We start from the raw sequence: 72,089 nt of genomic DNA on the forward strand, positions 1-72,089 counted from the left end.
TTTTATTACAGCAACAAAAAGACTTCATATCTAAATTTTTAGAATTTTCACCTGATATTCAAGTTATTATTTATCAGAAATATAGAAAGTCTAAAAGGGAGATTAAGTACTTTTCAGAGGAGATCAGCAAGTTGGTGGCAAATATGAGAAATGAGAATTTATAGCTCCTGTGCTTCTGGTCCTGCACAGCATCAGACATGCCATGCCTCTCCTGAAAAAAGGAAATTCAATTATATTACATGCCTTCATACATTAATTTGTGAGGCCTTGAAAACCTTGGTAATAAAGGGAGACATTAAGAGCTTGAAGTTCAGAGCCAGACTGCCTGGGCACAAGTCCTGGCTCTGCCACTTACTGACTGTGTGACTTAGAGGAAGTTACTTAACTCTCTGTCTTAGTTTCCTCATCTGTCAAATAGGGATAATAGCAGGACCTGTTTCACTCAGCTGTTTTAATGACTGAATGAATTAAATTGTATAAAGAAACAGAACAATACTTGCCACACAGAGTAGCCATGCAACATGCTTTAGCTACTATTATTACCTCTTTTGAAAAATCTGTTATTTTCTAATACTGAAACACTTCTTCTTAGGCTCCATTCATAGTTAACAGAGAAGAAAAAGTGACAATGATGTGACAAACTAATACTAACCTGCTAACTCTTGGTTTTTTCCTTCTTTACCTAATTTATTTTCATTTTATACACATTTTCCACCTCAATTCATCCAAATCCAGATCTATTTTTCCTAGTCGGGATTATATATTTTTTTCTTCTAATTTAATATTCTAGAAGATCTCATTTGAAATTATAAACACTAATTCTGAACTCAATCTTATAAAAATTTTGCAGTTGGCTGATCTCAGTCTTTCAAATGCATTCTTTTTCTCTTTAAAATACAACCAAGATTAGGCAGAAAGGGCCAACTTTTTGTGCTTTAGTGGGAGAAACAAAAGAGGCTTCAGGATCCTATCACAGAAGCAGTGTTGCACTGGTGCCCTCTTCCGGCCACCCATGGATAATACTTATCACTGGATACTTGATTTCCAACAAAAAGAAAACCAAGGTATTAGATTCCATTGTTTTTAGTAAAATGCTTGGCTACCAAATTAATTCCATAAGTTGAAATCATCAGGTTAGCTTATTGATCAAAGTTTCAGATTATGGAATCAGACTGGCCTAGGTTCAGAACTGGACTCTGCCACAATTTAGCAATGTGATCTTAGTTAAGTTACTTAACCTAAAAAGCTTTAATTTCCTTTTCTGAAAAATAGGGTTAATAGTATCCACCTCATGGGAGTGTTTTAATAATTAAATAGTAGTGAATGAAACGCTCAGCACAGTGACCAAAACATGATAGAAATCCAACTTATTAGTTATTATGATGATTATTATCTATGGAAATATTAACATAATTTTACAAAAGTCATGAGTCAAGAAAGACCTTAAGACTCTTGTCTATGCCTCAAATGCCCCTACTTTCAGACAACAATCATTACATTTAAAATCTAAAATAGGTGTGAGTTTTTCCTATTTGAAATGTCTTTAAGGAGAGACTTTTTTTCATCATTGAGAAGGAAGATTAATAGCTTACGTTTCTGAGTATTACTTGCATATTAAACTCTGTAGCACACAAGGAAATGAAGGTAAAGAGAAGTTAAGTAATTTGCAAAGTCTGCATTTCCAACCACCAGCCCAAAATGATGCCTCCCCAACTCAACAACTTCTTTACTTATCTACCAACTATATCTCCATGTTGTAATTTAAACCCAGAAAAGCAGGGAGCAAATCATTATTTCCACAAGCTAAACCAGTTTTTAATGCAGAAATTCAGTCACAGAGAGACATGTTTTATTTAGTCTGCATAATATGGGCTCACAAAATTTTGTTAGAATTATGTAAAGAGCAGCCATCAGCTGGAGGAAAGGACAGCTGCCCCTTTTAGAAAAAGATTCTGGAGTCTCCCCACAAACCCTAGTCCAGCGTAGCCCCCAGCCCCAGATGTTGCTTTCTAACATTGAGAATGTTGGGTTTTCTTATACTCACACAGCTTCACTCATTTGTTAATCAAATGGCCCCCAAGGGTAGTTGACAAGTAACTCCTGACAAACACTATTTAAAGTATCTTTTAAACTCAACTTCTCCATAGTGCTTATCACCATTTCCATGCATTTTACTCATTGGTGCTACTTTTCTATTTTCTTACAAATTTCTTAAGTCTAAGTTCCTCAAAAACCGTGGGATCCAGAACTAAAATCAATCTTGGGTTAACTAGAGTTAAGAATAATGGAAAGGCTGACTCATGTTACATTCTGTACTCCCAGCTTCCACATCCTGGCATTATACTTGGCGCTTGCCCCCTGGGAAGTGGAACCGGGTCAGGGATGATACTGAGGGTATAAAATGTATGTGTGTTATGTGGGCATACATTTTTTTCTCTCACATGTGCTACATACTCTTTCCATATCTTCCAAGATTAAGCTCCTTTTCTTGCTATAAAAATTTCCTTACTTTTCAGAACTTTTAGACCTTGAATTCAAATTATTTATCTACTAGTATATCACAAACCGCTTTAACACCCCATGAGACATCCCATACTCTAACCTCTGTTGTTTCTTTTCAGTAATAGAAGATTACTTGCTAAGATCAAGAAATGCTTGAGTTAGAGATAGAAAATAAAAAAGATTGAAAGCAGCTATAAGAAATATAAGAAATTAACAGGATGAATAAGAAGCCTTTATGGCCGTGGAGAGGCCTCCTTTCATTTATTAACAAATTCTAGAGCATGCTTCCATAATGCTTAGTGCTTAATCACCTCCCAAAGTCCTCCCGTATTCTAATCTCTGTTCTCTTGGCCATATCACATTATATTCAATACTAGAGGCCCAGTGCGTGAAATTCATCCCTCTCACAATCCTGGACTGCTGGGTCCTAATCACCCACCTGCCTGCCTGGTCACCCCTAACTGCCTCTGTGTGCTGGCCTGTTTGCCCCTAACTGATCCCCACTGCCGGCCAGGTCGCCCCCAACAGCCCCTTCCCTGCTAGCCTGGTCACTCATAACTGCCCCCCCCACCGGTCTGGTCACCCCTTACTGCCTCCCCACCAGCCTGGTCACCCCTAACTGCCACCACCCACCCCCGACAACCTAGTCACCCCTCACGGCCCCTCCCACTCACATGATCACCCCAATTAGCCTGATGTTCAGTTGTTTGGTCATCCCTCACTAACCCCTCTGCCAGCCTGGTCGCCCCACACATCCTGATTGTTCAGTTGTTTGGTCATTTCTCACTAATGCCCCTGCCAGCCTAGTCATAGGCAGCCATCTTGTGAAGGTAGATGGTCAATTTGCATATTACCTCCTTATTATATAGGATTTGCTATTTTAAGGTACTGTGGAAAGTCCAAAATGAAAATGATACAATTCTTGCCCTCAATAATTTATAATCTAACAGAAGAAATAGTGCCATCAGAAATGGGAGAGGGTGAGGGAAATAAAGGATCAGGAATGTTATACAAATCCAGTCATGCAATCAGGGAAGGTTTCATGGAGTCAGTAAACTCTGAACTGAGTCTTCAGGGATTGCCATAAAGTGTCCAAGAGATGACAGAAAAAGTCACAGAGATGGGAACATGCTCAGTGTATTCAAAGAGGAACCACAAGTAAAAGTAGAAAAAGGTATTTGGATCAGACTATACAGCATCCTCAACAGCAATATAAAAAGGATCTGTAATTCATTAGGGGGTTATTAAAGATTTCTAAACAGTGCTCTGACTATCGATAATTTAGGGAGATCATGCTGGCCAGTGCCAAAATGGAGAGGAAAGCTGAAGTGCTGAGACCAGTGAGCAGGTAATTCCAACTAGCCATGTAAATGGTAACAAGGGCTTTGTTAGTGACCTGGGGGGGTAGGGGAGAAGAAATGGATACGGGAAACATATCAAACCACTTGTAAATAATTAGGGGCAGAAGGCATCTAATGTAAGTGACTGAAGTTACAAAGCTTGGACGTTGAGAGAATGGTGAGGGTCTCTGTATAAGTGGGGAAGTCAGGGAGAACAAGGTGGTGTAAAAGCAACTTGTCCAAGTTGGGGCATGCTGCTTACAAAATGTATACAGGAAACGCCAGTGATGTGCAGCACGCAGTTACAGAAATTCAGGTCTATAGCCCAATGAGAGGCCAAAACAAAGGTGGAGATTTGCAAATCAGCTTTGGGTGAAAGCTGAATCCGCAGGAGTGGATGCCAGCCCCCACTCCTATGCAGAGAAACCAAGGTGAACGCTTCAGATGCCTCAGTCTCCAAAGGAAAGGGGCCTTACCCCCAATCATTGCTTCTTCTATCTCCTACCCAGCCAGCATCCCTGAGTCAGTTGTTTACCTTTGCTCTAAATTATTCTGCTCCCTTTAATGTGTCTGTTTTTCTTATCTCCAGTTCCAAATTACCCCCAAAGTCTTTCATCTTTGATGCAATGCCTGAACTTCAAAGCAGGATTAACAAGCATATGGAAGCATGCGTTAGTATTGTTAGTAAATAAAAGGAGCCCTCACCACTGCTGTAAAAGCCTCTTATTCATCTTCTGTTGATTGCTTAATATTTCTTGTAGCTGCTTTTAATCTTTTCTATTGTCTGCCTTTAACTCCAGCATTTCTCACTCTTAGCAAGTAATCTATTACTGAAAAGAAACAAGCAATTATGTAAGGTGAGCTTTCTCTCCATCTCAGAATTTATGTTCAGCCTTCTTCTCGCCCTTTGCTTATGCAGAAATAAATGCCCTGCCTCCTTACAAACACTTACCTCCCATATATGTAGTGCTGGTGATCACACTGTCTCCTTTTAAGCATCTTAAACATCTTTAAGCCGTTCTTTTGTGTGTTCCATATTAGCTCCTTACACTTGCCACACAAATAAATTCTGTGCCCTAACCCTAATAATCATCCTTCTTTTCTATAATGTAAACTCAGGGTGTTTCTGGAAAAGAATTATTTATACCCACAACCTTCTTTTTTTTTTTTTTACCATCCATAATTCCATACAACCAATCTTCCATTCAACCACTATATTAAAACTGCTTACCAAAGGCCACAAATTACCTACTAGTCATCAAATCCCTCTGCCTTTTTTCAGTCTTCACCCTCCCTCAGTATTTGTTGCCTCTCTCTTCTTCCTTTTATAAAGTTCTCCCTCAACTATTATATGGTAATCTTTTCATTTCCTTCCCCCCTTTGACTATGTATAAACTACTCCTACCACTCACACTTCCCTGAGGTTCTGTCTCACACCTCTTTTGCCTCTAAACTCTATCCTGGGACAAGTGTCCACTGGTGACTTTAGGTATCACTTTTCCGCAATCAACTTTCGCACTCTTGCCCTGATCACCAGACCCAAATTTCCAACAGCTTGCTCAATATGAACATCTAGATGGTACCCCAAACTTCATGTGTCTGAAAGCAGATGGTTTCTTTCCATCCTCCCAATCACTGGCACCTGTTTTCTTAGTTACCTGGGCTCAAAACACCAAATTACCCTGTTTTCCTTCAGCTATTTATTTTTTAAATTTTTAAACCTACAGAAAAGTTAAGAAAAAATACAATGAACAGCCACATAATTTATATATTAATATTACGTCACAGTTGCTTTATGTTTCTATATATTTTTCCTCCTCTATTTCTTCTTCTTTTTAAAAATATTAATCTTTATTGTTGCAGGTATTACAGATGTCCCCCTTTTTCCCCATTGACACCCTCATCCTCCCAACTACCATCCACTCTCCAGGTTCTCATCCCACTATTGTCTGTATCCATGGATTGTGCCTATCTATACTTATAATAGAGGAATATTCAAATTGTCTGGGACGCTGGCACAGTAACAGCAACAACTGAACAGCAGGCTGTGTGGGGTGACAAGACTGGCAGGGGAGTTAGTGAGGAATGACCAAATGACTGAACAACAGGCTGTGTGGGGTGACCAGGCCAGTGGGGAGCAGTTGGGGGCAACCAGGAAGGCAGGGGTGGCAGTTAGGGGCGACCAGGCCGGTGGGGGCGGAGGGTGCAGTAAGGGGCGACCAGGGCAGCGGGGGTAGATCAGTGGTCGGCAAACTGAGGCTCTGTTGACTAATGAGTTTGCCAACCACTGCCATAGGTAGTAAGTAATATGGGACACAAGAGGAGCAACCAACTTTGACTCTGTGGTGAGCAAACAGGATAACCTAGGTAAAGCTTTGGCTTTTCCAGCCGATGGGGTCTTGGCTCTCAGTTAACTACAAACTGTGGCGTCACACAGATAAGGTACAAAAGACTCAAAAATATAGGCCTACCTGGTATTGCCACCAAAACCAGGATCCTCTGACCAAAAGCTGGAGCACCCTCCTTATGGACATCCCTTCAAAACTCTCAGGGTAAGCCATCCCTCCCTCAGGGCAAGCCACCCCTCCATGTTCTAAGCTTCCCAGACTGAAGGTGCATGTAGCAACACTCAGGGAAAAGAGCAGGTGTGGTGTCCTGAGACTCCCCTCCAGAGGCCCCTTGAGAAGGACTTTATGACCTGCTGCAGCTCCAGTTCCTTCCTTGACATTTATTGGCTTTTTGATGAATGCTGGAGCAATTTTTCTGTCAACAACTTCTAATTACAGGTTTGGTGATGACCATTATTTTACTCAATACTATGCCCGGTCACTGTGAGAAGAGGGTACACTCAGAAACCATCTTTGCAGCAGCAAATAGCTCAGATAATCCCATTTAGATGCTCCTCCTGCACTGGCAGCCGCTCGGGCACGCACAGAGAAGTTAGACAATGGCCAGCCTTTAATGGATGGCGCATCTCTGGCCTTGAGCCTCTCCATTCCTTTAGGACACACTTCAGGCTTGATTCTCTCTGTTTCTTTTTATTTTTATTTTTTTAAATATATATTTTATTGATTTTTTGCAGAGAGGAAGGGAGAGATAGTTAGAAACATAAATGAGAGAGTCATTGATCAGCTGCCTCTTACACGCCCCCTACTGTGGATGTGCCCGCAACCAAGGAACATGCCCTTGACCGGAATTGAACCCAGGACCCTTTAGTCCACAGGCTGATGCTCTAGCCACTGAGCCAAACCTGTTTCAGCTCTGTATCTTTTTAAAATAAATTATGGAGAACTGGGTGAAATCAGCACTAGGACATTTCTTAAATATAACACATTCGCACCATGGATGACACGTGTGCCTTGGAAAGTCTGGAACTAGCAGGTGTTGGGAGAAGGCATCCATCTTTCTTAATGGACTGTTTTCTTTGCCCTTCAAATGCACTGTCCTCACACAGTCATGTGCCTGGACACATCTGGAGCCCCGTCATTCACAGCATCAATGCCGGCCTGCCTGTGCCTCCTCCTTCTTCCTGCAGCCAGGTACAGGACTCCAACTGGAAGAGAACCTTTTAAAGGGTTTTTATTGTGAACAGTTTCAAACATGGAGAATGTGTGACAAACTACCATATTCACATTACTTAGCTTTAACAATTATCAATGAATGATTTATCAGACATACTGGCCAATCTTGTGTTATCTGTCCTCCCACACCTGACTATTTTTAAGTGAATCCCAGAGTAACCTTATTAGACCTTAAACCCTTTGGTATTTTCACCCAGAAATATTACAACAGATGCTTCTTATCACTGAGGACATGACAAGGGTTTCGGGAGCCTGCGCCGGGAGCCTGGGCAGAGGCCAACACATGCACTTCCTCTTACCTCCCAGCAACGCACGTGTGTGCCTTTCCCTCCTGTTTCTTGTTCCTACTCCTGCTCCCTGCGATCACTTTCTGAAATAAACGACTTGCATGCAAGCCTGGGGCTCAGGTTCTGCTTTCTGGGGGAACGCGGGCTAAAACACCAGCTCAGGAGAGGAGCAGAGGGAGCCCCCAAAATGGCAGCAGAAGGCAGTCCCAGGGTGACAGCTGGGCAGCAGCCAGGAGAGTATCTAGCCAGACAGGAGAATGGAGGCCTCATGAGGGATGTGTCTCAGAGGTAGGTTGGAACTCAACAGACTTGCATCGGATGTGCCTGAGCTTGTGAAAAATTATCCTAAGAAGCTAAAAGAAGGGAACTGAACAGTACGTACCTATTTGGGTCGCATCAAAGGTCGTCACTGCTGACAAGAGGTGGTGGGAAAGTGCAGGGATGTGTTCTTGGGGCGAAAAGGCAGCTCTGTATGAGGCAAATGTGGTACACGAATCACCGTCCTCAAAAAATGGCCAGGCCCCATACCCTCAAAAAAGAACCAGAAATTGAGAACAAATGTTATAAAAACAATAAAACTGTGAACCAGAGTGTTATTTGTAATAGCATTTTTATTTTTTTTTAAATATATTTTATTGATTTTTTACAGATAGGAAGGGAGAGAAATAGAGAGCTAGAAACGTCGATGAGAGAGAAACATCGACCAGCTGCCTCTTGCACACCCCCTACCGGGGATGTGCCCGCAACCAATGTACATGCCCTTGACCAGAATCAAACCTGGGGCCTTTCAGTTCACAAACCGACGCTCTACCACTGAGCCAAACCAGTTTTGGCTGTGTTAGCATTTTTAAAAAGCAGAATTCCTTTGAGTCAAACAAACTGGTAATTCTAGAACATTTGCTGGAAGGAGAAGCATGAAGCACTAAAGTGCGTCCAACTGTCAGAAAGAGGACAGCAATGGAAAACTGGTGAAATCTGAGTTAAATTTGTAGTTTGATTCCCAGTATTCTACCACTGCTCATTTCTTAGTTGTGCTGAATGTGGTGGTGCAAGATGTTAACAAAGGAAGCTCATGGAGGAGATAAGGGGACTCAGTATTGCTTTTGCAAATCTTCTGTAAATATAAAACTATTTCAAAATAAAGATTTTAAGTACATGGATCTGTATTAGGGTTCTCCAGAAAACCAGAACCAATAGGATAGTTGGGTGGATGGGTGGGTGGGTGGATGGATGGATGGATGGATGGGTGGATGGCTGGGTGGATGGATGGATGGGTGGTTGGGTGGATGGATGGATATCTCTAAAAAAAAAAAAAAAAAAAAAAAAAAAGCTTTATTATAAGGAATTGCTCATGCAGTTTTGGAGGCTGAGTTGCTTGCGGGCTGGACATGCAGGAGAGTCCATGGTGTAGTTCCCAAGCTGAGAGCCAGAGACCCGATGGTGTTGACTCCAGTCCAGGAGTGGAGGCCTGGGAACCAGAAGCACTGAGGACAGGAAATCAATAATCTAGTTCATACAGTCAGGCAGAGAATGAGCAGACCCTCCCTGCCTCCAGCATTTTGTTCTAGCCTGGCCCTAACAGATTGGATGAGGCCTCACACATTGGAGAGGGCCACTCACTCTACCACTTCACTGATTCAATGCTAATCTCTTCTGGAAGCACACTCCTAGGAAATAATGTTTAACTAGCTATGCAGGCATCCTGTGATCCAGGCAAGTGGACACATAAAATTGAACAGCACAGCATCTATGTGTGTGTGTACAGCCCGGTCCTGTTAACATCCCCTCAGAATGGATAACAGTATTTTCCTCTGGGGAGAACAAGGGGGAAGGGGTCGGGGTTAGAGGGAGACTTACTTTTGCATTGAAAACCCTTTTGTACAGTTCAAATTTTTTAAACACATGTACATATACTATATACAAAAAATGAGAAGTCACAGGCACATAGACTGTGCTCTCTAGGAGGCAGATGGTGAGAGGGAATTTTGTGAATTTAGGGTGTATCCAGGAAACAGCCTCCAATGAATGCCATGGAAGGTAAGAGGGGAAGCAGGACTGGCCAGAGGCAGAAGGCCAGCCTCAGATGACCGGCTGTGGAGCTCCAAAAACGACAAGCCACAGAGTTCTCCCCATTGGGCGAAGTGGCTGGGCCAGCTACCTGCCCCTGCCAGGCCCCGGATGTGGGCTGAGCTGGGAAGGCCATAGGCTGGTCAAATGGCTCCCTGTCTCTGAGGCAGTCCCTGAGGGGCGGCAGCAGCTGGGGCACCAAGTCCTCCCTGGGAAAGGGGGTCTGGGTGACACACCCACATGTTCCTCACAGTAACAGAGTGTTTATAAGGAAATGGGGAAATGGTTATGTTTGGAGAGAAAAAAAATACAGGACACAAATTTCTATTTATAGCATGTAACAACTAGGCAAAACAATAAACATTAAAAAAAAAATCTTTATGTTCCTTGAAAAAGCACTGGAAGAAAACATTCCAAAATGTAAAAAGTCTTTTTTTTTTCCCACCCCCTGAAATGGGACTGCACATAATTTTTCTTTCTACTTCCATGTTTCTATATTTTTTTCCAAATTTTAATTAATCAAAATTTTCAAAAGAGCACTCTAAAATCTGCTGCTGTTGTTTCTATCATTAAGCTTTGGTACTATTATACTTCATAAATTAATTCTGTGCTTATAGAGAAGGATGGGGAGTATTCAATAATTATCAAATAATGTCTAAAATTTTAGGGTACTACATAAGAAATAAATTGGTTCTATAAATCAATATAAACGCAGCTTTTTTAGGCAATCACAAGTTCAAAGAAAAGTTTGTGGCCCAAACATCATTAAATTAAAATGACCAGGTCAATTATTTCTTGTTCTCAACACTTAAAGCAGCAGTCATAAACTTTTCCAGCAGAGGGCGACAGTAGCTTAGATAAAGATAGAAATATTGGCTGCCTAATTTGCAGCTAGGTTACTGTGACTGGAAAATCGCCTTTGCTTTTTGGTGGTGGGGGTGGGGGGAGAAAAAAAAACTTATTTAGCAGATTACATACTAAAATTAGTTCATCTTAGGCAGTGGAGAGCAAGTAGCTCATAAATATAGTTGTTTGCTTTGTGTATTTTCTCTAAATGAGAGTCCACTGACCTCATAGTGCGCTATAAAGACTGCTCCCTCATTTTTTATTCCAGCTGCCATAACAAACTGCCATGGACTGGTACTTAAACAGCTCACCCCTCTGCCTGCCTCTCCTGTCCTCTCCACTCTGGCGTCTCTTTTCCCTCTGCTCCTTTCCCTCTGCTTCCCTGCACTATTGGTCTTATAGGAGGGGAATGTGAATGAACCAGTGAAAGATGAGGCCCGAATATTCAAAAGACTAGTGAATAAATTCAGTTGTCTTCCTGAACTTTCCAAACCTCATACATTCTGGTATTAGAGGGAATGTGTAAACTTTTTATTCTTCAAATAATTTTAAATGGGCAGAGAGAACAGAAAGCTGATTAATTTAAAAAAGAACAATCCAATTGTTCAGTTATAGGTTAGAGCTAACCCTATATAATGCTACACAGCACTAACGACATTAGATACTTTTGTTTTCCTTAGAGCCTTCAACTACGCAGCCACCTAATAACACAGTGACCTCCTGGTTCACACTGAACCCCACCAGCCGGACCCAAAGCTACTTTTAATAGAGAGGAGGCACTGAGGAAATAACAAGAAATGTGTGTGAGTGTCCTTTTCCTTAGTTATTTTGGCAAGAGAGGACTTCAGTGCCTGGACTACATCTTGTCTTCACTTTGGTAGCTCAGACCCAATCATCGGTGATGTCAGAATTTCCCCCTGGGACACCCATGTTAGAAGCACCTGGAATATTTCATACAGGAACTGCTGAAGCAGAATCTCTAGGTTTGAAGGAATGGAGGAATTTGCAATTTTAATAAGTTCCTCCATTAATTCTTATGCATTATATCAGTGACCAAGTGGAAAAATTTCCTGCACAGCACAGATAAGTTCACATTTAATAACCCTCCTCCAATTTTGTGTTTGTATTGTATAGTCCCAAAGTTGCTTTAAAATGTGTGTGTGCGTGTGTGTGTGTGTGTGTGTTTATATTAACTTCAGAGAGGAAGGGAGAAGATGAGAGAGATAGAAACATCAATAATGAGAGAGAATCATGGATTTGCTGCCTCCTGCATGCTCCTTACTGGGGATGGAGCCCACAACCTGGACATGTGCCCTGCCAGTGAATTGAACAGTGACCTCCTGGTTCACACTAAACCACACCAGCAGGGCCCAAAGCTGCTTTTAATAAGGGAGTAATAATCCCAGTCAATTGAGCTTATTTATTTTTTAAATGAAGCTTTGATTTCAGTCAGGCTGTGTTTATATTTCCCTTGGTGCCCTTCCAGAGAGTTTTTTAAATTTACTGGCGTGACATTGTTTTGCCTAACCATACACATTTCAAGCATACAACTCAATAAGACATCATCTGAACACTGCATCGTGTGTCCTCCCAGAGAATGCCAACAAGAAAATGCGTCTGCTTATCCCTTCCATTTTTGAGCACAATGTCCTAGGATGTCCCCGACTTTAGAATCTGAGACTTAGAGTTGCACAAAACCTTGGCTAGCCTTCATGAGCAACAGAGGAAAATAAAAATTAAACCTCCGGGGGAAGAGGACCTTCCCCAAGGACACTTGGAGGAAATGGGAAGCTAAAGAAGTCTATTTCAGGAACAATGAGAAACCAGTTGTAGATTCTAGATGTGTGTATTAATTCATATGAGAGGGATGGCTGCTCATATGAGAGGGATGGCCACTACCTCCCTGCTTAAGCTCCTGGAGGGCCTTCGAAGACATGGACATGCCTAGAAGATGAAGTCTATTCTTATGAACTGTGTAGAGCACCCAAAATAAAATCCTACATAATAAAAGCCTAGTATGCTAAGTGTCCAGTCATCCATCAGCATCCAACCAATCAAAGTGTAATATGCTAATGATATGCTAAGGCTTCTCAACTGCTGGCTATGGCTGCACTGACCACCAGGGGGCAGACATTCTGACTGGTAGGTTAGTTTGCTGCTGGGATATAGCAGATTGGGACTGAACAAGCTGGGCTGATTTTTCTCCAGCTGGCCAACCTCCCTCATCCCTCTCTGGCTCTCATAGTGCACCAGTGGGGTCCCTTGGCCTGGCCTGCACCTTCTTACAATCCGGGACCCCTTGGTGGATGTCAGAGAGCCAGTTTCAGCCCAATCCCTCAGGCCAGGCCAAGGGGCCCCTCTGGTGCACAAATTCGTGCATGGGGCCTCTAGAGCATATATAAAGCCTCATTTCTAACCCAGTCATTTAAATTCTATTCAATTCCAATGACTATTTTGGTGTGTCAGAGGTTCTCAACCAATCAAGTACACAGAGTGGCTGTCTTCTCCCCAAAGGGAAATGAACAGCCTTAGTCAGCCTAGGGACCCAACTCCAGCTCAGCCAGTGCCATTCTGCTGTCCACCAGGCCCCCCAGCCCCATGAGTTGGCGCGCTCTGGAGAGAACCCGCACTCCCACTGCACGCTTTGCGCTCCCTGGTCGCCCCATCAACCTAGTCTTGGCACGGGCACCTGTGCCCCCAGCCTGTCAATGGGACCCCACCCATTCAGAGCCCTCCTCCCCACTGTTGGCACCTGCACCTCCACTGGAGCTTGTCCACGTCCCCACTGCAGGAGAGTGCTCCCGCCCGCTGTGCGCTCCCCGGCCCTCCGCCCTTAGCCTTTGATGCAAACACTTAAGCCCCCAGCGCGTCCACGCTCCACCCGCCTGTCCCGCGCCCCCCCCCTCCCCCCCCCCCGCAGACGGCGCAGGCACCTCGGCCAGAGCTTGTCCGCGCGCGCCCCGCACCCCGCCTGCGCCGCTGTGGGCTCCGGCCCAGACGCTCGGCACCCCTCCCTTCCCCGCTTCACCCCGCCGCCCCACGGGGAGCCCTGGGCAGGCGCAGACACAAGCGCGCGAAGCGGTGCGGGGCAAGGCGGCACTCAGCTTCGGGACCCCTGGCCTGAGCCTGGTGGAGAGGACCAAGATGGGTACACGCAGCTGCACCGGGAGCGGGCGGCCAAGGCCAGCTCCAGACACGACTCCACTCGGCTTCCCGACAGCGAGAACCCGGTGGGGGGCTTCGCAGCGGCCGGGCTCGGGGCAGCAGCGGGCGGGTGGGCGGCACCAGTGCACCCGCCCCCGTGCCGCCCGCGCGGGCCCTGGGTGGCTTCGCCGGCGAAGTGCCGGGGTCACATCCACCTGCAGGAGCCGCACCTGATGCGCCTGAGAGCGGCGGGCACGCCCCCCACCAGCTGCTAACAGGGGTGCAGCGCCGCTCCTGGCGGCCCAGGGCGGGCCAAGAGCAGAGGCCGCGGGGAGGGCACCCTCCAGGCCCGGACGCCCTGCCCCGCAGAATGGGGCCCTCCACGGTGCAGCTCCTGCCGCGGGTGGGCGCGTTGGCGCGTCCGGGCGCCCGGGCAGGTGAGGTTCTCCCCGGACTGGCTATTCTTGGGGGCGCGGGGCCCCGCCCCCGTGACGTCAATCCAGAGACTGACAGTTGAAGCCGGACCGCTGTTCGGGTCGGTTGCTCCGGAGACCCGGGTACACAGAGAGGACTGGCCTCCGTCCGCTCCTGGGACTCGAAGGCCCGGGACACACGAGCCAGGTGGCCCCCAGCTTGGCCAGCGGAGAGCCGCAGGCACCATGAGCCAGAGGCAGGTGCTGCAAGGTAGGAGCTGGGGCGGCTGCCCCACAGCACTGGACGGGAGCCAGGGGGTGACTGAGCAGCTCCCTCCACCGTGTCTCTCTCCGCAGTGTTCGAGCAGTACCAGAAAGCCCGCACCCAGTTCGTGCAGATGGTGGCAGAGCTGGCGACCAGACCCCAAAACATCGAGACCCTGCAGAACGCGGGTGAGCCCTCCCCTGCACCCGCGTCGCCCGCACCCCTGGGGCTGTCGTCACCTGGTGCCCTGCGCCTGCAGCCATTGGTCTGCCCGGTCCTCAGCCCTGCCTCGCCCATCACAGCACCCCAGGCCAGTCACTGCCTGTCACTGGGCTCTCCTGCAGAGTTCCCACTCCCACCTCTCCTGACCCCTGCCTCCCATCCCATCCCATCCCTATCCCCTGTGGCTGAGTTTGGGGAGAAGGAGTGGGGCTGGAGGAATGCCTCCAGTTCACTGCGAAGGTGGTAGAAGCATTCAATCTCTTTAGCGGGCCTTTGGGGGTGAGGCTGAGCGGGTGAAGCTCACAGTCGGGTGTGAGAGGGGCCCTATTTCCATCTTTACTGCAACCAGGCAAGTGTCAGGTGGAAAGTCAAAGCCAAACCAGCTACCTGCCTGAAGTCATTCTATGTGAACGGGAATCTGCCCTAATCAGGCCCGGTTACTGTGCGGTGCCCCTGCCCGTCACCCTGCCTTGATCACCTTAACTTCCCACCAAGGAACTCCAGAGCCGCTGTTATTTTTCATTTTGCATTAGTGAAAGAGCTTGATACGCTTGAGTCTTTTCCAGGAGATTCAAAGTCGGTAAAGATCTAGTTTTGAGAAACCCTCATAATATTTCTCATTTCACCCCTCAGCCCAACTCATGCAGATTATTTGCTTCTTATCTAGTAACAAGGAGACAATGGTGGCTCTCCTCTCCCTTCCCTTTCTTCTCTCAGTAAGCGTGATCCACCAGGATCTGCACTCAAAGTAAGAGCATCTTATCACTACTGTGTCATGAGAAACCTTCGATTTATAGGATATGATCTTTAAGACTCACTTAAATTCACATGCAATTAAAAGAAAATTAAGAACATTAAAATTAAGGGCAAGAATGTTTAGACATAAATTTACTGTGGGTTATTTTTAGGGTTACTAGATACTACAGCATTTTTATGTGTTTTGTTGTTGTTTATCAGTGGGAGGAATTTTGGTGTTTATTCCTTGTATGTTTTCACTTTGGGTCAGGACATGCATTAAGAATGGAGCAAGTGCATTTTATAACAGTTTTAAAAACTTTGTTTAGGGGTAATTGTAGATTCACATGTAGATGTAAGAAACAGTACAAGATCCTGAATACCTGGAAACTGTGGGATGATATCACAACCAGGAGGTGACATGGGTAATTCTCTGATTTAACCCGGATTCTCCCAGTCTGACTTGGACTAATGTGTTTGTGTGTGTGCTATGCAGTTTTATCCTGTAGGAGCTGGGGCGGCTGCCCATCACCATAGTCAAGATACAAACCATCACCATAGTCAAGATACAAACCTCTTTCATCACCCAAGGGTGCCTCCCTGTGTTGCCCTTTTCTAACCACACCCACATCCCTCCTGTCCCTAACCCTGGGCAACTTGCTCTAATCTCATCCACTTTTAAAATTTCACTATTTCAAAATTGATAATCTTTTGTTCTGTAGTTGTTTCCTGTGGGTTAATTTACTTTCTTCTGCATGTGTGTGTGTGCTTTTATGCATGCATGTATACTCCTCAAAGTACTCAGAACAGAACTAAACATACATACTGTTTCATATATACTGACTAAATAAAGTTTATTACAGCATAATTCATTTTAAAATGCACTTATATTTTAGAGGTTTTTTTTTTCTCTTTTAGTCCTACTCAATGCCCTTTGTTAATGGACACTTACTATTTACAAATATTTAATTTTTGGACAATATACTGCTCATCTAAAACATTTTCAAAATAGGGAAGATTATTGACATTACATTAAAAATTTGATACAGAAATATGGAAATATAGGTAATACTTAAAATACACATTATCATGGTTTAGTATAATTGTGGCAGGCTTTCTCTTCCCATAAGTGTACAATGTAGAATATCCAAACAGGCTAAATGATCAGTGAAGTAGAAGTGACTTAGAGATGACATTTAACTTTTAATTATATTTTAAATTTAGAAAGGGAGGAAGAGAGAGAAACATGGATTTGTTGTTCCACTTATTTATGGATCCATTGGTTGATTCTTGTATGTGCCCACAACCTTGCCCGTGGAAACCACAGTCTAACCAACTGAGCACCCAGCCACAGCTATTGGACATTTTAAACAGCCACCTGTTCTCACTTATGAAGGAATGGAATACGAAAGAAATACAACTGCCCTAACCGGTTTGGTTCAATGGATAGAGCGTTGGCCTGCTGTCTGAAGGGTCCCAGGTTTAATTCGGGTCAAGGGCGTGTACCTTGGTTGCGGGCACAACCCTGGTGGAGGGTGTGCAAGAGGCAGATGATTGATGTTTCTATCTCATAGATGTTTCTAACTGTCTATCTCTCTCCCTTCCTCTCTGTAAAAAATCAATAAAATATATATTTTTAAAAAGGAATATATCAATGTCTTAAAGTTATCTGCACTTTAATATCTTAATGGAACACTAAGATTTTTCTTTTCCTGAGAAATTTATTTTAACATATTTTATGTTATCTAGATTCAATGTAAACACTGCTTATTATTTTACTCTGGAGATAAGACATTTATTCACATAAAACTAGAGGACCACATAAGATGTGATGTCAAGGATGGCTGCTGTGCTTTGCATGACTTTGGGTGTATATTTATATCATGGTCAATGTGAACAGCAGCCCCTGGATTTGTGCAGTACACAGCCATACATGGTGGACTTGGGGGTTATTCAGTCTTCATTTTCATTTATTTCACTGAAAGTAAGTAGTGCAAACACCAAAGTTCTCCATGGCTTCCCATTTCACTTAGAGTAGCATCACAAGCCCAGCAGGTGTAGTTCAGTGGTTGAGCATTGACCCAGGAATCAAGAGATCACCAATTTGATTCCCAGAGAGGGCACATGCCCAGGTTTCTGGCTCAATCCCCAGTATGGGGCATGCAGGAGGCAGTCAATGTTTCTATCTTTCTATACCTCTCCCTTCCTCTCTCTCTAAAAAATCAATAAAAACATAAAAAAAAAAAGACTATCGTAACAAAATCTTAATTTGACCTAGAGCCAAACTTGAGCTGGCCCAACCAAGCTCTCCAGCTTTGTCTCTTGCCCCGTTACCCTCCCACTTGACATTTCAGGCTGGTCTGACTTTCTCATGGCTTCTTCAACAGTCTGCCACAATCCTGCATCCCTGTCCAAGCCAGAACCTGGAAGTATCACCGATTCCTCCATCTTCTTCACACTAATCAGTTTCTCTCCTAAATGCCTCCTTAGGCCATTCACTTTTCTCTTTCCCTTTTGCCATTGCTGTTCTCCAGGCTATCTGCACAACCAGTGTAGTTCCTACAACAGCTTCCTCTGTGGTCTTCCTGCCCCCAATAGTGTCTATTTTTATCCTTTCTTCCCAGTGTAATGAGAGTGATCCTTTTTCACCAAAGTACAGATTTGATCCTATCACCGCACTGACACTGGTGTTCAGATACAATTCAAAATACTTAAAATAGTTTATTGGACCCTTTAGGATTTTGGTTTCTTTTAATTAACCTTCTTTCTCCAGCCTCCTCTCTCCCCTCTTGTACTGTAGTCATACTGCATTCTCAGTTTTGTCAATATATCAAACTGTTTTTGGTTCTGAGCTTCATTTATATAGTTCCTTCTGGTTGGAATACTCTGTAATCCATTTACCTCACTAATTCTTCTTTTTTTTAACAGGCAACATGCCTCCAAAACCTTCAGATCTCAACTTAAGTGTCACTGCTCCTGGGTTGCCTTTTCTGTGTTCTTCAAAGCCTGGGCTCGATGCTCTCCCATGTTTGCAGAGCGCACTCCGCATATTTCATTGCATACATCATAATGTGTTGCATTTGTTATCTCTCAAAGCCTCTATACAAGTTCTTTGAGGTTAAAGACAATTGCGTTTTCAACACCTTGTCTATTCTGAATAGGTATTTCTTTTATTTTTAATTACAATTTACGTTCAACATTATTCTATACTAGAGGCCTGAGGCACAAAATCTGAGCAAGGGGCTCGGCTCTCCCAGCTGCAGCGGCTTGCCTTGGTCCTTGCAGCCCTAGCTTTGTCTGGAAGGTCATCCAGAAGGACACCCGGAAGGTCGTTCGGCTGTCCAGTCTAATTAGCATATTATGCTTTTATTATTATAGATTAGTTTCAGATGTACAGCATAGTGACTGGAAAATCATGCACTTTACAGATTGGTTCCCCCAATATTTCAATTACCTCCCCAGCCCTATACATAGTTATTACAATATTATTGACTGTCTTCCCTAATTTACATCTCTGTGACTATTCTCTAACTACCAATCTGTACTTCTTAATTCTTTTACCTTTCACCCATCTGCCCCAACCTCCCTTTCTTCTGTCAACTGACACTCTCTTCTCTATTTCTATTTCGTTTGTTTATTTTGCTCCTTAGATTCCATATATAAGTGAAATCATATGGTATTTATCTTTCTCTAGCTGATTTATTTCATTTAGCATAATACCTTCTAGGTCTATTCATCCTGTCACAAAAGGTAAGATGTCATTCTTTTTTATGGCTGAGAAGTATTCCATTGGGTATATGTACCACAGCTTTTTTTTTTTTTTTTAATTCTCATCCAAGGACATGCTTAGAGAAAGAGAGGGGAGGGGGGGGAAAGAGAGAGAGAGAGAGAGAGAGAGAGAGAGAGAGAGAGAGAGAGAGAGAGAGAGAAACAGTTATGTGAGAGAAATATCAATCTATTGCCTTCTGTACGTGCCCCGACCAGGGATGAAGCTCACAAGCTAGGCATGTGCCCTGACCAGAAATCAAACAGATAACGTTTCATTGTAGGGGATGATGCCCAACCAACTGAGCCACACCGCCAGGGCCCAAAATTCCACTTTTAGATATACAGGTACACTAAAAGGAATTGAAACCTGGGACTCAGATAGATACGTGTACACCAGTGCTCATACAAGCATTATTTACAATAACCTAAAAATGGAAACAACTTAAATGCCCATCAACAGAAGAGTGGACAAACAATACGTTGTATACATACAATGGAATATTATTCATCTTACAAAGGTAATGAGATTCTGATACATGCTGCAATAGATGAACCTTGAAAACATACTAAGTAGGAAATAAGCCAGGAAACAAAAGGACAAATAGTATATGATTCCATTGATATGAGGTATCTACAGTAGACAAGTTCAAAGAGACGGAAAGTAGAATAGAGGTTACCAGGGACTGCGGTATGGAGAAATGGGGAGTTGGTGTTTAATTTGAATAGCGTATCTGTTAGCAATGATGAGAAAGTGCTGGAAATGATAGTGGGTTATGATTATGCAACATAGTGCCACTGAATTGTACATCTAAAAATGGTTAAAATAATAAATTTTGTTATGTGTAACTTACCACAATAAAAATAAATAAAATTGAAACACAAAAAGATAAAAAGCAACCAGAAAACTTTACTATGATTTAAATTCCCCTGAGGTGTTTATAGACACTTGTTTTTAAATAAACAAAGGTGAGATGTTAAATATCTTTATAAACAGAAGATTGAGGTAATACATATATAAATTATATGTAATATGAGAATGAATGGGTAATTTTTTTGTATGTAATAGGCATGCAAAATCAAAGTAATTAGGTCTGTGTTGCTCTGAAGGGAATTAAAGAGCTGGGATTATTTTGAGGCTATTTTATAATCTCCACTTGATTATTAGTCCCTTGAGAGTAGGAGCTGCCTTAACTCGTGTGTAGTTCTATTCCTTGCCACTTGGTAAACCCTGACATGTGTTTTGAGTGAATGATTGTGGGCAGGGCCAGCAAGGCTGTTTCTGTTTGGGGCCTAACTGGATGGCAGTGTAAGTATTAGCAGCAATGTCCCCGGCATGGCACTAGAACAAGAAAAATAGAAAAGGAGCTCAAAGCTATAAAGCTGGAGGAGAGAGAGGGTTGTAAAGATTTTCCTATAAGTTAAATTTCAAAAATAGTTTCACACTGTTTTACCAGTTTGTATAGAGTATACTAAATTGATTTATTATAAATATTAGGTATATTACATGAATTACTTTTAATATTAGGTATTAGATAGATCATGTTGGCTCCTTCAGTGTAGACTCCCAATGAGGTCATTAGCTGCTCCCTAGGGACCTTGTATATCTGAATAGCAACTATTCAGACTGCTGTAATTGATGGACTCTAAATTTTCATGCATTCGCTCACCAAGGATCAATTACTATGAATTTCTAATGGACAGGCAGGTAAGAAAAATTTATTTTTATGTCATATTTACTTAATTTCTCCTTTTCTCTCCACCCTTCCCTCAACCTTTCTCCTCTTCCACCCCCATCCCCTACCCTCATCTCTTGGATCATTGTAGCATTTTTAGAACAAACCTGTAATTGTAACAAAGTCTCCATGCTTAATCTGTGTAAAAGATAAAATAAAAAACCAGGTCCCTGGAATCTAATGATTATAAAGCACTAAGGAAAATTTAAGGAGTATAAATTTGGGGCAGTATTTTCTCTAATAAGAATAATCTTATTCAAACAAAGACATTTATTTATTTTTATTGAATTTATTTGGGTGACATTGGTTAATAAAATTATATAGGTTTCAACTGTATAATTCTATAACTAATTATCTGTATATTGTATTTTGTGTTCACCATCCAAAGTCTAATCTCCTTCCATCACAATTTATTCCCTGTTTACCCACTTCTACCTGCCCTACCCCCCAAAATAAAGATATTTTATTTTTTTATTTTTTTAATTGAGTTTTTACAGAGAGGAAGAGAGAGGGATAGAAAGTTAGAAACATCGATGAGAGAGAATTATCGATCAGCTGCCTCTTGCACACCCCCTACTATGGATGTGCCTGCAACCAAGGTACATGCCTTTGATAGGGATTGAACCCGGGACCTTTAAGTCCACAGGCCAATGCTCTATCCACTGAGCCAAACCGGTTTCGGCAAAATAAAGATATTTTAAATGGAAGCTTTAGCTGTTACTTTTATAGGTTCAGAGATTTTAAATTTTTCAAAATCTTTATTGTGCTACTGTCTGGACTAAGGAATACAGGGAAAGTGTGATAGAGCAGAAGTTTCCATGCAGAAGCCTAATCTGGATACTGAATACAGGAATAGAAGGAAAGAGCTTGTGTGTTCTTTTATTGACATTATTTTTCCAGGGCCAAATGCTGTGGAAATACGAAGGAGAGAATATATAAAGTAGAAAGTTCCTTTGATTATATGAACAAGTGAAATACCTTTGGGAGGTAAAATATTTTACTGCTAAAATTGCTAACGGAGATTTTCCAGAATTGGAGACTTGGTAAATTAGCTAAATACTGTAACTAATAATAAACACATAATCAAATTAAGTACTATAAACCTGGAGAGATAAATTTATCAAATTCTTAACATAGAAGGTCAAAGTTCTTAAGAATTTAATTTAAACTACCTAGGTTGGATTGATTTTCTAATTATATTTCAAAAGACAATAAGTGACTTCCTTCACATAAATCTATCAAGTGAGGAAAAAAGGAAATAACAGATTCAGGAAAAAAAAAAATAACATAAACCGGAATTGTTATTCTCATTTTTTTTAAAATTGTGGTTCTTTTTAATTGTGTTCTGAGAATACTTATTCTTTATATTTTTTGCCTTATTAATGTATTTAGTGTAAAACTTTCAATATATGTTTACAAATTCAGCTTTTGTTTCGTAAGTGAAGCATATTTATTATCAACAATGTCAAGCTGTATTCAACAAAGTGGGCAAAGGACTTAAGAGACATTTCAGCAAAGGTGATGTAAACAAGCACTTGAAAAGACATCCACCCTCATTAGTGCTAGGAAAATGTAAATCAAAACCACAATGACATACCACTTCACACCTATTAGAATGCCTATTAATTTAAAACAACAGAGAAGCTGAAACCGGTTTGGCTCAGTGGATAAGCCTTGGCCTTCGGCCAGCAGACTGAAAAGTCCCGGGTTTGATTCAGGACTAGGGTATGTACTTTGGCCAAGGGCACAGCCCCAGTAGGGTATATGCAAGAGGCAGCTGATCGATGATTCTCTCTCATTGTGTTTCTAACTCTCTATCCCTCTCTCTTCATCCCTGTAAAAAAAAAAAATCAATACAGAATATATTTAAAAAACAAAACAAAACAGGAAAAATAAGTGGTGGTGAGGATGTGGATGGAGAAATCTGAACCTTTGCACTTTGCTGGTGGGATGTAAAATGGTGCAGCTTCTGTAGAAAACAGTTTAACAGCTTCTAGATGATGGTGGTGATTACACATCATTGGAAATGTACTTAGTACCACTGAATTATACACTAAAATTGGCTTAATTGGTGACTTTTATGTTTTGTTTATTTTACCACAATTAAGAACAAAATGAAGTAATAAAGCAAACTACAAAGAAGAGTTTGACAAATTGTTTTAAACCCAACTTTCTAGGAAGAACCCATGTTAACTTGGTAGTAATTCTAATACCTCATTCTGTGCTTTAAGCTTTTTGTTGTGAGGTCCTTCAGAAATTATCTCTTAAGGAAAAAGAATAGATAATAATATAAGCAACGCTTATGAGCAGAGGCATGTTGAATTGTTTCACAGGAGCTATGGCCCAGGCATGAGCAGGAGTGCTTTGTGCCTGCAAAGTTAACCAGCCTGTGCAGGTTTTAAACTCGCAATTGTGGCCTTGTAGAAGGTGGTCTAACCAAGCAACTTAGACATGAAATGATCATTAAATGAAGTGGGAGGCTATGAAAATGTATCTGAAATAAGCATCATTTCTGTCTGTTTATGTTATTTGGTAATACTATTTATCTTACTTCAGTCTAATCCTAAATGTTATTGTACCAGTAAATGTTTTTCTTTTATTCTATTTCAAATGTTTCTGGATGTAACATTAAAAAAGAATATTGATGCCCTGGCAGGTGTGTCTCGGTGTTTGAGCATCAACCTATGAAGCAGGGATCATGGTCCTATTCCCGGGTTGCAGGCTCAATCCCCAGTGGGGCGTGCAGGAGGCAGCCAATCCATGATTCTCTCGTATCATTGATGTTTCTATCTTTCTCTCCCTCTACCTTCCTCTCTGAACTCATTAAAAACATTTTTAAAGAATATTGGAAATATATGCTTTTATAGATCACTGGAATATGTTTTTATGGAAAAGATGTAATAACATCAGTTGATTAACTGGCTGTAAATTACATAAAGTTTAGAAAATCAAGGGGCACTTTGTTCCAGTTTAAATTCCATCTTTAACTTTCTTATAACATTAGATTAACACACCATCATAAAGCACAAATAGCTGTTGACTATTTTATGCATTTCTAGGAAGGCAAAGTTAATATTAAAAAAATGTAATATCCAATGAAATGACCAAAATGCCATTACTATTTATCTCCCTCTTCCTACCTCTTCAATTTTAATACATATTATTTGCTTAGCAATTATAAATAAAGAAATGTCAGAATTTCTAACCTTGCTCCACCACTTATTAGTTGTGTGATAATTTTTTAAACCTTTCTCTGACTAAATGCCCTTATCTGTAAAATAGACATAGTAATAAGGCCTACATCATAGGTTTGTTGTGAGAGGTCAGTGGATTAATTTGGAAAACAAATCTTTAGAACAATGCATGCATACAAGTGCTCCATAAATATAAGCTACTTTTATTATTGTTGTGAGGATGATACACCTTCTCTGTATTCAGTCCTAAAATGAATATTGTGAGAGCCAATAATACGATATACTTTCTTATATTAAAGATTTTATTTTTGGAGATAATGTCAGAAATATGATTTGTAGTCCTTCATGAATGTGAGGTCCTAGCCAAATGAAAGACTTCACTGAGAAGAAATAATCTGAACTGAGCCCTGAAAGACAGAATTTGCAAAGATGAGGGGAGGGACGTAAGCGGGGAGGCGAACCAGCCTATACTCTGTGCCAATGTGCTCCACAACCTTCCTTTTCCTCCCTCCTGACAGCCTGTCAGGTCACAGCTAGTGTTTACCAATCAGGGATTTAAAATCCTCTCTAGCCCCACAGCCGTTCTTATTGCCACACTATGCTGCTCTTTGATAATTACAGGTTATATTCTGTGTCTTGGCCGATTATATGCTTTTAAACATCCCATTTGATTTTTAGTGGCTAATTGTTTTTGCTGATTTTTTTCCCTTCGTTTTCATATTTGTAAATATGAAATTGTACGTTTGCTTTTTAACTTAGGTTTTGCTGGTTTGTGTCCTTTCACCGTGTCACTCAGGTGTCATGTCTCTGCTGAGGCCTCTCCTTCTGGACGTGGTGCCCACCATCCAGCAGACGGCCGCTCTGGCGCTCGGGAGGCTGGCTAATTACAATGACGACCTGGCGGAGGCAGTTGTCAAGGGCGACATTCTTCCACAGCTTGTTTATTCACTGGCAGAACAGAATGTAAGAATCCTTTTTAAATAAGTTATGTTTTTTACTTTTAAAATTAGGTAGTTTGGGTACATTTGCAAGCTTGTAGGCATTAGAATTATTAGGATGTTAATGCACATTACATTCAATTATTTGAACTGAACATAATATCCTTAGGGCAGTCTACTTGAGGTTTTTTCCATTATTGTTAATATAAAGAGAAAGAGATTTTAAAACTTAATGTAATTATACATCTAGCAGTATTTCTGTGTGTGGGAGTGTTAAAATTATAGGATCAGCCTTAGGTATATAAAGCCTTAGGCAAACAAAAAGTTGTTTACAGAAATCTTTATATACAGGAGAAATTTGGTTAATGGCAACTGTAGGAAATTGCTTTAAAGTGAGGGGAGATAAGTATCCAAAAAAAAGGAGAATGTATTTAATGGAAGGTTTAGTAAAGCATTTTTACCAAGTATGCAAGCATATCAGGCTTTTTAAGGCTCTGTAGTTAGTACTGACTATTAAAAGCCCAAGGATTTGTCAGTGAATTTGAAAATTCTACAATATAATAAATTAAAATAGCTTAAGGCGATGATAAGAAATGCATCACCATTATTTTTTACACAATTATAGGAAAATCTGTAGAAAGAGCTACTTTTAAACTCTTAATTTTCCCTTAGTTTTATATAATAAAGAGGTAATATGCAAATTAAACATCACACCCTCCTGAGATGACTGCCAATGACCAGGCCGGCAGGGGGGTTAGTGAGGGACAACCAAATGACTGAACAAGGAGGCTACGTGGGGCGTGGGGTGACCAGTCCAGCAGGGAGGGAGCAGTTGGGAGCAACCTGGCTGGCAGCAGGGGGCAGTTAGAGGTGATCAGGCCATCATGCAGAGACAGTGAGGAGAAATCAGGCTGGTGGGGGAGGGGGGTTTAGGGGGCAGGAGGGTTGTTGCAGTAAGGAGCTACCAGGCAGGCAGGCAGGCAGGCAGGCAGGCAGATAAGCAATTAGGAACCAGCATTCCAGGTTTGTGAGAGGGATGTCCGACTTCCAGTTTAGACCTGATTCTGAGGGGTCCTGAATTGGAGAGGGTGCAGGCTGGGTTGAGGGGACACCCCCCATGCATGAATTTCATGCACCAGGCCTCTAGTTCTTATAATAAATTAGTAACTATTTGGTTTACCTACTTAAAATTAGACTTTACAACAAATATTTAAATATCTACATGTGTTACATTTAAGAAACTAAAGAAATACATGAAATTAAAGCAGCATTACTAAGTAGCATATTTCTTGTTTTGTTTTGTTTTGTTAATCCTCACCTGAGGAGATTTTTTCCCATTGATTCTCAGTGGGGAGAGAGAGAGAGAGAGAGAGAGAGAGAGAGAGAGAGAGAGAGAGAGAGAGAGAGAGAGAGAGAGAGAGAGAGAGAGAGACTAGCATCAACGTGAGAAAGAGACATCGATTGGGTGCCTTCCACATGCACCCAGATCAGTACCGGAGGTTGGACCTACAACCCAGGTACTTGCCCCTGACCAGAGTTGAGCCTGCTACTCTTCCCTGCTCCAGAGCTCTAACCACTTAGCATACCAGCCGGGGCTAATATATGGCTTACATCATCAATACATACCAGTTTTTGAGCTATAATGTTAAAAATATACTTGGTATATTTTCTCTCTTATAAATTATTTGCATCTTAATATTCTAGCCTAAGTAAATGGAATGCATTCAAAACAGGTGCTATGACACCCAATCACTTTTTAGTAGTCACTGTAAAGAAATAGAAACAGAAACTTAAATGTAGGGTTAACTGGATTCTGTTAAAAGAAGATTTAGGAAATCATTGCTATGTAATTATGTGCACCGTAAAACATTTAATTTTCTTAGCTATATAAAGAAAATCAAGTTTCAGTTTTATTTCTTAACCTTATAAAGTTCATATGTAGAAAATATTGTAAATATGAAGCATTCACATAATAGTCATTTGTATTTATCTTTTTTTAAAAGCATTTCTAAAAGGGGATAAATAACATATCTCATTGTTTGACTAGTTTATTTGCCAGGAAAAGGTTTTTGTTTTTTTTAAATATATATACAAATATTTCAGAGGGGGTAATGGAGAGTGAGAAAGAAACATCAGTGTGACAGTGAAACATTGATTGGCTGCCTTGTGTACGCCCCCTACTGGGGATCGAACCCATAATGGACTGTGAATCAAACAGCAACCTTTCAGTGCCCTGGACAACACCAAACCAACTAAGCCACATCGGCCAGGGCTGCCAGAAAAAGTGTTAAAATGTATCATGGATGTTTTGCCTTTAAATTTAGGACACCAGAAAGATGATTTGAGGTTATGAAAGGCCTACCAGCCTTAGAGACTGAGGGCAAGTGAAGGAAACGAATTTGCCAGTTGACAGTTTAGTTTCTTTCATATGTTAACAATCCAACATGTTTCAGGTGTCAAACTAATACCTTCAGTGTAATGCAGACACATAAAAATCTCAGTGCTTTATGAATTTGTAGAAAATAAAATTTGCAGGAAATAAAATATTTTATAAATGTATGTTTTAAAGTAAAACATTTGAAATGTAATATGACTTGCATTGTTTTGTTTAGTTACTGAACGAAAGCAATGAGGAATGTCAACAAATCAAAATGATGTTCAGGATGTTTTTCTTTAGTATTTAAAAGCGTTTGATCTTTGCTATATTAATGTTATTTTTAAATTGGTTTTGGTCTTTTTAAACTTTCATTGTATAAATGCTCAATTCACTTTGTGCTTTATCTATTTAATCCTTGTTAGCGTTTCTATAAAAAAGCAGCTGCCTTTGTGTTGCGAGCAGTTGCTAAGCACTCCCCACAGCTAGCTCAGGCAATAGTGGACTGTGGAGCACTGGACACACTAGTGATATGCTTAGAAGATTTTGACCCAGGAGTCAAAGAAGCTGCAGCCTGGGCTCTTGGATATATTGCAAGACATAACTCAGGTAATGGGGCATATTTTAAAGTGGGGTTATTAAAGTATATATTTACTAGGTAAGTCTGGTTTTGCTTAATAAAGCATAAGTGAGGTTCTAATCATGCTTCTATACATTATGGGAAATAAGCTTTGAGTGATGCCCAAGTTATTTGGATTACAAATTCACACAAAAAAAATCAACACATTCCAGTCTTATCTTAGTTAGCAAAAGAGAAATTTGTAGACAGAAAGAGAAAGGGGATGGGGTGGGAAAGGGGACAAATGAGATATTCTCAAAAACCTTGATAAATTGGTTCAGTTAAGAATCATTTTAGATTGTCACTCCTCAGGGTAGGTTGAGTCTTCACTCTTCCTCCTAACCCAGGGTGTTCCTAATCAGTCAGGGCCATATCATATGAGTGAGCAATGTTGAAAAGACCTCGACTTAACTTTGTAGTACATGTTTGTATTCTGCCCACATTGGACAGGAAGGGGGAGAAAGAAAAGAGTCACCTTCTCTTGAAAACTGACAGCTCACATGAAGGCTGTGCTGACACACCTAATTAGTAAAAGATATATAGGGACCAAAATTGCCCCACCACTTTACAGAAGTTGCTAAATAACATAAATAAGTAACACAAGAATATGCAGTTTAACTAATATGCAAAAATGATCACTTTGCTCGTTATCAAAAACTGCATATTAAAATATTGGTGCAAATGGCTTTTCCCACCTGTTATTAATTGGTGGGGAAAGAGTAAAGCAGAACTATAAGCAAGTGGTTAAGGGCACTGTGGCATTGGATAAGACCTAGTTTGAGTCCAAGTTCTCCTGCTTAGTTGCTATTTGACATTGGATATGGCTTTTAACTTGCTGAACCTTTACTTCCTCGTGTGCTAAAAGAGGGTAACTACTTCAGAGTTATTCAAGATTTGTTGTGAGGATGAAAATACATGGTCAATACTCAATAAATGAAAGGTATTAGTATTAATACTGAAAGTTGGAGAGGACTTGATAATGTGTATGCCCTACAAATTGTGTCAACATGTGGAAAGTTGTTTGGTAAAACTAATCTAAGTCACAAAAGAGTTTATGGTTACTCTAAAAAGAATGCTTTGGGAATTCATCACAAGGAAAGAATTTCACAGAATGAAAAACTATATTCATGCAAATGTTATTGGAGCATTATTCATAATATCAAAAAACCTCAACTATTCCACAGGAATTCAGAGGTTAAATTATGGTAGTTTACATAATGGACTTTGATTCAACAGATTAAAAAAGCAATTGTGAATCCTACATGGTAACATGAAAAGATGACTATAATGTAAAGAAAAAAAAGACAAAATTGTATATTCCAGTTATAATAATCTATATATAAAAGCCTAATATGCAAAGTTGTCCCCGTGGGAGTTTGACTGACTGAGTTCAATCGCTTGCTATGATGTGCACTGACCATCAGGGGGCAATGTGGAATGAAGGAAGGCCCTGGCCAGCAGCTGGCAGCCACTAGAGACCCTACCCATGCAAGAATTTCCTGCCCTGGGCCTCTAGGATAAAAATAAATTTTTATGTGGACATAATTATAAGAGATTCGTGTTTGTGTTACTAAGATGATAGAATTAAGGATATTTTTCTTCTTTTTCCAGATTTTAATGTGTATACATGTATAAAATAATAGCTACCATTTATTGAGTAATTACTATGTGCCTGGCTCTATATAGTATATGTCAAATACATTATCTCATTTTGACTGTGCTACCCTTAGGGTAGGTATTACTCACCTTGTTAAACAGAGGAAGAAAGTGGAGCTTAGAGAGGATGTCTGACATTATGTTAAAGGCAGAATTGGAATTTGAGTCTAAATCTGTCTGAATCCAAGCCCATCTTAATCACTGTTACATTCAAGCTTCACTGAGTACTTCATGAAAGTATTGAAGAAGGAAGTCAAAACAGAAACAGTAAGAAGTTCTCCTGTGGTTATGTTTAATATGGTTCTTAAAGTGGTGACACTATTGAAGACAAAAAGAAATAAAGTGATATAAAAGTAAAAAGAGAAAGAACATTATTATCATGCTTAGAATGGTTCAGAATTAGTATATTAAAATTATTTCCTTCATATCTGGATTTTTGGTTTCCCAGATAGGTTCACCTTAGGACTATTGATTAATACATATTGATTGGGGAAACTAAGGCATTGTTTTAAATCAGAAGCTGGTTATAATGGGAAAACTACACGCATATGTTTAGTAATTTTTTTTAAGCCAGAGGACTTAATGGTAAACAGATTATAACATGAGTATTACAAAGGGTGGTGCCAAAAAGTTTGGAGAGACAGCTGTGTAGATACATTCTCAGGCAGGTGCCCATAGGTAACCTTTCCAGACCTCCCTTTTCTTGAGTTTGAGGCTAAATGATAATAAAGAAATGCCTTATAATATAGGGTCTGTTGAGGGATTCCATTTAGATTGTTTTTGCTATAACCAGCTCCCACATGGAATCCCCCCTCTAATGGTACTTAAAAGCCTGGGACCCAGAAGCTCCCAGAGGAGATTACTGCATGGACTTCTCTGAAGGAAAAGGAATTGTTATCAAGATTAAAGTTGGCAGCAGAGTAGGTGGATGCTGCATGGACATGCTCCCTGGAACAAGCTGGAATTACAACTGAAATATGGAAAGGCTTCCTGAATAATCAATGAAAAACTCACAGGAACAACCAATGGACACAAAACTCTGGGGAGAGAGGGTATGTATGGGGGGGGGGGGGGCAATGTTAAAATATGTACACAGATAATAATTTAATTTTAAAAAATAAAATAAAAAAATAAACAAAAAAAGAAAAAGAAAAATTCACAGGAGAGAAACCTGATACCCAAGGATCAAGAGTGGAGACAGCACAGAAACTAGTAGGAGGAGCAGAGGTGTGAAAGGGCTGGTTGGGCACCCACAGACAGCAGAAAGGCTTAACAGTATGAAAAAAAAGATGTAACTATGGAAAAAAAGAAGAGTCTGAGATAAAGAATGATATAACACAAAGTCCTAGAGAGATATCTCAGCTGTGAGGGGGGGCCGGGTGCCACTGAGAACTCTAGGATCTAATCCTCAAATTGGGCTCCTCAGCAGAGTGCATCAAATCTGAGGAAAAGCAGTGGGTGCTTTCTGCCAGGATGTGGCAGCTAAAAGTTCCGGCACCCCCTTGAGGGCCAACGCATAAAAATTTCCTTTGAAGCCACCCACCTTATGTTCTGTCAGAGGGAAGGTGAAGTGGACTGAAGCTATGAGAGCAGAACCCAGGACTGGGGAGTCAGGGAATAGAGCTCAGAAGGCAGACACCCCAAGTTTCTTGCTGAGTCATTCCCTCACACAGCAGAGGACATCTTTCTCACATAGACATTTGCCTTGCCTGAGGGGAAGACAATCGACACACCATAATGGAAAACACCTTGCCCTGAAGCCACTTAAGAGATTAAAAGTAACGATCAACCTCCAGGCAGAAGCAACTGCCCCACCCTTTTGAAAAAACTCTCACTACACTTCAGGATGATTGCCTGGGGGCAATTCAAGTCAGAATCCTATTAATCCTTAGGTAGAGGCCATCTTTGGCGGCTTTGAATCTTTGCCTGATCCAATTAGTCAGAAATAGCCTTTAACATTGTCCTGTACTAAAGATTGAGAGCTGTAGAGGACCTAGCTAATACATAGTCACAAACCCAAATAGACAACCAAAATGAGGAGACAAAGAAACAATCCCAAAATGAAAGAACTAGAGAATTCTCCAGAAGAAGACATAAATGAAGCAGAGATAAGAAATTTATCTGAAATACAGTTCAGAGCACTGATGGTAAAAATGCTCAACAGTATGAAAAAGATATAGTAACTATGAAAAAATAACAGTCTGAGATAAAGAATGATATAACACAAATAAAGAACACATTGGAAGAAATACACAGCAGATTAAGGGAAGCTGAGGATCAAATCAGTGAATTAGAAGACAATTGAAAATATCACTAAATCAGAGAACCAAAAAGAAGGAAAAAAATTAGAAATGGAAGAAAGCTTAAGGGAACTGTGAGACAATGAAGAGGAAGAAAGGCATAGAGAAGGTGTTTGAAGAAATAATGGCAGAAAATTTCCCTAACCTGGTAAAGGAAAAAGTCACACAAGTTCTGGAGGCAAAGAGAACCCCAAACAAGAAGAACTCAGACCCATGCCCAGACACATCATAATTAAAAAGCCAAAAATTAAAGGCAAAGAGATAATCTTACAGGCAGCAAGATAAAAGAAAATTCTTACCTACAAAGGAGTTCCCATAATGCTGACACCTGATTTCTCATTAGAAACTCTACAGGCCAGAAGGGAATCACATGACGTACTCAAGGTAATGGAAACCAAGGATCTGAGAACAAGGTTACTATGTCCATCAAGGCTATCATTCAAAATAAATAAGTAGCTCTCAATAATAACCCTAAATGTATTAAAAGGGGTAGGGTAACTGAATGAATACAAAAATATGACCCAACTATATGTTATCTATAAGAGACCCACATCAAAACAAAAGACACAGATAGAATGAAAGTGAAGAGATGGGAAAAAATTTTCCATGAAAATGGAAAAGAAAAAAAAAGCTGGAGTAGCAATACTCATATCTGACAAAATAGACTTTAAAATGAAAGCCATCATAAGAGACAAGAAAGTTCACTACATAATACTAATGGGGTTGATCCAACCGAGGACCCAATCTGAAAGCTGGGCATGTGCCCTGACTGGAATTGAACAGGTGACCTTCTGGTGCATGGGTAGACACACAGTCGTCAGGGCTTTAAAATATATTTTTAAAGCCGAAACCGGTTTGGCTCAGTGGTAGAGTGTCGGTCTGCGGACTGAAAGGTCCCAGGTTCAATTCTGGTCAAGGGCACGTACCTTGGTTTCGGGCACATCCCCGATAAGGGGTGTGCAAGAGGCAGCTGTTCGATGTTTCTCTCTCATCAGCGTTTCTATAATAGCTCTCTATCTCTCACCCTTCCTCTCTGTAAAAAAATCAATAAAATATATTTTAAAAAATATATTTTATTTTGGGTTTGTCTAAAATATATTTTAAAAAATATATTTTAGACAAACCCAAAATAAAATCCTATTCTAGAGTGGGGACTCTTGAGGAATGGAAGTTCTATTATTGCTGATTTCAAGGATTTTTTTCATAATACAACAAGGAACTGAAAACATTACAATGGTTTATTTGTAATTTTAATTATTTGCTCCCCTCCCCAATCTTGAAATGGAAACATGCTTTAAAGGACCTTATGATAAATGTGGAGATCATTGTGAAACTCAAGCCTTGGAGTTTTTAAAATACTGTAAGATGAAGATATTTTAAAAATTGGCATTATTAGTACAAGATTCATGTTAATCTTTACTCATGTAAATAGTATAAAATACTACCCAATTAGCATGGTTGGTAAATTTTTGGTACTTCTATTTTCTCTGTTATTGTAAACCATGTATAAAATGCTTGCCTACTAGAAATGCAGAAGTGTTAGAGCTTCACCAGCTGGCATCTGTGTACTCTCTTAAAAAAACAAACAAGCCATTTTAGCCAAATCTATCTCAAATGTGTTCATGTAGATGGAGGTCCATCTATTGACCTGTATTCTTTTCAGCTCCGATGGGTCCACATGGTTTGTGAAGCAAATACAGATGTCGAGACAGTGAACAACCTCCCCTTTTTTGCTTTGCTGTATCTGTCTGGGAGGAGAATGGCTTGCAGAGGGTCAGTCACCCACACTCACTTCCTTTTCTTGGACCCACAGAACTGTCACAAGCCGTGGTGGATGCGGGAGCAGTTCCTCTGTTAGTGCTTTGTATCCAGGAGCCAGAAATTGCTTTGAAAAGGATTGCTGCTTCAGACCTCAGTGATATCTCAAAGCATTCACCAGAGTTAGCACAGACAGTAGTGGATGCAGGAGCTATTGCTCACTTAGCCCAGATGATTCTGAACCCTGATGCTAAATTGAAGGTATTTAAAAATAAGTTTAAAAACAGACTTTTGTTAATCTATGAGAATGAAAAATGTGTACAAATGAATATATTTTCAAAAATAATTTGTAAATTATTATTGAAAACAGATATGTCTATGTTATGTATTTGGTCTTTTCATAAGTGAAAAATATGCTGTAAGCATTAGATAATAAAGACATGACTGGGTAAAATATGTACAATGCTAAAAAGTAGAAGTAGCATCAGTATTAATAATACTAAAGTAAGGAATCACAAAACGATTGAATCTCGAAGTGGGAAGGCACCTAAAAAGGTTTTCTAGCCCACCGCCATATTTAAGTTTATTATGAAAGTTGTCATGTATTTGTTTGTCTTTTTTATAGCTTCCTAAATCTGATTTTCAGTTAATAGTCTCCAATTATACTTTTACATGCTAATAGTTATATCTTTAATATTTTAAAATTGTTAATGTTAACTAAGCAATAGAAAGTTCTTTGAAATATTATCAGCATCATGCCAAACATAAGATGTTCATTCTGCCTGATTTTTTTTTGTACTATATTACCACATATATTGTAAATGAACAGTTTAAGTATTACATAATTAAGAAATAGTATTTATCCAGAAGTCATATTCTTGATCATCTGTGATAGAGATTTAAATAGTCCACAGAAAACTGTGACATTTAATATGGAAATTAGGGAATTTAAGAAATTGAGTATTTAGGTTTAAGAGTAGGATGTGAATGTCTCAAGACTCAGAACTCTTATGTTATATTACATATGTAATTGGTTTTTTTTTCTTTTGGTAAAGGAATTTGTGTTAAGCTGCTTAAATTATATCTGATCTCTGCAGTGGACTCTATGTAATGCTTTGTTTCATTTTGGATTTTTGCTTTATAGCGTCAGGTCCTTTCAGCTCTCAGTCAGATTGCAAAACATTCTGTGGATCTGGCTGAAATGGTGGTAGAAGCAGAGATTTTTCCAGTTGTACTTACCTGCCTGAAGGACAAAGATGAATATGTGAAGAAAAATGCTTCTACTTTAATTCGAGAGATTGCAAAGCATACACCCGAGGTAAAAAAAAAAAAAAAAAAAAAAAATTAAATAGTTTTTTAAATACAATAATATTAGTCAGTTTTTGTTGTAAAGTAAAACATCAATTTGTATACAAGGCCCAGCTGCTGCACCACATGATTTGGTTGGGGCAGGCTTCTCATTGAGAGCACTGTGCACATTTTGCATTAGATAATTCTTTGTTATGGGGGGCTGCCCTGTCCTTTCACTGAGGTTTAAAGTCCTTGTTCTTTATTTCACCTAACATCTTCACTTGCTTGAAATTTTTTATAATTGGAATGTAATAATCAGCTAGTAACCACTGTTTGCATAGGGGGACAATTAGGCTCAGATATTTTAAGTCTGACATTGTCACTCAGCATTCAAATGAGTAATCTGCTTCATAGTCACTAACTGTGATTGGGGCTATCAGTAGTTAGTTAGTTAGGAACTGGCCCTAGGCTTATACGTGTCTGGGTGAGAAATTTTGATATCCATTAGAATAGGGATAAAAGTTGTGCCATCGATGCATGAAAATTGAAGCACAGCGTAAAAGTGAGTATATTTGTACATTCAAAATTGGGTTAATTATAGATCAATGAAACAGAACAGAGAACCCAGAAATTGACCCAAGCTCAATTAATATTTGACAAAGGAGATAAGAGCATACATTGGAGCAGAGACAGTCTCTTCAATAGATGGTGTTGGGAAAATTGGACCGATACATGCAAAAAAAAAAAAAAAATGAAACAAGACCACCAACTTACGCTATACACAAGAATAAACTCAAAATGGGTAAAAGACTTAAATGTAAGACACATAAAAGTCTTAGAAGAAACCATTGGCACCAAAATCTCAGACATCTCTCATAGCAACATGTTTACCAACACATCTCCTAGGATAATGGAAATTAAGGAAAAAATAAACAAATGGGACTTTTTATGAAAATAAAAAGTTTTATGAAAATGAAAAGTTTCTGCACTGCAAAAGAAACCATTGTCAAAACAAAAGACCCCACTACATAGGAGGACGTATTTGCCAATGATACATCTGATAAGGGGTTAATCTTCAAATCATATAGAGAACTCATACCACTTAACAAAAGGAAGACAAACAATCCAATTAAAAAATGGGCAAAGACCTAAATAGACACTTTTCCAAAGTGGACATACAGAAAGCCAAAAGACACATGAAAAATGCTCAAAGTCACTCAAAACAACAATAAGATATCACCTCTTGCCTGTCAGACTGGTTATCATCAAAAAATCAACCAATAAGTGTTGGAGAGAATGTGGACAAAAGGAACTCTTGTACATTGCTCGTGGGAATGCAAACTAGTGCAGCCACTGTGGAAAATAGTATGGAGTTTCCTAAAAAAATTAAAAATGAAACTCCCATTTGACCCAGTCATCTCACTTCTAGGAATATATTCTAAAAACATGAAAAACTCATCAGAAAGGATATGTGCACCCCTATGTTCATAGCAGCACGATGTACAATAACTAAGACTTGGAAACAGCCTAAGTGCCCATTAGCAAATGAGTGGATAAAAACACTATGGTACATTTACACAATGGAATACTACTCGGCAATAAAAAAGAAAGAATTCTCAACATTTGCAAATCATGGATGGACCTGGAGAGTATTATGCTAAGCAAAATAAGCCAGTCAGAAAAAGATAAGTATCACATGATCTCACTCATATGTGGTCTCTAATGAACCAAATAAACTGCTGATAAAACATTAGACCCAGAGTCATAGAAGCATGAACAGACTTGAACCTCAGAAGGAAGGCAGGGGAGGGTAAGTGGAAGAGATCAGTCAATGAACTTGTATGCATATATGCATAACACCCATAGACACAGACAATGGGGAGGGCCTTCAAGGGTCGGGGGATGATGGGAGCAGGCTGGAAGAGATTCATGGGGGGGAAAAGAAGACCTATGTAATATTTTCAACAATAAAGATTAAAATAAAAGAAATCAATGGAAAAATGTCTTTGGGTGAGGATTGACACACACAAAAAAATTGGATTATTATATTTGTATTTTTTAAATAATTATAGAAATCTCATTAAATCTTAGTTCAAACTTTACCGGGTGTTTTCAGGTCCTAAGTAAAAATGTTTGACAATAGTGAAGTAGTGTTTAATCGTCCTATGCTTCACAGTCACCTTCCTTCCCCAGCTTTCGCAGCTGATAGTGAACGCAGGCGGTGTGGCGGCCGTGATCGACTGCATCGGGTCCTGCAAAGGGAACATCCGGCTGCCTGGCATCATGATGCTCGGCTACGTGGCGGCTCACTCTGAGAACCTGGCCATGGCGGTGATCATCAGCAAGGTGTGTCCTTGCTCGGCTTTCTTCTCGTTACTGCAGTGAGTCATTCCAAGACAGAACCACGGTCATACTCTCCCACCCATCATCAAACGTAACTGACCAGAGAGAAAGAAACCTGAGGCATTATTCAGGGTTCATTAGTAAGTTTCCAAAAGAAATGCTTGAAGTAAGTTTTACTTTCAGGCAGTTTATAGTTTCACTCAGTATTTAATATCTACAAAATATCAATACCTCTGAGTATTAGTGTTACCTTTATTGACACCTGCAGTGTACTTGTAATCTACATATTTACAAACATGTGAAGCATACTTTGGCTAAAGACCATTCTCATAAATTACATGCCAGGTGGTCATGCTCCCCTTACCTGCCATTTGGGCAGGAGATGACAATGGCTAGAACATCCCCTTTTATCCACTTTCCTTCAGCTTTCATGAACTAATTTCTCTTTTTAGATGTAGGCAATTCGGAGCTCACGTCAGATAGTGATGTTTTGTGTCTTTGCTCTAAGATTTCAATTTATAACTTGGTATTAACACAACATACAGTGTATCTCTGACACATAGTAGGTGCCCAGAAATATTGATTAAATGAACAAGTATTGATCTCCTGAGAAACACTTCAGAAGCTGTGTGCTTACAGCGTCTCCAGCAACCCTCTAGGGCAGTGGTCGGCAAACCAGGACTCGCAAGCCACATGCAGCTCTTTGGCCCCTAGGGTGTGGCTCTTCCACAAAATACCACGTGCGGGCATGCACATACCATGAGATTGAAACTTCGTGGCCCAAGTCCAGAAGTCGGTTTTTGGCCTGGGAGAGTCTATTTTGAAGAAGTGGCATTAGAACACTCAAGGGGCCAAAGAGCCACACGTAGCTTGTGAGCAGTGGTTTGCCGACCACTGCTCTAGGGTTCAGGTTTCTTATCAGCATAGAAAATCTGCTGCTGTGTGTTAAACAGAAGTGAGGATTTTTTTTAATCCCTTGCTAATCCTCAGAATAAAAGGGAGCCTCAGATCTTTATTTCCTACCTATTCCTTGATAATTCTTTGCTTAGCTCACTTTTTATCCTACACTTTTCCTTTTGTTCTTCTATTACCACCGACTATGATAGTGACTAGAACAGGAGTGCTGCTTTCTGAAGGGTGACTGTGGAGATAGCACTGGGATTTTTGATTCTTGGTTCTTTTGTGGATCTCAGAAAGCACATATATGTATGTATGTATGTATATATGTATGTATATATGTATGTATATATGTATGTGTGTATATGCAGAATGATGGAAGAAGCAGTGATTGCTTTTGCTTCCTGTATTTCCTCTCCAAACTAAACAGGAGGTTCCCCCCTCCTTTGGTCCAGGGTTGCTGCTGGCCTCGCCCACCTCATTGTCACTCAGTTAGTTGAAGATCTCAGTTGAAGTTGAGAAAAACCACACAGCTATGAGTCATTCTTTTTCCTGCATAGAACTCTAAGGACTAATAGCAGTACTTCATGTGTAAATAATACTTTATAATTTTCAAAGCATATTCATGCTTCTTATCTCACTAGCCATTCATAACAACTGAGGCTGGGGTGGAGGAGGCTGACCTCTTTTCCTCCTGCTTCTTCAGTCTTGCTATGTCCCAGAATATGGCCTTTCTAGAAAAGTTGCCTCATTCTGAAGACAGATCTGACCTTTTGTATTGGCAGATAGACATTTTTAGTTGGAGAAAGAGAAGCCAATGAAGAAATACGGCAAGTCTCTTGAGAAAATTGGTCTTAATAAAACGAATTTAAAGGCACAGAGGGGAAAAGTGTACATGATAATTGGGGTTTTGCATGATGCTGTGGCATTGACTTTAGTGGTACTGAATTTAAGGTGATAATTATTATAGTCTCAAATTAATTAGAAAGTTATTCCTATACAGAATCTGGAATTATAATTTAATTTGGCAATTGGATTCTCCCTTAGATATAGAAATAGATGTATTTGAGGCCTTTTAATTAATTCTGTTTTGATTAATTAGATAAAACTGAAGCTTGAAATGCAAAATGCAAGCATGCACTATTTGTGTAACAAAAGTAATAATTCCTGTTTTGACATTCAGTCGTGTTAAAATGGGCAAAGCTATCACTTAAAAGTTGACCATGGCCGAAACCGGTTTGGCTCAGTGGATAGAGCGTCCGTCTGCAGACTGAGGGGTCCCAGGTTCGATTCCGGTCAAGGGCATGTACATTGGTTGCAGGCACATCCCCAGTAGGGGGTGGGCAGGAGGCAGCTGGTCTATGTTTCTCTCTCATCGATGTTTCTAGCTCTCTATTCCTCTCCCTTTCTCTCTGTAAAAAAATCAATAAAGTATATTAAAAAAAAAAAATGTTGACCATGCCCTGGTTAAGCATCATCCCATACAACAAAAGGTCACCACTCAATTCTGACAGGGCACATGCCTGGGTTGAGGGCTTAATCCCCAGAATAGGGCATGCAGGAGGCAGCCAATCTATGATTCCTCTCTCACAGGGAGGTTTCTCTCTCTCTCTCTCTCTCTCTCTCTCTCTCTCTCTCTCTCTCTCTCTCTCTCTCTCTCTTCTCCCTCTCTAAAATAAAATAAATTAAAAAAACGTATTTAAAATAAAATAAAATCTGACCAAAATTAATGAACATTTATTTACTAGTTCAGGAAAGGTCTTAGTGAACATATTTAACCTAAAAGTTACTTAAGTAGAATTCTGGCTCATATTATTCATTGGATCTCAAATCTATACTAGTTATTTTATTGTCAGATCTATTATACTTAGTGAAAAGGCAATTTTAAAGGATTCTAAATTAAGTTTTTTTAACAAAGTAAAATAAAAGATTTTAAAATCTAAGCATTTAAATTTGTCTCAGTGGAATCTGGCTTTGCCTACATACTAATCTGTGGCACCTATTGTTTGGTTAAATACCTCTGTATTTGGTAAGTAAATGCTAGCACAGATAATTTAGTTGAATTGTAACAGATAATTAAGGTAAATTTGCTCTAGTCATTTTATTGACTTGAAAAGTGACAGCCCCTGTGCTGCGCCCATTCATTGAACCATCTAGGGGGAAAGATCAAGGCCAAATGATTTCTTCTAATGTTTGAGACATAGAGACTCTCTCATCCTGGTCTGGGTTCATAACACTTGCTCTTTTGACCAACGCTGCAGGGTGTGCCCCAGCTGTCAGTCTGCTTGTCCGAAGAACCAGAAGATCACATTAAGGCTGCCACTGCCTGGGCCTTGGCACAGATCGGGAGACACACTCCGGAGCATGCACGGGCCGTCGCAGTCACAAACATCCTGCCAGTGCTGCTGTCTTTGTACATGTCGCCGGAAAGCTCTGAGGATCTTCAAGTAAAAGCAAGTGCTTAATTCTTACAGTTTCGTGAAGATTTGTTAGATTTTGACTCAATGTGTAATTTAAAATATTTTAATTTTCATTATGGACAATATTGTTTTTATGAGTCAAGAAATACAAATTTATCAGAAGAACTGAGAGTCTTCTTTGAAAATGGGTTACCCTTGTCTCTAAACACCAGTGATATGTTTTAAAGAAAGATCTTTTCAGATGCAAAGTTGTTTGTGAAATGAATGTCAGGTTGTTGCCTTCTACACCCCTGTTGCTTTTTCTTATAGAATAGGCATTGAAGAATAATAGAATCTTGGAGTTAGAATTGGCTGCAGAGTAAATTCATTTTACATTAAAAGTTGAGTCCAGCCCAGCTGGTGTGGCTCAATGATTGAGGGTCAACCTATGAACCAGAAGGTCATTGTTTGATTCCTGGTCAGGGCACATGCCCCATTTGCAGCTCAATCCCTAGTAGGGGGCACGCAGGAGGTAGCCAATCAATGATTTTCTCATCATTGATGTTTCTCTTTTTCCCTCTCCCTTCCTCTCTGAAGTAAATATAAAAATATCAATATAAACTGATATAAAATATATATATTATTTTAAAATTTGATTCCAAAAGAACTTAAGGTGCTTTCAAATGTAAATGTAACTCGGCAAGGGGTGTTCTGAGCCATGATCCACTTCTCCTAACTCCAAGTCTGCCTATTTTTTAAGTTATATGTCTTAAATTTGTTCCCTAAAAGAAAAATGTCCACATTATTCACTAAATTAAACATTTTAAAATATGTATTTTTTACGTCCAGCTTTCTGAAAAAATATTACAAGCTACTAAAATGATTCACAAAACATGACTATAAAGTAAGATAGGTTGTTTAATAATTATAGAATTTTAAAGAAAGAATACACTACCTCATTCAGAAAAAGTTATTTTTTTAAAACAACTTTTAGAATTGAGTTGGATTTAAAGAAGTGCACAGAAAAGACAATAATTCAAAGTAAAATTAAGTGTTAAATTATATTTAATTTTTTATTAAAATACAAATTAACAAATAGATGGACAAAAGTTGGTTTATAATTATAATACAAATAAATATAGTAATTAATTAATAATGCAAGAATAAACTGTTTCACATACTCACAACTGTAAACCTTCTTTGCCCATCCCATATACTTTATATACTACCGAGTTTATATAACTTAGCTTTATTTTTTTTTAAATCAATCTTTATTGTTCATATTATTACAAAGGTTCCTCATTTCTTCCCCCCTCCACCAGGTTCCCACCCCACCCTCCGCCCCCTCCCCATCCCCCATTGTCCTCATCCATAGGTGCACAGTTTATGTTCAGTCTCTTCCTCCCTCCCTTTCCCCGATAGTAAATCCCTTTTCAGATAGTAAATCAGTTACTTAGCATTTTCTCATATCAATAATACCTCCACATGCCCAATGATACATTTCACACAAAAGACATTTCCAAATAGGTCAACCAGCCTCATCCAGACCCCACCCAAGGCACTCACAGATCAACACCCCAGCCCTATACTAACTCAACACATCCAGATCTAAGCCTTCATCACTTGATTCAGCAGACCCTCAAGTTCCCACAAAAGTTTCCAGCCATGTCTGACAGGCAGCCGTGGGGCAGGAGCAGGCGAGGAGCGAGCTGTTCCGGGCCTGGCTGCTGAGGGCCTGGCCTCTGTTGCTCTGGTTCGTTCCACAACCAGCTGCTCCGGGTCTGGTCACTGCCGCTCCCGACCTAGTTGCTCTGGACTTGGCTGCTGCTGCTCCGGGCCTGGCCGCACCCGACCTGGCTGCTCCAGGCCTGGCCGCTCCCAGCCTGGCAGCTATAACTTAGCTTTAAATAAATTATAATGATATTATGATGTATAAATATCACTGGAGTAAAATATAATTTTTATTGTGTTTTATTTTAACAAAGGTGGTTTTAGTAAAATATTTAGGTTTACTAGTAGAAGTTAAGGTTCCTCCTGCCTATATTTGATATAATATTTACTTTTAGAAAATACACTAGGTATTAAATTAAAGTCTATCAATCATTGTACTGTTAGCAATCTTCCAAGGCTTTAAGTCAAGCATATCAAACTCAAAGGCTAACACAGGCCAAATAAACAAGGTTTAACTTTATGTGGGCCGCAAAAAAAAAAAGAAGAAAGCTTCAATTTTCATAGAAAAGTAGGTTTATTTCTCTAGAAATATGCTGAATACAAAGGCCTGAAATAAATGAGTAATCATTAACATAAAATAATAGAACATTTTAATAAAAATTAATATATTTTCTTGAATATTGACTTACCAGACACTGAATAACTGTATAAATTAATAAGAAATGCAAATAAACCTATTTTTCTTGTTCTCCAAAAGCAAAATATTTCCTGTTGCACACACCAAACAAGTCGGTCCAAGACTAATGACATGGCAATCGGCTGCTAAAATATTAGCTGCTAGGATTAGTGGAGAAAAATGGTGCACCTGTGCATAAGGTGCGTAAGGGAAACGAGTGCAACATGATTATAGTAATCCATCATTAGCAAATGTTGTAGTTCGTTATTCATTACTAGTGGCCCAGTGCACAAAATTTATGCAGGGGGGACGGGGAGTGTCCTTCAGCCCAGCCTGCACCCTCTCGCAATCCAGGATCTCTGGCTCCTAACCACTAACCTGCCTGGCTGATCATCCCTAACTGCTCCACCCTGTTGGCCTGATCACCCCCAACTGCCCCCACCTGCCAACCTGATCACTTTCAACTGCCCCACCACCACCACCCTGCTTGCCCCCAACTGCCCTCCCTTCCTGGCCTGATCACCCCTAACTGCCTCTGCCTCAGTCCTGCCACGGTGACTTTGTTTAGAAGGACGTCCAGAAGGTCTCCCAATTCAATTAGCATATTGCCCTTTTATTAGTATAGATTATGTATAACAGGATATTATAAAAATTAAGTTACAAAATTTTTACTAAAATGTTTCTTACATACTGTTATATTAGCTATGCTCCAAATATATTCATTGTGGGCTGCATGCAGCCTTCAGGCTGCAAGTTTTATATGCTTGCTTTACATCCATCCAAACATTTTCTTAATGTAGAGACTTGATCATCCTTTTTTTTTTTTTCTTCCCCAAGGTCTCTTAGATTCTATAAGTTGTTGGGTGAGAGATTAAGTCTATTTGATTTGGCATTAACTCATTAGGGAAAATGCAACCAAGAGCTTCAGGAACTGTCTAATGGTATTTCTCATTTGTTACTCTGTGGCATATTTCAAATTATAAGGCCATGTTTAAGTTTATTTTTGTCCCAAAGACATCAACTTCTATAAGCATTCTCTAATTGGTTCTGATCCAAGAGAACCAATGAGCAATCCCTTGGAATTTCTTGCATATTTTTATATAGCCTTACTCTCTGCCTGTACATATATTATTTCAAATACCTGATTAAAAACTGAAAAAAATACATCTTTTTAATAAGCTTACCCATATATATATTTTAAATATTCAGGCAATTGCATTTTCACTTGTTTTGATTGAGAGGCGTCCTATTGAAATGTTAGTTTTGGCATTTGAATAAGTTCATTCTATCACTTTCGTTATAAAACTATTTCTAAGATAATTATTTGATGGTTCTTCCCTTTAATTTTTAGCAGTTTTACTGAAATATAATTCATATACCATATAGTTTGCCCATTGAAATGTATAATTCATTGGCTTTTAGTATATTCACAGAATTGTGCAACCACACCTCAGTTTAATTTTAGGACATTTTTATTCCTCCATTTGCCATCATTCCATATCTTCCAACCTCCCAAGAATGGCCAACCTCCTGTGGTCTCTCCCCCGAGCTGGCCAACCTTCTGACCCCGATTGGCCCTATCGGGACAGGGTAAGATGGGCCCGGATCGGCCCTGATCAGTGACCAGGTTGAGGGACCCACCCATGCACGAATTTATGCACTGGGCCTCTAGTTCTATGATAAAACCAATGAAAGATAGTTTTTCTGACAACTATTTTTTAAAATGAAACAATTGCAGCTTAGATCAGGAAATTCCAGAAACACGAGAAATGAAATCTGGACAAGCTTTAATCGATTGCTTACTTTGATATGTATTTTGCTTTGTGTTTTAATAGAGTAAAAAGGCCATAAAGAGTATCTTACAGAAATGCACCTATTTACCAGCCCTGGAGCCTTTTCTCTATGATGCTCCTCCCAATATTCTAAAGCATGTGGTTGGACAGTTCAGTAAGGTAAGAAGTGCTCTTAGCCTGCAAGGAGGGGAAGAAAATGAAGATGAATTAACTTGTTTTTTCTGGTGAATCAATGTTTTCTATAAGATGGGTGCAGGGTTCTCCTACTTTCATTTATTGTATTGACAGGGATGGAAACACAAATTAATAAATTCACACATACACAGTCCACACTTCCTTCTTTCTCATGGTCTATTCACCTTTTTTAGTGTTCTTGGGAATAAATAGTATGTCAACACATGAAACCCTCACAATATAACTTATACTGGTAAGTAACGTTTAGTAATTCCCCTGCTGTCTGTTAGATTCACTCATCTGGGAACACTGCAAGGATCTTATGAAGAAAAGAAGAAAAGAATCTTTGGGAAGAATATTTCAGTGCCTATCTCTGAGGCACTGAAATATTCTTCCCAAAGGTCATGCAATTACCAGAGTCCTCTCCGACAGTCATTTGAAGTTAATTGAATTATTTTATGAACAATTTAAACAAATGCAGCTGTCACATTTCTTAGATTGGTACAGATTAAAAGTAGTAAAGTAGGAAGGTCAGGTTGCTAGCGGTGGGCAGCAGCCAGCAGGACTGACTGCTGATCGCAAAGGCTGAGAGAGAATGACCGCATTGCCACAGCCACTAATGGCCAGGATGGTGACCCTAAGCTACCAAGAACTGGTTAAACTGTGCTCAGGAGCCTTGACTTAAGAAAAATCAGTCACTGAAGTAAATAAAAATAAATCAGTGAAATTTTTAAAATGTTAGACAGCCACAATAAAAAAAGACAGTGCCTCATATTATGTACTCCTGTAAATATGCCTATGGGAATATTTAGTTCAGACAGAATTTTGTGTTTTCTTAATGTAAGGGTACCAGAACATTAGAAAGAGATGGGAAAGCAAGGCAGAAGGTAAAAAGATAGTAGTTTACTGTGCCTGGGGACAGACATAGGAGTCATGAAAACTCTCCAGACCAAAGAATATTTAAAACTGATATATCTGTGGGCCATTCCACTTTTTAAAAATATATACTAGTGAAATCTTTTACTGTCCAGGTGATGCGTATTAATATTCTATTAGCCTGATCCTTTTGTAGTTTTCAGTATTTGTTAAATGCCTACACATACCGTGCGAAGCTTTGAGAGATAAAACAAAAAAGAGTAAGACAATGTTCTTCTTCAAGGGACTTTGCAATCTAGCTGGGGAGACCAGAAGAAACAATTAGAAAGTACTTCAGTGTGGGAGGCTTCATAATGAACTTTTCTAAAAAGAAGGAATAAGTGGATGTAGTCTGAGGTATTCCTGGGGGGCTTTAGTGGAGGAAGTGCAAGTGAATAAAAGCTGGTAGCATTTAAGAAAGAGTCAGAATGGTGGAGATAGAAAGGGTGTTCTGTCAGAGGGAATAGTAGCGAGGACCATGGAAGAGAGTAGGAATCCCCACATTGAGAACCCCCTTTCCAGGACCTTCCTTGTCTGGTCAGCTGTTGTCGTGCATAATCAGTTCCTTCATCTGCACTGGCTCTTTCTTCTCAACACACACACACATCCGCTATCAAGCCCAGTGACTTTTTGTAGTTCTTATTGGCTGCTTCTTAAAATCTTAAAATCTTCTCTTGGGTTGATTTCTTAACTTTCCTGATTCTTCTATCTCTTTAACATCTCCTCGGTTTCCTTTACCTGCCTACTCCTTAGTACTTCATTCCTTTGTTGAACGTTAATTGAGCATCTATTAGGCACCAGGCATTAGAGAAATAAATTAATGGATAAATGTAGTTTCTGCCTTCATGACATTTATGTGTGCAGACATATAGACTGATAATTTAAATGTTTTGTGGCAAGTGTATAGGGCTTAATACAATGCCATGAGAGAAGAAAAGTACCTGACATCCTGGGATAAGAGAGTGGGGATGTCTCGGAGGAAGTTTCTTAAAGGAGGTAACACCTGAGCTGAATCTTAAAAGACAAGCAAGCGTTAGCCAGGAAATGGGGGGAGGTGTGTGAAAGATGGAAGGGCATTCTAGGAGAGGGAACAGCATGGGCAAAGGCAAGAAATGGCCTGTCATGTACCCTTTGAGATTATTGGACAAAATTTTGGATAGAGACTGGTGGGAAAGGAAGCTGGGTCACGGAAAGCTTTCTGCACCTTGTTAAGGTGTGTGCCTTTAATTCTGTAGGTATTGGGAAGATGTTGAATGGGGGTCAGCAAAGGAGACACAACACTCTGTTTTATGTACAATACATGAGTGGATCTCCATTGCCTTTGCTCATATTCATTGCCTTTATTCCATATGCACAACATAAAAAGTTCATACATTTCTAAAAAGACTGAATTTTACCTTTAGACACCAGCAAATTTAGGCTCATTATGTTACAGGTATGGTAGACACAAATTCTCTCTTACATTTTCTCGGATATATTATTGCTTTTCAGCAGTAACACTCCAACTTGGAAAAGCAAATCTGACATCTTAATGTGCTTCCCTTTTCAAGGTGCTGCCACATGACAGCAAAGCTCGACGACTGTTTGTAACAAGTGGTGGGCTTAAAAAGGTTCAAGAGATAAAAGCCGAACCTGGGTCTCTTCTACAGGAATACATCAACAGCATTAACAACTGCTACCCAGAGGAAATAGTAAGGTGGGGAAAACAGACTTTGAGATGTTCAAAACTAGAATGTGGTTTTTCTGTTTTCAAATCTATATTTTATATCCACTCTGTCAAAATATTGCATGAGACCAATGCATATCTTCACCCCTGCTCTTGATCACTTTCTCCCCCGCAAATTAAATAATGTTCTGATTGACACACACATTTCCAAATTAAACTGGAATGGCATTTGAGACATTTCTGTACTAATTTAAGAATGCTTCACTAAAAAATACCCAAATCCAGAGTTCAAATTAAATTAATCTTTAATTTATTATATACTTTTATTATATAGGATATACATTATGATTTAGAAAAGGGCCTATGGATCCTGATTTTCATAGTTCCCCAGATATATAATTAAGCTCACACTTCTATTAACAGGAGTATTACTATTACAATAGAAAAAGAGATATGTTGAGTGTCAAAAAGAAAACAATCCATATTTGAAAAATAAATAAATAAACAATGTTGTGTATGATATGCAGGTGCTTTATGGTAATGTAGGAGGATGCTACTTTTAAGATTAATTTCTTTAATGAGGTTGATTTGAAGAGGATTAAACCTAAGCCTCAGACCTTGTAATCCTAAGAGAGCCATATCACTAACCCCAAAATAATTATATGGAAAAAATGCCCACAACACATGCAGAATTAAAGGCCATATTTTTCTAATCCTATATTTATTATTTACTCTCTATAATTAATATTAGAGAATATAATTCCAATTTAAATTTTTTCTATCCTATATAATAAAAGGCTAATATGCAAACTGTTTTACCTGACCAGAAGTTCAACTGGGAGTTCAACTAGGGGGCAGGGCTGACCAGCCAACTGCCCAGGGCCCCTCTGCCCAGCCAGCCCCAACCCCAATCGGCCCCCTGCCTATACACAAATTCATGCACTGGGCCTCTAGTAACGTATAAATGATTCTCCCTATTTAATATTAGTGATTCTTAATACATATGGTAACATTGATTCTAAAAACACAAAAATAATTTTATTTAAGATTAAAATTTGTTTTCTGTTCACATATATTCTACAGATAAATTCTTTCTAAAGAGATAAGTTTATGCCCTTTGGAAGTTTATGAGAACTCCTTGACCAAAAGAGTTCCAATATACCCAAGGAATAGTATATCATAAAATGTATTTCTACAATATATACTTTACAAATATATCGAAAAGTTTATATAACACTAGAGGCCTGGTACATGAATTCATGCACCAGTGGGGTCTCTTGGCCTGGCCTGTGGGATCGAGATGAAACAGGCTCTCTGACATCTCCTAAGGAGTCCTGGATTGTGAGCAGGTGAAGGCCAGCCCGAGGGACCCCACCGGGGCACAATCAGGGCCAGGGAGGAACATGGGAGGTTGGCCAGCTGAGGAGGGATCGCAGAAGGGCTTCAGAAAGTGTCCAGCCCATCTCACTCAGTCCCGATTGGCTGGACCCCAGCAGCAAGCTAGCCTACTGGTCAGAGCATATCCCCTGGTGGTCAGTGCACGTCATAGCAAGAAGTTAAGTAGCCTTAGCATATCATTAGAATATTATGCTTTTATTGGTTGTACGGCGGACCAGTTGACCAGGCACTTAGCATATTGGGTTTTTATTATGTAGGATATACATTATGTGTAAAACTACTAAATGGAGAAAATATATAAATCTTTTCTCAAGAAAAAAATACTTTTTACACATTTGCACATCCCTTTTGGAAGAATGTTATTTTGTGTAAGTTTAAAATAACTTCCAATACAATTTTCTAACATAAACAAAATTATAGAAAAATGAAAACTAAAGGGCCCCCAAATGAAATGGCCTATTAGAATTAACCAATGGTAAAGAAGTTTCTTGAACAGAAGTTGTCTTTCTACACTTGTCCAAGATTATTTTACAGAGCACAAAGGGGGAAAAAAACTCTGTCATGTTAGAATCTAATTTGATATTTTGTCAAAATACCATTGTAAATTTTTCACTTCTAATATTCTGTGATCTGGTATTTTATTTTTAAAACTAGAGGCCTGGGTATGAAATTTGTACACAGGTAGGATCCCTTGGCCTGGCCAGCGTTCAGGGCCTATCAGGGCCTTCCAGCTGCCGGCCAGGGTCTCCCCTCCCTGGCTGCCAGCTGCCATCCAGGGCCTCCCTTAAATCTGTAGTGCCCGTTGGTGGTCAACACACATCAATAGCATGTGATCAGTCTCCTGGTCAAATTCCTATGGGGGCAATTTGCATATTAGCCATAGATAGATAGATAGATAGACAGGCTAATTATCATGAAGAATTTTGGTTAGCTGACTTTTTCAAATTTCTGATATATTTTTAAAGCATTAGGTTCTATAAAATGGTGTTTTATAGAAATCTTTAAAACATTGTTTATGAAAAGAGACAATATAACCTTTAAATGGTTTTATTTTTACAATCATATTTCCAATTTTAATAATCTTTAAAATTTTCTAATAAAGGTAGTTGGTATGATTAGAGAGGAGGCACCCAGGACTAGAGGTTAGAAGATTTAAGTTCTAATCCTCGTTCACACCACAGTCAGAGATATTTTTGGAACTCTTTTGTCTTTTGAATCTCTGCCTAAATTAGGGAGGGGAAGATGCTTTTAGGAATCTTCTAATCTGGGGAGAGAAGCATGCATACAAGTCTTCCATTTGGCACATTTCTGGTAATGGTAACTGTATAATAATCCAAATTCTACATGGATCTATGGTAAGGTTAATTCAGTTATATTCTTAAAAGCCATAGAGAGCTCTAGCTGGTTTCACTCAGCCTGCAGACTGAAGGGTCCCAGGTTTGATTCCCGGCCAAAGGGACATGTCCAGGATATGGGCTTGATCCCCAGTTGGGGGTGTGCAGGAGGCAGCCAATCAATGGTTTTCTCTCATCATCGATGTTTCTATCTCTCTCCCTCTACCTTCCTCTCTGAAATCAATAAAGATTTTTTTTTTAAAGTTTGAACAACTATTTTTTTAAAAGCCATAGAGAAATAAAGTGGAATAGCAGTGGTTGACAGGCAGGAAAAAAGGAATTTCATCTTCTTTTTTGGAGGTTCATTTCAATCCCTTTATAAGTATATGTGGTTAGTACCTACCATATAGTAGCACAATTTTTAAAGTTTGGGTTTTTATTTGTAATCTACTTCTTGCTATTAAAATTAAAAAGTACCTTTCTTGTGTCTGACGTATTTATAAGGCCGAGGAAGGTGAGGCCTACTTTAAAATTTGTGACTAACTCAGAGAAAGCAGTTGTGAATTCCTCAGTGTATGAATACTTTGAAGAGATCCACTTGTTGAAGGACTTTTCTAGAGTAAGAGGCTTTTAGAGAAACAGCATTCTTTAAGGTAGCTTTTTACGTTTGTATGTATCTGTTTATGGCTACCTATAAGAGCACACTATTGAGAAAATACAGCTCTTTAGACAAATTATGGAATAAATTAGTATACTCTCAGTTATGAATTTTTAAGTCAAGCATCCAAGGATAAAGATAACTAACAAAGGACAACGCAGTCTCGAACATTAGGTTTTATCTGGAGAAAACATCTTATGAGTATTCATTATTTTAAGTGTTTTCTAAAGTTTTAAATTATAGTTTAGTTTTTTAGTCATTTATTATATTCCAGAATGTCTGCCAAATTTTATTTGACATATTTTATATTCATGTAAGTTTTTTCCATAGTATATGAATCATCCCACAGTATATTAATCAATATATCTAATACTTCTATACTGTCTTTTATAAAATGTTCTATTTATAAATACAAATTTATAGATGCCCAAGAACAAATGAAATCAATTAACTTCCTAGGTATGTATGATGTATATTTGTAAAACACTTATGAAATAGTTCTGTAATATGAATTATGCTCCCCCAAATTTTTTTATGTTTGAGCAGACCTGGTTAAAACTGCATTGTGAATAATACCTACGACAATCTGAATGCAGGAGATGGTTAGTAATGATAGATTGTGTTGTCTAACTTATTATAAAAAGTATTTGTTATGAAGGTTAAAGCAACATCAGTCACTTGACATAATAAAACAAGTCGCTTTAATAAATACTATCACTGGGTCCAAGTATCTTACTTTGAAAGTATCCATTCTTTGCCGCTGCATTGAAAACCCTTAAGTGTTTTATTTACCTAGCACAGTCTTGTGAGTTGGTGTTCTCTTTTTTTTTTTTTTTTAAATCCTCACCTGAGGATATGTTTAGAAAGAGGAAGAGAGGAAAGAAGGGAGAGAGAAAAATATTGACCGGCTGCCTCCCATATGCACCCCAATGGGGTATCAAATCTGCAGCCTAGGTATGTGCCCTGACAGGGAATCGAACCTGAAACCTTTTGGTGTATGGGATGCCACTCTAACCAACAGAGCCACATGGCCAGGGCAATGTTCTTTTTTCTTTCTTTCTTTCTTTTCTTTCTTTCTTTCTTTCTTTTTCTTTCTTTCTTTCTTTCTTTTTTTTAAAATGTTTTTATTGATTTTAGAGAGGAAGGGAGAGGGAGAGATTGAAACGTCAATGATGAGAATCTTCATCAGCTGCCTCCTGCATGCCCCCCACTGGGACAAGCCCGAAACCCAGGCATGTGCCCTTGACTGGAATTGAACCTGGGACCCTTCAGTTCACAGGCTGATGCTCTATCCACTGAGCCAAACTAGCTAGGGCAATGTTCTTTTCCTGAAAGGCTCTAACCTTGTGCGCAAGCATTACTGGAGCATCATTATTCAGAGGTTTGATGCTTAGAATTACTTGAGGTAAATACAACCTTTATTGAATCTTTTATGACTCCTGGGCTAAATCTTTTTACCAGTATCTAATTTTTTTTTTCTTTTTCAGGTATTATTCTCCTGGATATTCAGATACACTTTTGCAGAGAGTGGACAGCTATCAACCACTTACTAACTAAGCAAAGTTATATTTATATATTCAAATTCACAGCAGAGTAATTATGAATGGTAGTTAAATAAAGGACTTTCTAATTATTTTAACTAGGTATACTCTAGATTTATTCAATGTAAAGTACCTTTAGGTAATATTTTCAAATTTATGTAATACTTTAAAAAATAGTGACTTGACTATGTGAGAAACTATTCATGATCTCTTACAGAGGATTCTCTCTAAAAGTAGATATAAAGACATTAAATAATTTTATGGCATTTGTTATTGCTCTTATTAAAAATCACACACGTACACACACACCTCCAACTAGAGACAGATAAAAGGTATTTAAAAAACTTAGTTATTTTGGCCAATTCTTCATAGGCATAAACAAGGAAAACTGGGCTTACAAATTCTACAGTAGGTTATAGAAAGAAAATAGTTTAAAGAGGAAACTGATTGACAGAAGCACAAAGACTCTAATGCTGGTGACATAAATGCATTGATGTAGCACACAGACTCTGTGAATAACCTGTCATAGATAATGAAAAGGAAACTCCTTTCATCCCAAGTTTTCTAAGGTCTTTTCTTACTCTACCTACACTGTTTCTTGCCTTCCCCGGCCAGAGAAGATAGGTCAGCATGAAGCATTATGCTACTGCACACAAGCTTTCCATTTTCATAGAAAGGTTCCTTAGTCTAGCTCTGCTCATGAATAAACAAGGAAGCAGGCATGTAAAATAAGTCATCAGTATTCCTTTGTCCTAGCTTCACTTTCCCAACTCTCAAAAGTCACATTTTCAGAGATTTAAGACATAATTTGGAAAGAACACCATTAGGCTCAGATTTTACACGTTTCTTCATTCACTTAATGGAGCTAAAATGGGATGAGAGGGGAGTTCAATAAAATTTTAAGTAAAAACAGCATTAGAATTGTCCCTTTCATTTTTCCTGTCCAGTGTGCTTCTGACCTTGAAGAATATGTGATTAGACTTAGGAATCTTGGTTAGTTGGTATGTGTGTATCTTTTTATCTAAAGGAAAAGTCCTTATATGAGCTCCTCTGGACAACTGGAAAGGAGTGGATGAAAACCTGGGAGCTCCAGCCCTCAGTGTTTCTAATCCATCTGGCTTTCAGGTTTCATTCTATTTTTATTCCTTATTTACTGGGCATGCCTATAATATTTGGCCTCCCTTGTTGCTTTCCAGTTCATTAATATCCAGGTTATTACACTCGGGGGGGAGGGGGGGACACACACACATCTCTTGTAACCTTATAAAGGAGAAACAGACAGGGTCTGTCTTCTTGTAACTGCTTTCTGCTACCAAGGGGTAAAAACCTATCTGTCCCAAGGTTCAGAGGTTCTTCTCCATCTGCCAGAGGAAAGGGGAAGCAAAAAGGAAAGGAGTTCTAGTGCAGAGAAGAGGAATTTTGCAAAGTCCAGGTGAATCTGGTGTCCCTTGGGAGGTGGCATGGATGATGACTCTTTGGACAAGCTTGTTGTAGCCTAGAAATGACCAATTTGACAAGGTTAAAAGACACAATTGAAAAGTGTGGGGGGAAAATGAGGAAACATCTAAAGGTCTAGTGAGAGGCAAAACCCATTTGATAAAGGAAAAGATTAACTTAGTTTCCCCGATTAGATTAGAGTGGATTCCCTGGAGGTAGATGTGTGTAGCTGTCTGAAGTCTTTTTGTTCTCCATAGTTAATCTAAATTAAGGTAAGGAAATATACTGAGATTTCTCCCATGAGAAACTGTGGGCCCTCTCTGTCTTTTCTGTTGTTTGAACAGAAAAGTTTCAAGTGAAGCCGATAGACCATTCATCTTTCATTGACTTAGTCTTATTGAGTCTCATTTCAGAGGACAGTGATGTAGACAGTTTCTAAAGTGAGGTCTATATTTTGTGACCAAGCACTCAGGTAAATGAGGACATAGGCACATATTCTATAACAGAAGCCAGAAAGGTTAATGTACACAGCAAATCATAAACCAATTGCAAAGATTTCTATATGCAAAGCTTTGCTGGGATGAAAGTAAGCAGTGACAATCTCATAGATTGCAGTTAGAACATCTCTGGTGATGTCATTAGATGCTGTATGGCATACACAGACACAGACTTAAAACTTTGAAGACAGTTAACTGCACTGGAGACCAATACACACAATTGGGCATTATAGTTTTCATTAAAACACAATTTTTCTCCCTCATGTTTAAGAAGATTGTATTAAGTCCAATTTTAGTTTGACTTATTTGCATAAACACAAGAGTAGCAACTGATCAAATTTGTTTGGCTAGAATCTTCCTTATTCATAAGGAATCTTTAGATTGACTTTTAGTCAGCAGTCAGCGCCTCACGGCAGAAAGCCAAGGACCATTTTCCACCAGGCTATGCCCAGAACACCTATACATTTGGGTCAAGTCATTACAACCTTGAGGTCCCCCAAGGTGTTTTGAAGTTCATTTAGTGTTGTATTTCAGGAAAGCAACCTTCAGTCCTTCCCTGGGAAGACTGTCATGAACCATGTGACCAAGCAAGATGTCAGGCCATTTTTGCCAATGGCTTTTGGTTGGCTTTGATCAGTTTGAGGGTCAGTCTTGATTCTGTAAGGCATTTTGGTGACATCCAGAATCCAGGCATGAATCTCTCTTCATGTCAAAGTCTTGGTCAATAAGACCACATAGTTTGGAACTGGTCTTCTTGGATTTATACAAAGAAAAGTGTTACCATCACTTATCAATTAAGCACTGCCAAATTCTTGAGGGACAGGTAGGGAGAAAAGCTAAAAGTGAGTAATTAGTATTCCCTAGATTGGCAAACACATTCCATAACTTTTAGAAACATAGGCTTTTTTTTTTTTTTTTTTTTTTACTCCCAAACATACTGACACTTAGAGACATACTTCCATGGTGACAGGTATTCAGCAAAATTCAGATTCAGCAAACCACAGGTGAACTGAATTAAACTGATTGACTTAGCTAGCTCAGGCTCAGATGAGATTTGTTTCTCAGAATCAGCATTCCAATAGATGATTCAGATAAGCCTACTGGAGACTAGGTGTTAGCATTATGGAGGCAGACAGTTTTTTGGTCTTTAGACAAACCCAAAATAAAATCCTATTCCAGAGTGGGGACTCTTGAGGAATCGAAGTTCTATTATTGCTGATTTCAAGGATTTTCTTCATAATACAACAAGGAACTGAAAACATTACAATGGTTTATTTGTAATTTTAATTATTTGCTCCCCTCCCCAATCTTGAAATGGAAACATGCTTTAAAGGACCTTATGATAAATGTGGAGATCATTGTGAAACTCAAGCCTTGGAGTTAAGTAAAGGGGTTGTGAGTATCACTGCTTTCTGAACTTTGAAGCAAAAGACAAGGCACATGCCTTACTAAACATACTGCTCTCTCTGATTTCAGGTCCATTTCCCAATTGTTTTGGGCTCCAGAAAATATCAGGACTTCATCAGATAACTCAAGTCAGAATGAGATCTACAAGATTATTTTATACTAAAGGCCCGGTGCACAAAATTTGTGCACTGAGAGTGGGGGGGCTGTCCCTCAGCCCAGCCTGCACCCTCTCCAATCTGGGACCCCTCGAGGGATGTCTTACTTCCCATTTTGTCATGATCCCAGTAGGATCGGGCCTAAATGTGTAGTTGGACATCCCTCTCACAATTCAGGACTACTGGCTCCCAATTGCTTGCCTGCTTGCCTTCCTGATTGCCCCTAACTGCTTCCACCTGCCAGCCTGATCACCCCTTAACCACTTCCATGCCAGCCTGATTGATGCTAACTGCTCCCCTGCCAGCCTGTTTGCTCCTAAGTGACCTCTCCTGCCAGACTGGTCAACCCCAATTGCCCTTCCCTCCAGGCTTGATCGCCCCCTACTGCCCTCCCTTGCAGGCCTGGTCCCTCCCAACTGCCCTCCCCTGCTGGCCTGATGGCCCACAACTGCCCTCCCTTGCAGGCCTGGTCCTGCCGAACTGCCCTCCCCTGCTGGCCATCTTGTGGTGGCCATCTTGTGACCACATGGGGACAGGATCTTTGACCACATAGGGGCAGCTATCTTGTGTGTTGGAGTGATGGTCAATCTGCATATGACTCTTTTATTAGATAGGATGAGTCACCCCAAACATAAAAGCTGGTCTAAAAGGGAAAACATTTGACTTTAAGGTTGCATTAGGAATAATGTATTTATCAGATTATAATCACTCATGAGATTTCTCTTCACTGTGAAAACCAGGACAACTCCATTGCCCAACTTCCTTGTCTGCGCTTACACCCAGCTCTCTTGACATGGGGCTCCCTGCTGTGGCTAGTCCCCTGTAGTCAGTCAGCTATGGGAGTCTGGGGTCAGTTTAAGAACCTGTGCTCCCCAAAGACTTATCCATCACAGCAGTGACACTTGAGGGGCACTACTCCTGCAGTGGATGGGCGCATCTGGCACATCAGGCACCCCTGTAGGTGGACTTTCCTCGGAGCTTGCCATCTTTGTGTGCTCCCACAGGTGTGGCAGCTCAGCCAGAGCCCTGAGCCAGCCTCATGGCTGGCGAGCACAGTGATGGTGGTGGGAGCCTCTTCCGCCTCCATGGCAGAGCTAAAGATGGGACGTGGGCCTAAGCTGTTAGTTGGACATCCCCCGAGGGTTTCCAGATTGCCAGAAGGCACAGGCTGGGCTGAAGGACACCCCCCCACACACACACACACAGTGCATGAAATTCATGCACTGGTCTCTAGTTGTGTAATGAAACATATTGACATTTTGAATATCTGCATAACTCAGTTGATCCAATACTTTCAAATAATCAATGAATACATAAATACTTTTAAAGATTGTCAGTTTTAACTTCTAATACAGTAAAAATATTGATAAACACAAACAAAAGCCCTTTGGAATTCTCAATAATTCTAAGTTATTGTTATGGAATAAAGTATGGAGATCAACTTAAGAAATTTTCTAAAACAGGTAATTTTTTCTTTCCTCTTTCTCCACTGTTTCTCCACCAGGTTGTTTCAGCCTTCCTCTCAGAGCTGACCGACAGCTGTGTGTATTGGGAAGAGGGGTGGGGAGGGGTGATATAAAAAGCCGGGCTTTATCAGTAGAAAGGAATCAAAGATTTTCAAAAGCCAATTCTGATTCTGCCCTTTAAATTTCAGATGGGCACAAACCCTTAGTAAAGCCACAGACGTGAACGGCCAGAGGAGCGGGCAGAATTCCGCAAGCATCGCAGACCGGAGTGGGTCTGAGGGGCAGTTTGGGGGAAACGCTGCCAATATCTTGAGTTTTCCTGCAAACACTCCACCCCCCCACCCCTCCACCCCGACCCCCCGCTCCCCGCTTCCGTCCCCCGGCTCCCGAGAAAGGAGTCTAGGGGAGACCCGGCGGGGCCGCTCCAGGAAAAAGGGGGAGAAGCCTCTCGCTAACCCCACGCCGCCCGCACCCCTCTCAGACCCCCGGCTCCTGGGTCCCTTTCCGCCGCCACCCATACCCACCACCCCCACCAGGCCCCGGCCTCCCCCAGCCGCCGGCCGGAGGACCCCCGCCTTCACAGCGTCCACCTCGCAGCCCGGGGTCAAACTCGAATTTCCCTCTCCAGGTCCTTGGCCAAGTTTCCCCGCCCCCACCCCTCACGGTTACAGAAAATCCTCCAGAAACTGCGAGCCCAACAGGGGCCGCTTCCGGCGGAAGCTGAGGTGAGCGACAGGAGGGAAGAGAGCGCCCCCGGCGCCTGTTGTTGACGGAGCCGCCGTGGATGAGCGCCCCCTGGCGGCGCCCTCCTGAAGCGCGTCTGTAGTTTCCATCACAACAGATGGAAATGTGGACCAGAGGAAACACGAGTCTTCTGAGTCGTGTAGAGGTCGACATATTTCATTTTTAATGACACTATATCTGCTTGTACCGAGTAGTTCAGATCCAGAAACTGCTTCGCAGAACATCTCAATTTCTGTATGCTGAATAAGGCCAGATCCTTACTTATCACATCAGAGTTTCTGAAGTTCCCTGCTTGCCAAAATCAATGTACTAGAGAGGGAGAAAACCAGAACTATACCACAAGCTCATGAATATAAATTGGAAAGGTGGTGTTCATTGCTAGACTGTTAAATTCCCTATAAAGTTAAGCAACTACACCCATTTAACTCTTTTTTTTCAGAAGTAAATTTGTCTTTCTCAGTTGTATGTGGATTGAGTACATATCTTAGTGATAATTGAACATTTACTCCAAGCTGAAATAATCTTTTTGGTTTATCTGTTCAGCAATCAAGATTTTCAGTGACATGATTGAAGACATAATCAGAAATCTTTTTTTCTTTTTTTCGGTCCAATCAAAGAAGAAAAATAAATTGGGGAGAAAATTACACCAGATATCTTATGTTTAAAAGACCCTTAAATTTGTTTACAATGCATTTATTTTGGTTGTAAGCCACTGAGTCTTCCTTTAAAAATTCTACTTAAGTCATCACTGAACAATATATGACATGTTTTTCCCAATCAAAAGGAAAGAAATATCATTCATTTCAGTTCATTGGTAATGGATAAAATGGTTTATCAAAATAAAAGATGAGATAGAATTGTTCATTTCAATTTAGATTTTATTGTATACGTGTGTGTGTGTGTGTGTGTGTGTGTGTGTGTGTGTTGGTTATTTTGCCTCTAAAGATATCTGACTTTTGCCAGGAATAAATGAATATAGAAAGTAATTCTCTTTCTGGATTAAAATGATTTGCTAATTTTTTAGAGCTTTTGGAAGCTTAAGATATTTTACAAAGAAAAAGTTCTTGAACTAATAAGAATGTAATATTCTTACATGGATATCTGTTTCCCAAATCAGAGTTAGGGATTAGAGTTAGGGTTAGGGTTAGGGTTACATTAAATTCAAACATGGGGGGGGGGGGGGGGTCCTTCAGCCTGCACCCTCTCACAATCCAGGATCCCTCACTCCTAACTGCCCGCCTGCTCACTCCTTACCACTTGGCTTGCCACTCCTTAGCACTTCCACAGAGGCGGGAGAGGCTCCTGCCACCGCCGCTGCGCTCGACAGCTATGAGCCTGGCTTCTGGCTGAGCAGCGCTCCCCCGTGGGAGCACACTGACCACCAGGGGGCAGCTCCTGCATAGTGACCGGTTGTTCTAGTCATTCCACCATAACAGTCGCTGGGGTTTTATATAGATAGATTAGAATCCCTCTGGGGAGGGATGGGTGAGTCAGAGATTCAGTCTTCATGGAGTCTTGAAAGGCAGGAGTGAAGGAGGGGGCATGTGTCTGAGCACTGCCATGGGTGCCTCTCAGAGTGCCCACCCACTCACAGTGACATTTGTATCAATTTATTTTTATCTTTTATTTTTAGGGATGCATATATCTTTTCTGTTTATAAAAAAAAATCTTTATTGTTGAAAGTATTACAGATGCCCCTTTCCCTCCCCCATTGACCCTTTCTAGCCCACCCTCAACCCACGCCCCAGGCCTTTACCACACCATTGTCTATGTCCATGGGTTATGCATAGAAGGTCTTTGGTTGATCTCTTCCCCCTGATTCCCACGTTCCCTCTGAGATTTCACAGTGTGTTCTATGTTTCTATGTCTCTGGATCTATTTTGTTGAACAGTTAATGTTATTCATTAGATTACACGTATAAGTGAGATCATGTGATACTTATCTTTCTCAGACTGGCTTATTTTGCTTAGCATAATACTCCATATCCCACCATGCTGTTTTAAAGGGTGACATATCCTTCTTTTTTACTACTGCATAATATTCCATTGTATAAATGTTCTACAGCTTTTTTGTCCACTCATCTACTGACGGGCACTTGGGCTATTTCTAGATCTTAGCTATTATAAATGCTGCTATGAACATAGGGGTACATACATTCTTTCTGATTGGTGTTTTGGGTTTCTTAGGATACATTCCTAGAAATAGGATCACTGGATCTATTAATTTCTTATTGGAAGGGGGCTATTTACCTTTGGATGCACTCACATTCAAGTGCTTGCTTTGTGTGGTTCTACGATAGGCAGGTACCAAAGCTATCTGGGCAGTCAGAGCCAGTTCCCTGGAAATTCATAGCGGAGTTATGTCAGTGGCATGCTGGATCCAGACCAGTCCATTGTAACTTGCAAGAGCCCATTGCTAAATTTTAAAGAATTTTGTGAGTCATTAAACATAGCCATTATTAACAGTTAAATTATTTATTTATAATTAAACACATTGCCTATGTGTAAAGAAAGGTAATAAATACACAGAACCTATTACTAATTAAATTACTACATTTTACTATTTTTATGCTCTCGGAGTTAGATACTGTATAATATGGCTACTGCATAGCTTTTACCCATTCCACACTTGAAGATGTCATACTTGAAATCAACCACAATGGAAGAATTTGTGCCACAAAAATTGGCAAATGCTACAAATAGGGACTTGACTTACTGTTTTGTTGATTGTATAAATTTTAAAAATTTATAGAAGGAATGTTCAGAATACAGACCAGAGTTTCTCAACCTTGGGCCAAATAATCCTTTTTTTTAAGGGGGAGGGTGGTCCCTGAGTCTATACATTAGATGCTAGTAACACGCCTTCTTCAGTTCTGACAACCAAAAATGTCTCTGGACATTGCCAAATGTCCCCGAGTAGCAACATCTCTCTCTACTTGAGAATCACTGACATAAATTAAATATGAAAGTGCTGTGTCTGTAGCTGTTACATAGCAGAGGACAAAGACTTGAGGAGATATTCTTCCAGGATTAGAAAACTATTATCTGATTCAGTTAAGAAGTTTCTCACATCATTGACAAGCAAGGGAAGTTCGAATATACATCTTTGTGTTTCACTTTTGTCTTATTCATTAATTTATGCAAAAATATCAACCAACGTTCATGTTAAAGCCATACTCATCCATCACAGATTGGCTAGGGATATCAGTTCTGCAAAAATCAGTTAGACTAGCATTTTGTGATAATCAATTGGTTATATGGAATTTACAATAAAGATATTGTGCCATTCACTATTACTTATAAATTGTGTCCTCCATATTATTTATATCAGTAAAAAACACATTAATATATCCACACGCTTATTTTCCTCCAGAGAGCCAGTTTTTAAACATTTACCTGCACAGCATCGTCCATTAGCCATCTCCCATGTGGGCTTTGCTAAGTATTTTGGCAAAGAAAGTTGGAACATTGAGACAGGAACAAAACAGATTTGCAAGAAGAATCATGAATGACATGCAATGGAGAAAAACCCCGAGGCCCCCCTGGGTTTCCAGTTCTCTACTCCGGTCCTTCCTGCAGTCTAGTTTGCATCTCCACACCAAAATCTACTACCATCTTCCTACCTTTTTAAAGGTGCACTTCCCCCCAACACACACACACATTTTTACATTTCTTAATTCAGGATGCGCCTTAACAGTGCATATGTTTGTAGTGAGGGCTATGATATTCTGTCCAAACACTCTCTTCAGGGCCAACCCCCAAGTTTTGTGTATAGGGAGCCCACCGACATTCTCTCCCCAGGCATAGCCACAAGCTCCAGGGACCTGCCTCAGAAATAGTGATGGGGCCCTCACAACCAGTGACTGCCTGACATGGAGATTTCGAGGCCCAGGACCATTACTCTAACTTAGGTCAATTTTAAGTGGTCATTCTAGCTCCAGAGCTCCCTATGGGATCACAGGAGTGTCTGTTGCAACCTCATTTCAGTCCAGTTTCTCCCTCTGCCAAGTCCTGCCTTCCTCGATCTTACAAAGACATCTCCCAAAGCAGTCCCTAGGAAACCACAAACACTTGTATGCAAAGAAGAGAAGTGCTTTGACAGGTAGACATGGATATTCTGGCTCATTTGTTAGGGAACTATTCAACTGCCATTCTAGCTTGCACATCAGTCATTTTTGTGAACATGATTAGCCAGAGTTACTCCAGAGCCTGAGCCAAGCCTGGTTACACCAGCAAAATAGCATATACAGATGTTAAAAGTTGAGAGGCAGGGCTTGGATCCCGGTGAATCTACAAATATCAATGGCCCTGTGAAGCTGGCCCTGAGAGACCAACTGACAGTCCCCACTGACATCTTTTTCTCTTGAGCTTTCACAGTGATCCAAAGAGGGAGACAGCCCTACAGTACATCAGCCCCCTTCCTTCCTTCTTGCCATTTCTTGTCAACTGTGCTCTCCCCTTTTATTCTCTGTCCCAAAGCTTTCACACTGTTTTATTAGTGGTATGTGCAAATGAATGAAATAAAGAGGGCATTCAGGAGAAAAAAAATCAAGATGAGGAATAAGAAAAGAGAAATAACCAAGATGCAAAAAGTATTAAAGTAAATATGATATATATCCTGTAAATCAATAGCAATAAATCCAGAAACCCAAAAGATGTGCTTTCCTAACATACCTTAATCTACCAAATTGTTCAACAAAAAATAGAAATTGTTCAACAAAAAGCAGAAAACTGAAATAAGCAATTACAGCAGAAAGAAGAGGTGATTGTAGGTCCCCTATTTAAAGGGCACCAGATCCAGATGCTTTTATTGCTGAGATCCATGTCATCTTTAAAGAACAGATAACTCAAACATCCAAATATCAGAACCCCTTTCTTTTCTTAAAAAGGACCTAAGAAGACTTAAGAAAAGTTGCATGTATGTGGGCAATAACTATCAATATTTACCATACAGAAATTAAAACAAAAAAATGTAAAATGATTAGTTCATTTTAAAATAACAATAACAAACACAGTATGTACTAATTCAAATTACACATTATTGTGAAAAAGATGTTTTTCAGAAATTTTTAAAGAACAGTGGCATTGCCGAAACCGGTTTGGCTCAGTGGATAGACTGTCAGCCTGCGGACTGAAAGATCCCGGGTTAGATTCCGGTGAAGGGCATGTACTGTGGTTGCGGGCACATCCCCAGTGGGGGGTGTGCAGGAGGTGGCTGGTTGATGTTTCTTTCTCATCGATGTTTCTAGCTCTCTATCCCTCTCCCTTCCTCTCTGTAAAATATATATATATCTTCTCTGTAAAAAAAAAAAAAAAAATATATATATATATATATATATATATATATATATATATATATATATATTTTTTTTTTTTTTTTTTTAAAGAACAGTGGCATTTTAAAAAATATTTTTTTTATTGATTTTAGAGTGAGGAAGGGAAAGATAGAAACAGACCGGCTGCCTCCTGCACACCACATATCTGGGAACAAGCCCACAACCAGGCATGTGCCCTGACCAGAAATCGAACCAGTGATCTCTTGGTGCCTGGGTCGACACTAAACTACTGAGTCACATTGACTGGGCAAGAGTGGCATTCTTTTACACTATTGCAACCTCTATACTGTCTAGCCTAAATAAAAGAATCCTGGGTTCTCATGCTTCTACATTCAATCTGTTGTAACATGCTATTTTGTTTGATGTATACAAAGAAAATCTAGCTTCACATAGATATGTAGTTGGAAAAGAGAAGAGTACATTAATCAGATAACTGTGGACATTCTGTTTTGATACTATATCCAAACATGACAAATGGTAGTTTTCTAAGAGCTAATTGCAATGTGGAATCTGAAACCATATCCACAAACTTTTCATATTATTACATTAAAAATCCATTGGCCTATTTTGAACTTTGAATGGATCTTTTACACATGCATAATTACCATGCATGAGTCTGTTTCTATTTTGTTTGTTCATTTATTTTGTTCTTTAGATTTCACATATAAGTGAAATCATATGGCATTTGTCTTTCTCTATCTGACTAATTTCACTAGCATAATATCTACTAGGTCCATCCATGTTGTCTCAAATTGTAAGATTTCATTCTTTTTATAGCCAAGTAATATTCCATTGTATATATGTACCACCATTTTTTAATCCATTCATCTATTTATGGGCACTTGAGCTGCTTCCATATATTTGCTGTTATAAATAATGCTGCAACAAACAAACCTTGCATGTATCTTTTCAAATTAGTGTTTTGGATTTCTTCAGATATATGCAGAAGTGGAACTACTGGGTCATGTGGTAGTTCTATTTTTAACTTTTTTTAAAGAACCTCCATACTGTTTTCTATAGTAGTCTGACCAATTTGCAATTGGACCAACAGTGCATGAGAGGTCCCTTTCTCCACATCCTGCACATCATTTGTTTGTTGATTTATTAATGATAGTCATTTGTGTGAGGTGGTATCTTATTGTGGTTTTAATTTGCATTGCTCTAATGATGATTGAACATAAAAATAATACTCAACTGGTAGTTTCAGAGAGGAAAGGAGAGGGAGAGAGAGACTGAAACATCAATTATGAGAGAGAATCACTGATTGGCTGCCTTCTGCATGCCCCAGAGTGGGGATGGAGCCCACAACACAAGTATGTGCCCTTGACAAGAGTGGAAACCAGGACCCTTCAATCCATGGCCAACACTATCCACTGAACCAAACTGGCTAGGACTATATGTCATTTTTTATGGTCTTGAATAGAGAAAATTATCCAAGATGTGTTTGTGTTAGTGTGCCCTGATGTTACACCTAGAAGCTATACTTCCAAAGTTTGCATTTCTCCCCTTGAATTCTAAGCCTCTTAACCATTCAAAGTGAAACCTGGCTGCTGTCTAGAATTATCTGGGAGCTTTAGGAAAATATTGATGCCCAGGTCTTATTCTAGACCAAGTGTACCAGAATCTCTCAATGTGGAGCCTGGACATTAGTCATTCTAAATCTTCCCAGATGATTCTAATGTGCATCCACCAATTTGGAATCACTGGTAGAAAATTAAACACCAGTTCTACAGTGTGAATATCACACATGTATTACAATACACTTTTCAATGTTATCTCTCCCGAAAAGATTTTGTCAAGTACATGCATACTCCATATAAGGTATAGCACTAAGTGTTGACTATCGTGCATCCTTTTTCTTAAACCCCCATAACACTTCTTTTATAATGTTCTTGTGACCAATAGACTATCTTATTGTGTAACTATTTTTATACATATTTAAGCCATATTTCAGTAACTACCTTACTTAAAGGCAAGAAATATGATAGCCCCCTTTAATGTCAGTACCTTATTAATTGTCTTTCAGTTGCCCACCTTATAATTTCACCTTGGAATGGCCGGCCCTGCATCCATCTTTCTAGCCTTCTCTCCCATCATACACCTTCCCTCTATTACACCAATAACCTTTTCCTATTTTCAATTCTCACCTCACACACTTTATTTTTGTTCTCATAGATTTCCATTTACCAATCATCCTCATTCTTTCAAGTGTTTTATCCCCAAAATATTACTGAAACAGCTTGACAATCCTCCCTCTCCCTTCATGGTTCATCCTACTATCTCTTTGCCTCATTCCTTTCCCCTATTACTTAACCACTTTCTTCTAATTTCCCCATTGGGGTATTAGCCCTTGTCAAAGGAATCAGTTGTTAAATGGGAGGGGCGTTTGGGAGCATTGTTTCTGGTCACTTTTGGTAAAGTGTTCAAAGAAAGCTAGACCTTGAAAGAGAGCAAAGGGTGGCAGTTGGGGGAGAAGGACCTGATCATTCCGCATTGAGTAAGCAGGATCGGGGATAGGAAGGGGGAGATACTATGGGCCATTGTTAAAATGCCAAGTGGAAGAGGTAAGCCAAAAATACAGCCAGCGAGTTCAAGGATCCAGCCAATAGCCAGACAAGTTACAGTGAGGGACAAATAGAGAAAAGATGTAGGTAACCCAGTGCAGAGATCAAAGTCCATTAGCAAAACAAGGAGATAAATATGTATTTATAGCTTCCTAGTTTTAATGGCACTCCACACCTCTTTTTTACTGTACCCTCTCAGCATTAGAGTGTTCGTACTTAAATGCTTTCTGACTGCTCGCTGGAGACCTTTCTCCAGAGTGTTATCAGGTTGGGACTTTGTGGGACAAAGAGGTGAAAGTGTCTATGAAACTGTTGTCATTACAGTAGATAATAGGCTGTTATGTTAGTTTCTTATATGTGGTTCCTATTAACAAGGCTGGAGTAGAAATACCTGCCATTAGTAGGTAATGTCAGGTGTTGTGGGGACTGGTATGAACCAGACAAACGTGTCAACTCTGAGAGGTGGAAGCAGAGATAATATTAGGGGTAAATGCAAGATGCTATTGTATAAAGATAAATCAGAAGTCCATGCCCCAAGAGAAGAGTACAGTAGGAGGTAGGGGCAGGGAATCAAGAGCCAAAGGGATCCATACTACTTCATACAGCAGAGTGCAATCTTGAAATAAACATTTGGTACTCCAGGCTATACACAATATATCAGAGCAGCCATCCATTTACTTTGAACATTGGACTGATGGCTGGGGGAGCTGGCCAGTTTAAGGGCATAGGATCAAGTTAGAGTCCTCAAATAGTGCCCTCCTATCAGACAGGATAGGTTCCAACTGGGTTTTCTTCATGGAAGGTCGATTGCTCTTTGAGGTACATATGAGTATCCTTTGAGGTTCATTCTGTGTGTGCCCCTCCCATTGGATCAGAGTTGGAACTTGTCTTGGAGGTTGTGCTACATCACCTTCACTATTTATTTGGGACCTCATATAAGATTGCTAGGAGAGTTTTTAGAGTGTGTAATAGAGGACAGGTGCTGATAGTTGAGGTACAACTTGTACAGAGGGAACTAAATATGGAAGGCAATCAGAGCTATAACATTTGTAATTACAGAGGGCCCTAGATTCTCTGGCAAATAATGATAGAAAGAATGGTAAAAGGAGATTTCTCATCTGAATCATTCCCCCTTGTGATTTGGTACTTAATGACGATGGCCTGGTACTGTAATGTCCATTGTGGTAGTAGAGGTTGTGCTGTAGGTGTTTCTGAATTCCAACATAGATTTGGCCAGCAGCTGGGTTCACAGAGGTTCTGGATGATACTAGGAAGAGGTGGTGGTAAAACCATAAATACCACAAAAGGGAGTATTTAGGCGGGTTGAGTTCTGAGAGGTATTATAAACAAATTCAGGGGTTATTTCTGGACTATTCACTTATCTGTTCATCTTTGCTCTCATTAAGGTGGACAAAGACTGCCTCATTCCTAGCCTCCTCTGAATATTGCTGTCCTCAATAAATTCTGTAGCCCAGCCAATATGACTCAGTGGTTGAGCACTGACCCATGCACCAAGAGGTAACAGGTTCAATTCCCAGGTTTCGGGCTTGATCCTCAGCAGGGGGCATGCAGGAGACAGCTGATTGATGTTGATGTTCCTCTTTCATTGATAAAATATCTCCATGTCTCTCCTTCTTTCTCTCTCTAAAAACCAATAAAAACATTAAATAAATAAATAAATAAGTAAGTAAATAAATAAATAAATAAAATAAAATAATAAATTCTGTAGCTACATAACAATATCTGGGCGCTGGATGATGATGACTTTCAAACTACCCCAAGAAAATCATTAATGTAGACAATATTTCAGACCCTATTGAGTTACAAGGCAATGAACACAACCCTGCCCTAACCTCCCCCGAATGTGGGACACAGGACCTACACAGGACCTACCCAGAGCCCTTTTCCCTTAGCAGTAACTTGGTGGGGCTGAATGACAGCTCTATCAATAGCTCTTCCTTAGCCTTGTTAGAACCACCCTCCAAACCCACAAGGTAAATAACATCACCCCCTGAGCAAACAGAACATGGCATGATTAAATATGGCATGATTAGTTGGTCCGAAGGTTGTGGGTTATTGTTAAGCTGATTAAATATGGCATGATTAAGTAGCGCTCCCACAGTCACACAACTATGAGCAGAAGACACAAAATTAGAACCTGGGTATGCCTTATTTCAAAGTCCATGATCTTATCAAGTCTATTCGTATGCTAGTACCGTGTCGAGGTAGATACAAAGAAACACAGCTAAAAGCCAATGGTTAGAGCTTTTGATTTCAATATTAATTCCCATCATGGCCAAAAGGGAAGGGAAAGTGACTGCTATAAATTATGGGCACCTGGTGACCTAGAAAGGCACTGAAGCCCAGTTATGCTAAAAATCAATAAATTAAGCCCAATGTGAAGGTTTTCAGCAAGTAGGTTTTTCTTGGGGTGCTTAGAAATAGATGTTTTGGTTGTTGTTGTTGTTTGTTTGTTTGTTTGTTTGTTTTTGGTGGTTAAATAATGACTTGCTGAAAGTGGCTACATTTATATTCACTCAAGGCTCATTCCAGGATCTAGGATACATTAGAATACCAATTAACTTATCAAAATAATCATTTAAATAAGAGAAGGAATTAGTCTAAATAGGAAGTTATAATTATACTAGAGGCCCAGTGCACGAAATTCGTGCACAAGGGTAAGGTGTCCCTCAGCCCAGCCTGGACTCTCTCCAATCTGGGACCCATCAAGGGATGTATGACTACCTGTTTAGGCCCAATCCCTGATCCCACTGGGATTGGGCCTAAATGGGCAATCGGACATCCCTCTCACAATCCAGGACTGCTGGCTCCCAACTGCTCACCTGCCTGCCAGCCTGATCACCCCCTAACCTGCCTGATAGATGCCTAACTGCTCCCCTGCCAGCCTGGTCCTCCCAACTGCTCTCCCTGCAGGCCTGGGTCCCCCTCAACTATACTCCCCTGTAGGCCTGGTTGCCCCCAACTGCCCTCCCCTGCCGGCCATCTTGTGGTGGCCATCTTGTGTCCACATGGGGGCGGCCATCTTTGACCACATGAGGGAGGCCATCTTGTGTGTTGGAGCGATTGTCAATTTGCATATTACCTCTTTATTATATAGGATAATCTTTAAAATCAATATAACCATATTATAGATATTTGGAAAACATAAAATCACACAATTTCAACTCCATCACACAATCACTGTTACCATTTGATATAATTTATGTATATATTTATGTACATATCTTTAGACTTTATAATAAGTGTGTGCATACTATTTTGTATCCTGCTTTTTTTCTTAATATTATATATGTGCTTTCCCATTTTGATTAAGTCTTTATAAGTTTGTTCACTTAGTTACATAATCTTTCATTAAGTGGGCTATAACCAAAATTTATTTAAATCATTCCCTTGCTGTTGGATATTTAAGTTGTTGAAAATTTTTACTATTATAAATTTAAACATCTTCATGCAAATAAGATTTTATCTGCATAAAATATTTTAGATTCATTACTTTTATGTTCACTACCTCTCTATGCCAGATCTTAAGCATAACACACCTGAATTAATGGATTAACATGCTGGCCAGTCTCCCCTGCTTTTATCCTGCATAACATTAAGACATTACTCATCCTAAAACTCTACTTTCATCATGTCACTTTCATACTTAAGGTATACTAACTCTACTTTCATCATGTCACTTTCATACTTAAGGTATACTTATGAGCCTATCTTCCAAGTAGTATGATTTGATTACTCTTATAATGTTATAGACCAAAATGTGAAACAGATCAGACCCCCAAAGGCTAAGCAGCAGAAATCAGAAAATAAACTGGAACTAATGATACTAGATTTAGGATACACCAACTAAAAAATATTGAGCCCCAAGACACATGCTACAGTGTCTTCATGTGTAGACTTCATGCAGTAAGTTGAGGGCACAGCATTGATGGTCCCTGAGTAATGGTAACATCCACAGTCAAGTAGAACCAACAATTAGAGTCTCAGAAAAATGTATCCAGGTTGACCTAGACTTAGAGTAGAGTGAGCAATGTCAGACACCCTGGGGCACAGCAAAAACTAGACACGAAGTCAAAGCCCATATGAATAGGTCTAGGTTTGTGGTATGGCTCCAGAAATATCACATTGCTAGGTGGAACCAAGGCAGAAGCCCAGTTTTATAAAGCAGGCCTTCCTGGGGAACAATAGGGAAGGCTATGCCCATATGCAGCAGGCAGGCTTGTAAGCAATCAGATTTTGAGAGAATCACCACAGTAGATTTCCAGTTGAGAGCAGTACATCTGGAATTCATGGACAAGGCTTCTTAATCTATTATTAATGGACTGAGAAAAATCTATTACTCAAATACTGTGAAGACAGCCTGCTGATGTAGGTACCCACTATCTATAGGTAAGTAGAGACAGATAATCAGGAAGAACCTTCAATGAAGACAAAATAATGAAAACACACATATATATGTATGTGTGTATAATCAAATGCTGGTATGGTACAGCCCACCAGCCTTTTAGCACTAATTTCTTTTGATATGAAGGCACTATACTGTAAAAAAACATATATAATGCTCTGTCAATTTCACAAAAACAATACCTTAATGTAAATTATCTGTTTCTCCACAAATTGAGAATTAGCTGAAAGCTGATTTAGATTAAGAGGGGAATGGGGGGGGGCAAGAGGAATTCAGAATAAGTAGTGAATTATTGGCCATTGTATTAGTCTAAGAATGAGGGTTCTACAGAGAAACAAAACCAATAGAATATATAGATTTATATCTAGAAATATATACCTAGAAATATATATATTTATATTTATATATATGTGTGTGTGTGTGTGTGTGTGTGTGTGAGAGAGAGAGAGAGAGAGAGAGAGAGAGAGAGAGAGAGAGAGAGAGAGAGAGAGAAATCTGAAGAATAGGCCAGCAGGTTGGACCAGGAAAGAATTCATATTGCAGTCCTGACTCCCAAGGCAGACTGGAGGTAGGGAATCTCTGTCATTTTCTCTTAAGGCACATTATGAAGGGTAATCTGCTTTACACAATTACTGATTTAAATGTTAGTCACATTGGACTATTTGGAAAGAAACCTTATAACCAAGGATATAAAGTGTAGACCCCAGAGACTGGTAAGAAGGGTGGAAGTGACCAAGACGGCAGTGTAGGTAAATATCTCTACTTGCCACCTCCCACAACCACATCAAAATTAAAACTAAAATACAGAACAACTATCATCCAGAACTACCAGAAAGCTGGCTGAATGGAGTCCTACTACCAGAGAAGCTAATAAAAAAGCACATTAAGAACAGTAAGGGGGCAGAGGTGTGGAACAGGCTGGTCCAACCTCTATATGTGGTGTGTTTTTTTGTTTGTTTGTTTGTTTTTTTATTGGGAGAGAGATTGTTTCTACAGAGGCCCCCTGTGAGGAGAAAGGGGTCCCAACTCCACACCAGACATTCAGGTCTGAGAAGAGAACTCCCCGAAATTATGAGCCATAAAAACCAGCAGGGATTGGAGCCCAGTGACACAGAGGCTTCTGGAGACTCAGGTGTTCCTCTTAAGGGGCCTGCACATGAACTTACTCAAACTCACTTACTCTGAGCTCCAGGGCCAGGCCGCAGCTCTGGGGGCTGCAAACACATATGGGGAGGACCTGGATTGTCTGCCATCAGAGCAAGAACTTGGGGGCAGCTTTCTCCCAGATGGAGGTGCTCACAGGGGTCATTGTCCTTGTGCTGGGATCTCTTGGTCTCAGGGCTGACTGGCAGCCATTTCTGTTTTCTCTGCCTTGGTGATTCTCTGAGACCCCACTGCATCCAATTTACAGCCTCACCAAACCTGTGTGCAATGGCTTTTGCATATGAATGGCATGTCCTTGCTCAGGCCTCAGACTTTGCTAAAATCTCTCAAAAAAACATCAGCTGGGTCAGGGTGCTCCAAACCTATCAATAAAAGGCCCAAGACCCAGCACTAGTAC

General features: G+C 39.9%; 1 protein-coding gene across 1 annotated transcript; it reads left to right on the top strand.

Annotated features, from left to right (window-relative positions):
- Nucleotides 1-14,328: 14,328 nt before the first annotated feature.
- Nucleotides 14,329-53,411, top strand: LOC311618509 (sperm-associated antigen 6). Its single transcript, XM_084876142.1, has 11 exons — nucleotides 14,329-14,451; nucleotides 14,538-14,633; nucleotides 24,894-25,060; nucleotides 27,835-28,018; nucleotides 33,798-34,003; nucleotides 34,887-35,060; nucleotides 37,226-37,378; nucleotides 40,534-40,725; nucleotides 44,854-44,970; nucleotides 47,451-47,596; nucleotides 52,444-53,411. The coding sequence occupies exons 1-11, from the start codon at nucleotides 14,427-14,429 to the stop codon at nucleotides 52,511-52,513; spliced, it is 1,530 nt and encodes a 509-aa protein (XP_084732268.1). The 5' UTR covers nucleotides 14,329-14,426; the 3' UTR covers nucleotides 52,514-53,411.
- Nucleotides 53,412-72,089: the final 18,678 nt, after the last annotated feature.

Source organism: Pipistrellus hanaki (assembly GCF_964339955.1).
Source record: "Pipistrellus hanaki genome assembly, chromosome: 1".
Lineage (NCBI taxonomy): Eukaryota > Metazoa > Chordata > Mammalia > Chiroptera > Vespertilionidae > Pipistrellus > Pipistrellus hanaki.

Bases quoted from the DNA above. Each gene is read 5' to 3' on its own strand.
- LOC311618509 (XM_084876142.1), top strand. From the start codon at position 14,427: ATGAGCCAGAGGCAGGTGCTGCAAG. The intron at 25,061-27,834 runs GTAAGAATCCTT...AATCCTTGTTAG, and splicing joins ATTCACTGGCAGAACAGAAT to CGTTTCTATAAAAAAGCAGC. The intron at 28,019-33,797 runs GTAATGGGGCAT...TTGGACCCACAG, and splicing joins TATTGCAAGACATAACTCAG to AACTGTCACAAGCCGTGGTG.